Source organism: Mauremys reevesii, linkage group 1, assembly GCF_016161935.1.
Source record: "Mauremys reevesii isolate NIE-2019 linkage group 1, ASM1616193v1, whole genome shotgun sequence".
In the NCBI taxonomy this organism is placed as follows: Eukaryota; Metazoa; Chordata; order Testudines; family Geoemydidae; genus Mauremys; species Mauremys reevesii.
In genome coordinates this window covers 65272859-65344947 of record NC_052623.1, presented here as the reverse complement: position 1 = coordinate 65344947, position 72089 = coordinate 65272859, and the positions used below count along the sequence as shown (strand labels likewise).

Here is a 72089-nt window from a genome sequence, read left to right as displayed (position 1 = left end):
TTAAAGAAGAAAAAATATTATATTTTAGGAAGTGAACACTATGATATATTTGTGGTAACAAATAGCAAGAGGTTTATAAAACCTAAATGAGCTAAAATTGAAGTTAATGGATTTACACTAGGAATTAATTTGGCTAATATATACCTTCATTTTCAACCCTCAGCAAAGAACAAAGCAGGCAATATAATCAGTGTTATTAATTATTTGCATTGTGGTAGCACCTCGGGGCTCCATGCCTGGATCCAGACCCCACTGCGCTACGCACTGCAAAAACAAGTAATAAAAAAAATGATAGTCACTGCCCCAACAACCTCACAATCTCTCACAAGAGACAGAATAGATGGACAAAACAGAACAGCGGAGGAAGGAGTTAACAGTGAAACAAGCATGTTTTTGCAGATTAAGCAGGCGTCTCAGCTTTCCAAATGCCTGGTCATAATGCAGATTAAACCTTTTCTTAGACTGTGAGCTCTTAGGTGCAGGGACCATCTTTTTGTTCTGTGTTTGTACAGCACCTAGCACAATGGGGTCCTGGTCCATGACTAGGCCTTCTAGAAACTATGGTAATACAAATAATAAAATAATAATAATAATAATAATATATGCTACTGCAGCAGTTCTCAAACTTCATTGCACCGCAACCCCCTTCTGACAATAAAAATTACTACATGATCCCAGGAGGGGGGACTGAAGCGTAAGCCCGAGCCCTACTGGCCCAGGCAGAGGGACCTAAGATGAAACCCAAGGGCAGAGTTTCTCAAACTAGGGGTCCCGACCCAAAAGGGGGTCGCAAGACCATTGTGTGTGTGTGTGGGGGGGGGTCACAAGAGCAGAGGCTGGTGGCTGAGTGCCAAGCTCTAAAGGGAGTGCTGCCACCAGCAGCAGCACAGAAGTAAGGATGACATAGTATGGAGGGGGGGCGTCACAGCCTGAAATAGTTTCAAAGGGTGTCTCAGAAAAACAGTTTGAGAACAGCGGCCTAAGGGCTTCAGCCCCAAGCAGGGGACCTGTAACCAGAGCCCCGCTGCCCAGGGCTGAAGCCTGAGCCTGGCTGAGGCAGTGAGGCTCAGGCTTTGGCTTTGGTCCTGGGCCCCAGCAAGTCTAATGCCAGCCCCGAAGACCCCATTATAATGGGGTTGCAATGCACTTTGGGGTCCCAACCCAGAGTTTGAAAATCTCTGTGCTAGTGCAAATGTCCCACTAAATCAAGATAGGGAAGAGAGTTAATTTGGTTCCCCTAAGAGTTATTGATACTATTATTTATTTGAATCACAGACGCCAGCCAAGCTCAGTACCTGTAGATAAGCACCGTATAGATGTGTAATAAGAGACAGCAACACTCCCTGCCCTAAGGAGCTAACAAACTAAATAGGCAAGATGTACAAAGGGTGAAAGAGGAAGCAGAAGCATAGAGAGGTCAAACAACTGACCCCAGGCCAGCAGATCAGTAGCCAAGACAAGAAGAGAACACACATCCCCTAGACTCCCACTCCAATGTCCTACCCACTGGATCATGCTGCCTAGTTCAGGTGCAGAGTTCTTTTGAGCAAAAGGCGGGTAGATTTTTGTCAAAATGAACTCGGTATTTTCAGTGTGGGCTGCCATGCTTCAACAACAACTACTTGAGAAAAGTAGCACTGGGGGTTAGACAAGGGATCCAGTCCTGTATCTCTGATGCTGGCAAACTCCCACTGGAAATTTTGTCTGCCCAAGAGCTGTAGAAAAGGGCCCCACAACTCTAGTCCTAGAAGTTCCACCAGTTCGTTTTCACCTCACAGCTCTATTCAGAAATATCACTCAGACATATCATTGCATTACAGCAAAATTTCTGTATGTGGCTGTAGTAGGAAGAGAGCCTGAGACATAAGCCCTTGTATCAGAGGCCTGGTATGAGGCAGGGCCTGCTCACAGAATCTGGCAAGAACAGGGCTGATAGTGCAGAAATACACATTCCTAAAAAGTGCTAAGCACAGAGTACTCACGCAAACACATCCTGATATCAAGTGGTACCAGAACATCCTGATATCAAGGATGGTACAAAAAACATTCTGAAGGATAACAGAAACACACTGACCCCTCCTAAAAGATAAGGTCAGGATGACAGTAAGTAACTTGTTTTTAATCAGGGTATAAAGATGTACCTCAGAGAGAGTATCTTTGGCCAGCCTAGGGGGCCAGTGGAAAGTCCCGCCTCTGACTGAGTTGCATCCATTGTCACGGGCATACATGTCTTAGTATCCTCATAGAGTCTGCCAGGTGCTATTACCATGCTTCATCGACAATAAACCTGGCTGGGCGCCTTCACACCTTAACAGATCTTGTGGTCATTGGGCAGTTCGCTCAAGGTCTGCTGTGCAAACTATCTGCGCAGAGCTGGGGCAGCCCACAGAAAAAACATATGCAGACAAACATCTGACCACAGTGGCTAGCTGAGAACATTATTAATCACCCCAGATTAGACTTCCCTGTGTGTGTTATTCCAGACCACATATTTGTTTCATATTGGTTAATAAAATATGAAAGAATTGAAGAAATTCTTACATCACCTCTTTAAACTATACTCTGTCTAGAAAGCCTGCCTGGGATTTTCAAAGTTAGGCCCCTAAATCACACTGGAGCTCAGTGAGATTCGGGCACCAACTCCTATAGGCTGCTTTGGAAATCCCTGCCCATGCCAATACATAGTAGAAGTCATCATGTTGGCAGTCATGTAGTACTTGCCTGACCATTCTCACATTGTCACTGATGCCACTCAAGAAAGTCAAACAAATCAATTACAGTACTCCAGTGAAATTACTGTTCATGAATCAGGGCATTTAACACTCATCCCGCCTTCTCTGGACATGGTAAAAACATATAGGCCGGAATCCTGGACCTATTGAAGTCAATGGGGATTTTGCAATCACTCTAATGGACCAGGATTTTACCTACAAATTTCTCCTATAAACATTGTTTTGATAGTTGACCAGTTGAGGTTCAACCCTCACCTAACCATCCAGTTTATTACATGTCTCAACTGCTCTGCCTTTCTCATTAAGAATGCAAGCAGGAACAATATCTTTCTCTCTGTGCAACACCAAGCACAATGATGAGACCCCAAAAAAACCCCCACAACAATAATAATGGCTGAGCAAACAAAATGAACTCTTGACCATGATCCGAAAGTCTCCTGCCATTAGCTTTTAAGCAGTTGCCACAGCATAGTGATCATTGTCTCTGTAGGATATCAGCAATTTTACAAGTGCATGTTACATATGGTTTCCATTGCCTCTAAAGCAAAGCATGCAGTCTGTTTTTATGAATCCCATTGGACCAACTAGAACTCTCTTATTCAGATAAACAAAGATGTCTTGGTATACTAGGAGTATTTTCTTTTCTCAAGTCAAATAATATGTGAGGTAATACCAAGGTCTTGTTTTAGGGCGTTTGATCTGTAATCCATTACGAAGAATATATATTCCCAGTGCCAGAAAGGATTGTTGTTCTAGAGCCAGCCTAAAGATTTGCAAGATGTTTCTGATGACTTCTGATGTTTTTCATGGGATCAGCAGCTTGAACCATTCTACATGCCTAGACTGTTGGGGGGTGGGGGAAGTTCAACTTATTTCTCTCTTTCAAACCATGAGCATTGCATTAAAAGCAAAGGTGGAACATTTGGCAATCCTGATGACAGTGCCCCTGAATGCAGAAGTTACTGCCCGCCCAGGCACTAGTCTGCTTAACGATACCAGGGAAGAAGGTTCCAGCTCTAAGGCAAAGAGGAGATTTAGTATTTTTTTGAACCCTGAAAGTAACTTATGCAGATAATGAAATGTAGACTAAGCAGTTGTGGGTGGGCATTGCTATTAACCCGAAGAAGAGCTCTGTGTAGCTCGAAAGCTCATCTCTCTCACCAACAGAAGTTGGTCCAATAAAAAGATATTACCTCTATCTATTACCACCTTGATTCTTTAATATCTTGGGACCAGCTACAACACCACTGCATATTATCAGTACAGATGGCAGAGGCAGAGGCGGGGATATACCACACATGCAAACGAGTTTTAATTTTCTGGGAGCAACATTTTTTAAAATGTGCAGGTAAGGTTCCTTTTGTTTATCAGGTTCTTTGTTAATATACATCTCACTGCAATTACTGCCATAGGGCCAACCCTGCAAACAATCACATGATTAGCCCTTACTCACATGAGCAGGGTGGAGTATCAGGCCCTGGCCTTGTCCCCATTGAACTGCCATGGGGTTTTGCCTATATATAGATGGCACAAGCAAGCCCATTGTGCATAGTGGTCGGTCTGCTTTGGGAGACAGCGAGTCTGGGGTGAGATTTGCAAAAGCGGTCAGTGCTGGCTGAACTCTGCTCCCTTTGATGTCAGGGGGACGCTCTGGCATTATTAACAGGCGCGGCAACTTGCCTTAATCACCCCACCCCCTAGTTTTAAGTTCCTGGAGAAGCTATGGTAACCCTCCCTCCATGGAATAGAATACAATCATACATAAACCATTCATAAATGGAATATAATGTTCCTCAAAGATACTGCATGTGGTTGCAATATCTGTCTCACACATACCCTGTGCCTTCTCTGCCTTTCTTCAGAGGCTGAAGGACTTTGCTCTCTTTCAAGGCGGTCTGTGTGAAATTACCAGCCAACAGTCCATGAGTCAGATAATCATGTTAAAAACAAAACTGACTAGAAAGAGAAACAGTGATAGTAAAACAAAAGACATGGGTCGTTTAATGCACCTCGGTTGAATACTCTGCAAAGCCCAGCAAGGTAGGCTCCTCTTAGCTTAGTCACAAAATGAAAGAAAACAAATCTTTACCTCCCTCAGTATCCCCAAACTGATGGCTCTTATGGGTGCCTGCTGGAAGTTAGGGCCTTCTCTGCAAAGGCCTGGTGCCTCTGCACTGCCTCCCAGTCTTGCTGCTCCATCTAGCCCCTTCGCAACATGGCTTCTTCAGGAGCCACACTGCCAGAGGCTCCACCAGAGGTGTTAGAACTAGGGGTGCTGGAGGTGCTGCAGCACCCTCTGGCTTGAAGTGGTTTCCATTATATACAGGGCTTACAGTTTGGTTTGATGGCTCTCAGCACCCCCCTGTACAAATTGTTCCAGCTCCCTTGGGCCCCATTGCTGGCCAACCTTATAACCTAAGGGAGAAGTCTTGTTCATGAGCCAAAATGTCATGTAAGATTTGGGGTGGGGATGTCCTTATAGCCTAATCCATTTCCTCCTGACCTGCGGAGCGAATCCAAACCTGTGGTGTACTCATGGATATGTTTTGTAAAGTAAATTCCTATCCTGGCAGTGCACAAGTCACAGGGGCATGTGGGCCATTTTATGTTGGTGCTATCATAGGATACACTGTTCAAGTCAACTTTCTCTCAAAATACTCCTTAAGTCATTTGGTTTCTCTGCAAGTTCTGTGACAGTGGCAGGCTTATAAGTCATCTGGTAGGAGACTCACAAAGCAAAGCAAACGCTCATGGGACCTGATCCTGAAGTCCTTACTCAGGCTACAGATTCCTTTTGAATTAATTATGGCTGAGACTGGGGTTGTCTCTAAGGCTCTCAAACTTTTCATTCCTTTTTCAGATCAGACCATGGAAGATGCTGAGAATAGTCAGCTGCCAATGCCTACTAGGTGTTATGGGTGTTTAGCACCACAGATGCAGGACTGGGCCCTTCAAAGACACGGGTCTCAAGCAAAGGACATATTTGCTTTCAGCTGATGTGAATTCATGCCTGCTACTCAAGTGTGAAGCAGCGAAAACACTCTATTCATATCTATGGCTTACAGAATGTCACAAAAAGATGTCACACTAATGATGTTCTTTATAACTAAACTCAACTGAGACTTTTGATAGAGTGATTTCAGCCTGAATTTTCACTATTCTCTACGGTTAGTACATTTTCATAGGGATGAGTGTGGTCAGTGATTCTAAATCCTTTGATTTATTTGAATATCCCTACATTGGTGGTATTCAAACATAAAACTTGGATCTGCTGAGATACTGACAATATAATAGTAGCATCTCACATGGAAAATCAGGGAAGTGGAAAGAATTCAAAACTATTTGGGTATGCTTGCATAACCCCTTTGTAGAAATTGCTGCACTAACGATTTGCAATTAAAGTGAAAGTGTGTAAAAATAGAATGATGCTGCATCCAACAATGACCGTATTTTGCAGGCTCCAGGGCTATTTTACAACTGACCTGCAAACATTGGTAAAGAAACTGTAAACATTGTATATACATAATAGCATTGTCATTAAGAAAGCACAGCTCCACAATGCCACATTACAGGAAGGTTTTATCAGCATTACACCATTCACAGCACTATTGAGTGCAAAGAAGATAACAGAATAAGATAAGATTAGAACCGGAAATTTTCTGAACTGAAACTATTGTCTGTCAGGTGATCCTGAGGGACTGTTCTGCTAATCTGGAGCCCAATCCTGCAAAACCTTAGTGGCCCTATCTCATGCATGTCACTAGTCTTATGGTGTGCAAGGGGATTATTCACAGGAATAAGAGTTTGCAGGATTGGAGCCCTCATTATGGAGAGATTTTTTTTATGAATAACAGTTCCTTACAGCATTCCCCTGAGATTAACACTGTGGTTAAGGTTACAAAAGTACTTTCCATAACAGTCCCTGTTTTCACATGCTCATAAGGTGCCAAAAAGGTCACCTTTTCAGATGAAACTTTTTATGGTTGACCACAATCCAAAAATGATTATTTTTTTAATGTCTGATCAAAATCTCTTCAGTCAGTTGTGAGCTAAGTATATGTACGTGTGTGTAAGGGGAAGTTTGCCTATGGATATGTTATTCCATAATTGCTCATTTTGGATTTCTTGCACCTTCTTCTGAAGTACCTGGGCTTGGCCAATCTTGGAGACTGGATTCTGGAGCACTGGTCTGATCTGGTATAGCAATTTTTATGTTGCTGTAAACTTGGCATGTTAATACTCATCACTCCTCTACATCCAGGGCCAACCTTGAATCAAAATTAGTTGGAAGTGAAAGGCATGGACATTTGGAAAATGCTTTCTGACAAAGCACAGTACAAAACATCATAGTGTCTGAGAGTTTGTACTTTGGGAGATGCACTGCATGTGCAGGTATCTTTCAGACGTGCACACTTTCCTATGAATGTCAATATGCACCCACCGGCCTTAAGGCCTTAAAGTAGCTTAAGTGCTTATACCACTAGAAGACTTAGTAAGGATTTAAGGTGGCTTAAGTGCTTACATTGTGCCACCTGAAGGATTTAAGGCAGTTGAAGTGCTTATGTTCCTTAAGAAGTTATGCAGGTGAAGTGATTTTCACCCTAACACCCAAATAATCAGGATTTATTGGGTGAAATGTCTCAGCGTGATCTGAAGGGTCATGTCTCTTCTGAGGCTGCCAGCAAGGGTGACAATTAGTGGTAGTTTCTGTGGCAGCAGTGGGTTTGTGAGGTGGCCTCTGTTCTTTAGGGACAGGACTGAGATCACCAACTCTCAGTTCTTCATTTTAAAGGACACATTTGACCAAACTCATCACGGGTGTAATTTCACTAACTTGGGTGGAATTACATCAAGAATGGATTTGGTCTATTGTTCTTAGTCCCTTGGGCCCAACCACTATTTTTAGCATATCCTGTGGGACCAATCTAGTTCTTTGCAGCCAAATGCATTTCCACCCTCACCCTGGTCTTTTTCCCTTCCCTTTTTCTCTCCCTTGCACGAAGGCTTGGAGGCTACTTTTGCCACGTGGTTGGATTAAACTCCACAAAGAGGCTCCACTTCTACTCCATGGCCTCAGGGAAGGACTCCCTCCTTCCGTTTCCTGGCACAGATCCCATCTCCCCAATACAGGTCTGGTCCTGAGGTGAGGATTTGCCTCAGGCTACATAGCCCCTTTCTACTGAAGGTAAGTACATGCTGAAGCTCATTTTTAGTGCCTAAGCATAGGTGGCAGACGTGAGAGGGAGGATGACCACTTTTTGGATGGCCAAACCTAAGTGGTGATCCCCTGCACCAGGTCCCACCACCATACATCCCCTCAGATCTGGCCTGGCCAGCCCTCCATCATGACAGGGGGAGATGGCGGGCAAATGTGAGTGACATTGCAACCTGGCACACAGGGTCACAGCAACACTCAGGCAGGCATCAGGTCGCAATGCCACTCATTCACATATAGAGGTATGGGTGTAGGGGTTTATTGGCCTTGGGAGGGGGTCAGGCTGCTGGGGGGGGGCATCTAAGAAGAAAAGGAGAGAGCCAGGGATACAAATCTATGACCCCCCCCCACACACTGTAAACAGGCTCCACAGCTCCTGATGCCTAGTTTTACTACATTAGTGGAGAGAAATGTCATAAAAATGTCATAAAAACCAGTTAATTATTGTGATTGGCCTGCAAAAAAGTAAACTACATCAGAGTACAGATCTGGAACTGATCACTAATGATCACTGTTGTTTGTATGTAGTGACTTTGTAACTCAAAGTCACTTCATTCTTACATGCTGCATAGTTGCCCATTGGTTACTATGAAATTTTTTAGTTAACCCTCCCCCAACACACTAGTGTAAAGTTACAGAACCAAATTCACCCTGAGGTAAATGGATACTGCTCCACTGAAGCCAGTGGAGTTGCACCAACTTAGATTAGGGCTGATTTTAGCTCACAAAGGCTATTTATAAATACTTGGTCCCCTTCTGTGCTATATAAGAGGGAAGGGAACATGGGGAATTGATTGTATCCAACTAAGTCATAATAGCATGGTTAACCACCAAAATGTGATGGAGGGGAGTAAAGTGTTCAAAACTCTACTTGGAGTTAGATGTATGCTCTCTGTGCTGGATGTTCTCCCAACTGTGGGCCTGGGGAAGAAGCATTACATTTAAAAAGAGTTGGTGCTTCATTAAGGCACAGCAATCCATACACTCAAGAAAGCAATAGGCCCTTCAACCAAGAAGACTGCCCCACTCAAATCTCTTAGTGAAGACAACATCATTGACAGAAGCAAACAGATGCACTGGCCAGTGGAACACTATCACAAACTTTATTCATGTGAAACCACTGTTTCAGAAGCAGTGTTAAATGTGCTCACCAGACTCCAGATCACTGAAGAGCTTGATATAGACCCATCGGTAAATGAGATCCAGGCACCAGACAGGGCTGCAGGAAGAGATGGAATTCCAGAGAAAGTATTGAAACAAGTGGAGAGTTTATACTTAAACATCTACACAATGTCTTGCTCGTTTGCTGGAGGGAAGGCAGAGTACCATAAGACATGAAGGATGCCAACATCATAACACTATGAAAACACAGGAAATCAGAGTGGCTGCAATACCTGCAAAGGAATGTATCTCCTGAGTGTTGCTGGCAAGGCATTCACATTGGTCATCCTCAAAAGAGTGCAAGTTCTTGCTGAACTTGTAAATCCAGAAAATCAGTATGATTTCTGTCCCAGTAGATTTGTCAACATGGTCTTTGCATGAAGGCACCTGCAACAAAAAGCCATCAAGAATCTGGAAAACCTCTCTACATGGCCTTCGAAGATCTTACAAAAGTTTTTGACCTGGTCAGCAAAAAGGGCCTTTTTCAATTGCTAGAGAGAATTGGTTGCACCCCAATCCTACTGAGTCTGATTTGATCCTTCCATGAAGGTGACAATCCAGTATGATGGTAATCAATCTGAGAGCTTTGAAATCTGCAGTGGTGTCAAAAAGGGATATGTTTTGGCACTAACAGTCTGGTATATTCTTCTCTCTGCTGCTTTATCATGCTTTCTCATCTAGCACCAAGGGTGTATCTGCATACAAGTTCACATGGAAAACTCTTCAGTGTTGCACATCTAAGATTAAAAGGCAAAAGCAAAAATCTCTAATAAGAGAACTTATTTTCCCTGAAAACACAAGGCTTGTCACACTCAGTGAAAGGGAACTTCAGCAACTTTGCAATAGATTTGTGTTAGCTTGTGATGAATTTGAACTAACCATCAGCCTAAAGACAACAATGATTACAACACTAGGTGTGTTGACTGCACCAAAAGTTTCAGTGGTTAACACCACACTAGAAGCAGAACTTTTACACAAGTATCTAGGATCCACTGTATCAGATTTATCTTTAGGTGACCAGCTTAATTCTTGCATTGGAAGATCTGCTACCACATTTGGCCAATTGACCAAACTCATGTAGAGTAACAGGAAATTAACTTTGAAGATGTGAGTCTTAAGCATGCTTCTGTATGGTAGCAAGACATGGACCCCTAAGGATAGACACCTTTCATACCTGCTGTCTTAGCCATATTTTAAATATCCAATGGGAAGCTAAAGTTCCCGACATTGAAGTACTTAAGAAAGCAAAATTGCCAAATCTAATCACTATTCTCAAACTCACATGTCTCCATTGGCTTGATCATCTGCACCAGATGGATGATAGATGCATTCCAAAAGGACCTCCTGTATGGAACGTTTGTGGATGCTCCAGGGCCACCCTAGTTTCAGGTTCAAGAACATTTCCAAGAGGGACTTAAACTTTCAACCTTAACACCACAAGCTGGAAAGATGCTGCTAGCAACAGGCCACACTGGAGGGCCACACTGTGCTAGGGAGTCAGAAACTGAGGCTACGTGGTGTAGGAAGAGGAAAATGAAGCGAGCTAAGAGGAAAGTGCAGAAGGCCTCAGACACTAGTAGTGCGTTCACTTCATCCTCTGACTGCATCTAATGCCTATTTCTGGCCAGGATTGTCACTCAAGAATTGGACTTTTTTAGACACTTGTGATGCTGCAGCATGACATAGTACCTGAACTGCTTTGCTGTTTACACCATCATCTTTTGAAATGGACAATTGCCATGTGGTTTTCTAAATAAAAATGTGTAAATACTGTATACAACTGATAATTAATCTATATCATATGTCTCCCTAAATGCATGACCATTAAATGTAATACTAGTGCAGACTATTAAATATAATAATAGTAATGAAGGTAGTTTTATCACTTCTATTTTACTTCACTTAAATCCTACATACCACTCTGGTATAGCTAGTTTTTTCCCCTATTTTCTTAGGCTATGGAGAAGGGAGAGGTTCTGAGAATTGGAGTGGTTATATTCATGGGCTGTGAGTTTGTGTTTTAATTTATGAGGTAGATATCTATAGTATTGGACAGGCACCTATAGATATTTTATAAATTCAATTAGAAATAAATGGTGAAGAGGAATATAGAAGCCTGAGCAGAGTTCAGTAAGCATGGTACAGGGACATGATGTTACTTGAGGGACAAGGCCAGAGAAGCTAGCTATTTATTTCTTAGAAAACAGCAGATGAGCTGGAGCTTATTAAAGTTTACAAAATAAGACAGGAACCAAGTACCCTAAATAATTTTGTGTCATCTGCAAATTTGGTACTAGGCTATGTGAATACAATACAACATCATTGTGTGCAGCATTCATGCTCATTATATCTCAATATGCTTCAAGGGGCTCAGTAATGCTGCTCCGGACAATCGTAGAGGAAGAGAGAAATTAATAGACAGAAGCAAGTATGCTTTCAGCTTAGATCTGAAGTGAGATGGGAGAGTCAATGAAGCAGACAGCTAATGTATTTACTAGAAGGGGTCAAGAATTCAAACTGAGTTTAGGCTGGGTGGGCCCAGAAGGAACGTTCGTGGAATTTTTTAAATAGCACATGTAGCTAATGTACCGAATAAACTGCCATGGGGAGAAATACAAGAAGCCAGTAAAACAATTTTTTTTGAAGGAGTTAAGAGTGGATGCAGGGAAAGATACTGTGAGGTAAAGCTGATAATTTAAAGAAGACAGATTTGGGAATAGACATCAATTTTTTTCCATTGTAAAATTTCCTGTTGCCACATTAAAATTACAATATAATTATTTATTTCCTAAACTAATTAAAAGGCCCGTCCACCCAAGGATCTGTGCCCAAAACTTCCACTGACACCCATGGGAGTTCCAGGGATGCAGTGCTTGCAGATCAGGCCTGGTGAATGATTACAGCTAAACAGGAAGAGCTTTACCAGACTTTCAGCACTATGCCAAGAGTTACAAGCATTCAACTGGATAAATACATTACAAATGTTTGCATGACATTGCTGGACAATTGATTTACAAGGTGGCCAGTTGGGAATATCTGGGATTGTTGGAATACCCATAAATCAGTTGGTTTTGCACTGGATTGAAAGAATATGGAGTCACTTTGGAGGGTTCTCTGCCCAAATCTATGTTTTTCACATTTGTTTTATCCCCTGGGTTAACAAAGGAATCTTGGATTGTTGAGAGTGTAGCAATATGGCATGCAGTAGCATGTTTGGTTTTGAAGTTCATTTAATTGTTTTAGGGAGGATGTTTGGGGCTGTATTCTCCCCTGAATTTTCACACATAACTGCTACTAGTGCAGCACTCAAAGGAATGTCAGTGTTAGATTTACTTGTGCCCTGTCCGGCTAACGATTGAAGGTCTGCTGAGGAAGTCAAAGGGGACAGCTCTGTTTGCAGCAGCAGAGTTTTGTGAGCTCTGAAAGGACTAAGCAGCAATGGGGCTTGTGAAAGCTGTGCTTATTTATTCAGTTTGTGCCCCAGGGACACATATTGAAGAATTTTACAAATAGCTGGATCTTCCTTCTGAGATGCCAGAATGTCTTCTCATGGAACAAGCTTTATTGTGGATTTAATGCCCATGGAGAAATCCTCTACTACCAAAGGACTGGTAGTATAACTGCTAATCAAGATACTTTGTCATGTCTTTGCTGTTCTAAAACAGCATGAACAACATCTTCACTTGTCATATATTTTTCCATGTCAAGGGATATTCTGGGTAAAGCATTGCCTCACGTTAGATTTTCCTGGGCAATATCTAACATTAACTTCAAAGTCAGCTAAATCGGCAAGCCACCTGTTTGCTGTGATGTTTAGCCAGTCAGAGGTGAAAACACAGGTTAGTGAGTTGTCACTGTAAACCATCAAGGAGTGCGCATAGTAGAGGTAGTCACAAAATTTGTGAGTTACAGCCCATTTCAAGGCTAGAAACTCCAGCTTTCCTGCGTGAAGGTGATAATTCTTCTCAGCTGCAGTTTGCATTCTTGATCACTAACTCATGACTCTTGGTTTACCTTTCTGATGTTGGTGTAAGACAATCTAATCTCTTATTGGGTTTGAGGAATAAAGAGTAAGGAAAAATTGGGATAGGCTATTCGTGGTGGCTGTACCAGGCACTTAATTTTCTGGTTTAAAACTTTTTGATGTTGCTTAGCCCAGGTAACTGGCTGTTTGGGTAGCATTTGTCCAGATCCCTTTCCTTGCCTTTTGGCTTCTGTAAGTCCTTGCACAGGAGCAATGAGTATAGCCCATGATAATTATTAGAAGGGGTCAAAAAAAAGGCAATAGAAATTTTCTGCTGTAAAATGCTGATTTGACTAAATCAAAATGTTTCACAGGAACTTATCAAATTTGTCAAAATTTTCACAGGAAATCTTTCTCTAGGCTACTTTTGATGGTGTTATGTTGACTATTCTATTGGAATCTGACACAAGTCATACAATGGCTTTGCTATTTGAGGAAAGTCTTGAATGTACATTGGAGAGATGAGGAAGCCTAGTAGCTTTCAAATATCCCTTGTGAAGTTTGTTGGTTTCTCTTAGAGAGCATGAACAGCCAAGGTGTCAGTTGGATCCATCTTGTTACCTTCAGCAGATACCATCATTCCAGCTTTCAGCTTAATTCCATGCTTCTGTAACTGTTGTAACATTCTTTTTATATTCTCCACATGTTCTTCAGAAGTGCCACTGTACACAAGGTTATCATCCAGGTAGGAAATACACACCTCATCTCTATGCTCCACAAGACACTCAAACACAACTGGAAGGCAGCAGCTGCATTTGCTAAATCAAATGAATTCTAACCCATTCATATAGACCCCAAAGAGTAATGAAACCTGTGTTCAGCCATGAAACCTTGAGCATAGGCTTTCATTTAATCTTAAACAGAGAACCAAGATTTACCTCCTAATCCAATCAGAACATCTTAAATTCAAAGGATGGGTTCTCTACCAGTATGGTTTTTTTTCCCCTTTCAGTTCCCAATAGTCTATGCAGAGTCTTAGACTATCGCCTCTTTTCTGGACACATACCACTGGTAATGAATAGGATTTATTTGATTTTGAGATCCATCCCCTATTTAGGAGATCCTGGAGATACATCTCAGTGCCTCATCCATTATATAAAGAGTTAAAGGAGTAAGACTTCTGTACATGTTGCTGGTCATATAACTTAATATGCATCCACAGACAAGGGGTTTGTCCCATGTCTCTATCATCTCTAGAGAAAACTTTAGACTCCTCTTTCAGCATCTACTGGGTTATTTTCCTTTACACTTCTGGCAAATAGCTCAGGTTCATTGCTGATTCAAACAGATCTCAATCATAGAATGATAGAATTGTAGTACACCTCTACCTCGATATAACACTGTCCTTGGGAGCCAAAAAACATCTTACCATGTTATAAGTGAAACAGCGTTATATTGAACTTGCTTTTATCCACCGGAGTATGCAGCCCCGCCCCCCTGGAGCACTGCTTTACCACGTTATACCTGAATTCGTGTTATATCGGGTCACGTTATATCAAGGTAGGGGTGTACTGGAAGGGATCTCTAGAGCTAATCTAGTCTATTCCCTGCACTCATGGCAGGATTATTATATAGACCATCCCTGACAGGTGTTTGTCTAACCCGCTCTTAAAAATCTCCAACGATGGAGATTCCACAACAACCCTATGCAATTTATTCCAGTGCTTAACCAACCTGACAGTTAAAAGTTTTTCCTAATGTCCAATCTAGACTGCCCTTGCTGCAATTTAAATCCATTGCTTCTTGTGCTATCCCCAGAGGTTAAGAAGAACAATTTTTCTACCTCCTCATTGTAACAACCTTTTATGTACTTGAAAAGTGCTATCATGTCTCCTCTCAGTCTTCTCTTCTCCAGACTAAACAAACTCAGTTTTTTCAATCTTCCCTCATAGGTCATGTTTTCTAGACCTTTAATCATTTTTGTTGCTCTTCTCTGGCCTTTCTCCAATTTGTCCATATCTTTCCTGAAATGTGGCACTCAGAACTGGACACAATATTCCAACTGAGGCCTAATCAGCATATCGTAGAGCAGAAGAATTACTTCTCGTGCCTTGCTTACAACACTCCTGCTAATACATCACCGAATTATGTTTTCTTTTTCTGCAACAGTGTTACACAGTTGACTCATATTTAGCTTATGATCCACTATGATCCCCAGATCCCTTTCCGCAGTACTCCTTCCTAGGCAGTCATTTCCCATTTTGTATGTGTGCAACTGATTGTTCCTTCCTAAGTGGAATACTTAGAATTGTCCTTATTGAATTTCATCCTGTTTACTTCAGACCTACCCCCCACCCCACCTCTTTCCTTCACAAGGTAGCCATAGATGTTTGATGCAATTAGGATGACCTCTATACGTATGTACCATTCCTATTTTTATCTTTGTTCAGGGTTTTCTCTTGACTTGTAGCAATGTCTGTCTCTGTATGTACAGATAAATGCAAATGAATTGATAAGAGAATGTATATAACTGGCCACAGTGGCACCATATTTTTGAAGCTGGTTATCAGTCTTCCCGGTACCGTGAATAAACCCCCTTCAGTATTGTCTGTGCTTGCCTGATTCTCAGGGAAAAGAATCTTTTTGCCGAACAAGGTCATGCGAGACAGTATCAAAAGCCTTACTAAAGTCAAGATATACCATGCCTACCACTTCCTCACTATCCACAAGCTTGTTACCCTGTCAAAGAAAGCTATTACGTTGATTTGACGATTTGTTCTTGACAAATCCATGCTGGCTGTTACTTATCACCTTATTATCTTCTAGGTGTTTGCAAACTGATTGCTTAATTATTTGCTCCATTATCTTTTCAGGGACTGAATTTAAACTGACTGGTCTATAATTCCCTGGATTGTCTTTATGTCCTTTAAAGATACACCTCTACCCCGATATAACGTGACCCGATATCCAGTTCTGTTCAATATCTTCATCAATGATTTAGATAATGGCATAGAGAGTACATTTATAAAGTTTGTGGATGATACCAAAGGTGGGAAGAGTTGCAAGTACTTTGGAGGATAGGATTAAAATTCAAAATGATCTGGACAAACTGGAGAAATGGTCTGAAGTAAATAGGATGAAATTCAATAAGGATAAATGCAAAGTACTCCATTTAGGAAGGAACAATCAGCTGCACAAATACAAAATGGGAAATGATTGCCTAGGAAGGAGTACTGCAGAAAGGGATCTGGGGGTCATAGGGGATCACAAGCTAAATATGAGTCAAGACTGTAACACTGTTGCAAAAATAGTGAACATCATTCTGGGATGTATTAGCAGGAGTGTTGTAAGCAAGACACGAGAAGTAATTCTTCCGCTCTGATAAGGCCTCAACTGGAGTATTGTGTGCAGTTTCTGGGCGCCACATTTCAGGAAGAATGTGGACAAATTGGAGAGACTCCAGAGAAGAGCAACAAAAATGATTAAAGGTCTAGAAAACATGACCTGTGAGGGAAGATTGAAAAAATTGAGTTTGTTTAATCTGGAGAAGAGAAGACTGAGAGGTGACATGATAACAGTTTTCAAGTACGTAAAAGGTTGTTACAAGGTGAAGGGAGAAAAATTGTTTTTCTTAATCTCTGAGGATAGGACAAGAAGCAATAGGCTTAAATTGCAGCAGGGCAGGTTTAGGTTGGACATTAGGAAAAACTTCCTGTCAGGGTGGTTAAGCACTGGAATAAATTGCATAGGGTGGTTGTGGAATCTCCATCGTTGGAGATTTTTACGTGCAGGTTAGACAAACACCTGGGATAATTTGTCCTGCCATGAGTGCAGGGGACTAGACTAGACGACCTCTCGAGGTCCCTTCCAGTTTTATGATTCTATGGGTACGTCTACACTACGGGACTATTCCGAATTTGCATAAACCGGTTTTGTAAAACAGATTTTATAAAATCGAGTGCGCGCGGCCACACTAAACACATTAAATCGGTGGTGTGCGTCCATGGTCCGTGGCTGCTATCCCATAGTTCCTGCAGCCTCCCCGCCCTTGGAACTTCGGGTTGAGATCCCAGTGCCTGATGGGGCAAAAATCATTGTCGCGGTGGTTCTGGGTAAATGGCAGACAAGCATTTCGCGACTTTTTCCCTGGATTGCCCTGGCAGATGCCATAGCATGGCAATCATGGAGCTTGTTTTGCGTTTGTGACTCTCACCGTATGTGTACTAGATATTCAGCAGCGCTACACAGAAGCATGCTTTTGCTTTTGCATGACAGCAGAGATGGTTACTAGCCATATTGCACCATCCAAACCCTTCCATAAATTGGAACTGAGGATGATCATGGCTACCAGTCCTTTTGTACCATTTGCTGCTAGTGCCCCTGGCCAATCAGCCAGCCATATTGCACCTTCCATCGTTTTGTACTATTAGCTGCTGTCATAAGTGGATCAGCCAGGGGCGCAAAAAAAAATTGGGAATGACTCCTGAGTCAATCCCTCCTTTTAGTATCTAAAAATAGAATCAGTGCTGCCTAATATAGGCAAGTGTGCTAGAGAACCACCGTATCATAGAACCAGAGAGCACAGCTGCTCTGTGTCAGAGCCTGCAGAAATTATCTGTATGCTATTCACAGGGGTGCTCCTGTAACAACCCCACCTGTTGATTCCGTTCTTCCCCAGCCTTTCTTGGCTACCGTAGCATTGTCCCCAACTTGTGTGATGAATTAATAAAGAATGCAGGAATAAGACACACTGACTTGTTAGTGAGAAATGAGTGGAAGGCAGCCTCCAGCTGCTATGATAGTCCAGACAGGACATTAAGCAGTGTGTAGGAGAGAAGCCCAGCATCCCACTGCTAGTCCAGGGGCAACTGAATCTTTTCTTTACACATGAAGGGTGGGGGCTGATGGAGCTCAGCCCCCTGTTGCTATGATGAGGATGGTTACCAGCCATATTGCACCATCCATCCACCAGAAAAATTAGGGCCAATAGGCTGATCGGTTACCAGTCCTTTTGTACCATCAGCTGAAGCTGATCATGAGGATGGATTTCCAGCTTTGCACGATCAGCTGATGCTGATGATGAGGATGGATTTCCATCATATTGTGGAGCAAGGATGTTGGTGTTGAGTGCTGCACGATCACGTCTATCTGCAGCATTCAGTAAAGATAGGGTGACATGTAAAAGAGTCAGAGGATTGTTTTACCCGGACAGTGTGTTTGACCCTAGAAGCATTTGGAGCTCAGCCAAGAATGCAAATAATTTTCGGAGGCTGCAGGAACTGTGGGATAGCTTCAGTCCTCCAGTCCATGGCGTCCATTTGATTCTTTGGCTTTCGCTGCAGTGCGCTGAGTAAAGGATTCTGAATTTCATCTTCTGCATGGTCCATGCGGAGCTCTTTTTAATTTGATTTGCTGGGCAAACAGGAAATATTCAAAAGTTTTTCCTGTTTACCTGACCACTGCATCCGAGTTCAGATTTGGTCCAGAGAGGTCACTGGTGCACTGTAGAGCCATTAAAATCGATATAAGGTGCCTACCAGGCCTATGATTTTCCAACAGGGAAGGCTTGCAAGCTCCCTTGCTTATACATATAGAACTATATTGAAACTCTCGAGAGTAGGGAACAATCTTACATATGTAGGAAGATGCAGAAGATAAATTTAAGTATTTACCATCTCTAACTTCTGTCATCTTCTAATTCTAGAGCAATGGAAGAGTCATTTAGCATTTTGGTAGCAAATCATGTAAAAAAGAATGTAAAATGCGATTGAATATAAAAAATAATAGTTTAGACATGCAACTGTCCATTTGTGTGTGCAACCAACACGATTGGCCTTACATTTGTGGTGATTGCACATGCACACTTTCACACACCTCTGAAAATTTAGCCCTATATGTACAGCCCTAACCTTGTATTTATAGCCGGATTACATGATACATTTATGACAACATTAACAATTGTATACACATATAAGGGATATCTCTAAAGGATTGTTTTCTATTCTATGTTTGAAATCACAATATGGTCAATCTTTTTGGTGTGAACAATAAATTCAAACTACTCCTTTCATAGAATTCAAATGCTTTGCCTTGTAGCTGCATTTCAATCAATCAATCAATCAATAAATAAATAACTTGCCATAACTACTACGCGTGTGTGAACAGCATATGACCAAGTTATTAAATATTCCTTGCTTTTAAATGAGAAACAAAGTCATATTCAATAAAGAGAGTGTTAAATCAAGCGCCTGTTCCCATTCGGCACTAACTCTGCACGGTGTTTGATATTCTGTGACAAGTGATTGTGTGGGGATTTCACTGGATGCAAACACTGAAAAATCTTGTTTACTCTGCCATTCTTGCTTACTCATCCCAGTGGTGATTTTTCCATTCTCTCCCTTTGTGGACCTTAAAGAACATACGTAATCAGTTTAGCTCTCAGGCTTTAAGGGCTCTCCCTAGTTAAACACATACCTCTGGCTGAGTAAATAAAAAGTTGCCTTTTGTTATGTCCATTTAATTAAACTTGGTTTCATTTGGATTTTAGTGCCATCATTCTCACATCTTTTTCAGGGTTGGGTTTTTGTCTTTACATTTTTTAATCTATCTGTACATGTTTGTGGTGTTATGGCATTTCAGTGCTGTTTATATAAATAAGTTCCACAAAATATATACTAGTAAGATTATACTGCTGAACTTCCTGATTAGGGAAAAAATATAGGGCCAGATCGACTCATTTTTACAACTCCAGTGTACATAAAAGTTACCATAACTAGACAGCAGAGAATTGCTCACAGAGGAATCACTGACTGATGTGAAGGAGCCATAGGCAAGTCTGTCGCGCACCCCTACCCAACATATTGAGTGCATTGAGTGGACTATGTTGAAGACCAAAGAGACAACTAAGTCTAATCAAATAGTAATAATGGGTGACTTCAACTATCCACATCTAAATGAGTCCCATTGGGACACGTTTTAGGGCCACAATTTTTTACACCTTATATGATTGCGTCTAAGAACAACCAGGTCTGGAGCACACAAGACAAACAGGGAAAGGAGAGGCTGTTTTTGACTTTGTGAAGCCAGTAGAAAGGAACATAGACTGCAGCATGTAAAATGTAAAATAGATATTAGTAAGGGATTTGAGTGGCAAATAGTGATGGGGTATTTAACATTTTTCTTGCTCTATCAGAAACAGGAAGCTTACAAGAAAACTTTTGAACTATCTAGGAATTAAGGGTGCAGTTGAGGAAGATAAGGACATTGCATGGAAGTCAACTGAGTTCTTTGAAGTGAATCTCATTGTTTGGGAGATACCTACCCTAACCGTACTCTTTTTAGGCAAGAACACCAAGATACTGAGTGGCAAAAGAGGATATGCAGGAACAAGTTGATAAATTAAACAGTAACTGTGTGCCAGGGCCAGATGGCACACTTCAGTGATTGGCAACCTTTGGCCCGCGGCCCACCAGGGTAAGCACCCTGGTGGTCTGGGCCAGTTTGTTTAACTGCTGCATCTGCAGGTTCGGCCGATCGCGATTCCCACTGGCCGTGGTTCGCTGCTTCAGGCCAATGGGGGCGGTGGGAAGCAGCGTGGGCCGAGGGATGTGCTGGCCGCCACTTCCTGCAGCCCCCATTGGCCTGGAGCAGCAAACCGCGGCCAGTGGGAACCTGCAGGGATCAGCCGAACCTGCAGACGCGGCAGGTAAACAAACCGGCCTGGCCCGCCAGGGCGCTTACCCTGGCGAGCCACATGCCAAAGGATGCCGATCCCTGGTATAGTTCCAAGTGTTCTGAAGGAATTTAAGAATGAAGTGGCTGAGCTATTACTCAAAATATTCAATCTTATTAAATTTAGCTAGAAGACTGGAGGGTAGCAAACACCATACCTATCTTTTTAAAACAGCATTAGGGGTAATCCTGAAAATTACCAGTGAGTTTTATTTAAGCACTAAGAAAATTGGTTCAACCAATAGAATGATTAAATGCCTTCCAGTATACACATGATATGAGAGGGACAAACAGTCATGGCTTCTGTAAAGGAAAATCATGCTTCTCTAATCTACTATACAGGGGTGGCAGGTTTGTATAATTTTTGGTGGTGCCCATAACCGGCCCAAGTCCCGCCCCCTCACTCCCCCCCCCACACCCCTGTCTTGTAAGCCAATATATATATTTTAAAATAATGTAAAAAATGGACTGGAAACAGTAAGTGTTTAACAGTTTCCCTATATTGCACAATGTGGGGAGTTGTGGGGGGATGAGGGCTCTGGCTGGGGTGAAGGCTCTGGGATGGGGCCAGGGATGAGGGGTTCATGGTGCAGGAGAGGGCTCAGGGCTGGGGCAGAGGGTTGGGGTGCAGGGGGATGAGGGCTCTGGCTGGGGGTGCAGGCTCTGGGGTGGGGCGGTGCTGGGGAAGAGGAGTTTTGGGTGCAGGCAGGCTGCCCTGGGGCTGGGACCAGAGGGGAGGATTCCACAGTCCCCCCAGCCCTCTCCCCCGTGGCACCACACTCACCCAGCACCATCACTGCACATGCTACTAGAAGCCGGCCCCTCTCAGGTCCAGGAAGCCCCCTCACCTCCTCCGTGGTGGGTGCCAAGGGGGAAGGGCTGCCATCACTTGCGCACCTCCTCCCCTCAGCAGGCTGCGGCTGTGCCACCACCTCAGCCTGCTGCTGGCGTTGCTCTCTTTTGTAGCCAGCAGGGCTGGCTAGGGAGCACAGCTCGGACCGGCAGGACAGCCACCTGCTGCCCAGGCTGCAGGCAGGGACGCTTTGGGGGAAGTGCACGGTTCTGTGTTAAGACTACAGTTCTGTGTTAAGACCACTGTTTAATACATTTATTAATGACTTTAAAAAAGTTGAACAGTGAGGTGGCAATATTTGCAAATTACACACATATCCCCCCAAGATTAATCAAGACCAGAGAAGACTGTGAGGCACTTCATAAGTACCTATCAACACTGGTTCAATAGGCAACAATATAATAGATGAAAACCAGGGCTGACAAATACAATGTAATACACAATGGAGGGAATAATATGAACTACTCATACACAAAGCTGGGTTCTGATGTAATTGTAATCAGTAAACTCAAGAGCAAGAGGCCTGAAAAACAATACATTCAAAAGTGAGAGAAGGATTTTTTGTTTTTAATACAACACATATTTAGCCTGTGGAACCCTCTGCCACAAGATATCACTGAGGTTGGTAGCTTTGTAGGATTCATACAAGGATTAGATATTGATATGGATAATGAGAACATCCAGTTAATTAAAACAAAGGTTTGTTTGTTTTTTAAAAAGGGAATATAAATCCTGATGCTTCAGGGCACACAACTAGTCACTGATAAGTTTGAAAGAAGCTTGGGGGAGGGATAGCTCAGTGGTTTGAGCATTGGCCTACTAAACCCAGGGCTGTGAGTTCAATCCTTGAGGAGGCCACTTAGGGATCTGGGGCAAAAATTGGTTCTACTAGTGAAGGCAGGGGGCTGGACTCCATGACCTTTCAAGGTCCCTTCCAGTTCTAGGAGATTGGTATATCTCCAATTATTACCTAAGGGCAAATTATTCCAGCACTGTCCACTATGAGGTTCCTTACACCTTTCTTTGAAACATCTGGCATTAGACAAGATGGCCAAATAGTCTGTACAGCAGTTCCCATCTTAAACCTGTCTGGCTGCAATCCCTCATTCAGTAGTTATACAAAATAGTTTATGGTTCCACTAAATTCCAAATTATTTCAGATATTGTCCTGACTTTTGGATCTATTATCTAACAATGTTGTTGTAGGATTTTGTATTTCAGTGCAGAAATATATTTGGAATGATTGAGTAGACTGACAATAGTGTGAAATTTGCTCTCAAGTCAACATTTTAATTTCCTCCTCCATGTAACATTCAAAAGAAAAAACTAAAAAAAACCCAACCCCAAAACAACCCTCCCCCAGCCATCCCACCCACCCCCCCCAAAAAAACAAAAAAAACAACCAAACAAACCTATCATCTGGGATGTAAAATTAACTGGCCGAATGACAAAAGTAATCTATTGTACATCATGAACCCAGAATGAAAATAACATGTGACCCAAAACAGTCTAAGCAGCCCATGCCAGCTGGTTCTATGGGCAAAAGTGAGAATGTTAATAAACACCCAAATGAAAGGAAATTGTTGGATTGTAATTAACATATGCCATTAGTATCTGCCTCTTTGGCCAGACACAGCAGACAGGCTGAACTCATACATACAAATGAGTGTCTGCCTGAACTCTACAGAGAAGAAAGAGAGATGATTTCATTGTAAGCGTCTGGTGCTGTCAGCAGCTTTAAATCACAGTGGGACTTAGTAACAAAAACAGCAAAGGCCATTGTGTTCTAGAACAATAATACGGCTTTTTAAAACCTCGTTTGATTTAATAAACTTTTCTGCATGTTTGTTCGCCCTCCTCTTGCCATCAAAATAGTCTCTGTCTTTTAAATACGTGTCTAAATAACCAGTAAGGAATATTTTTAATATGATGGCTTTTTCCAGGACCCTGCATCTGCCGCTCTTTTGCAACAGTTTCCAAACCCTTTGCCAAATAGAAAGGTGATGACAGCAGTCTCCTGGGTATCATTATCAATGTGCTTCCTAAGAATGCGATTAACCGCTTCTTGAAAACCTAAAATGGGCCCTGAGACTGTATACACCACCCACTAGCAGAGGCCCTTTTCTGCTTTATAATGGGCCCTATGAACCCCTCTATTCTGCAGCGTGGAGGGGAGCAAAAGCGTGTTAATCATGCAGCAATAGCTATGGGGAGACCACACAGAGTGGTAAGACAGCTATGCACTATTATTCCCTACCACAACTACCACACTAACACTGTGCATACCAAGGGGCATGAAAAAGGGGCCACGGTCTGCCAGAGAGGGGAGGGGTTGCAAACTATCTTACTTGGCTGATTGCTGTGCAAGTTAATGTTTCTGCAAGAAGAGTTAACTTTACTGTCATACTCTGTGTCCTACAACATAGGGGTCCCATAAGTATTGCAAGAAGGAGGAGCCAGAGACAGCAACGCAGTTGTGTCAGATATGCTCCCAGTGCAGAGGAAAGGAAGGCTACAAATGGCACGGAGGCACAACAGTTCCTGCCCGTACTGCCCATCGGGTTTGCCTAGTCCACTGATCTCAAGTCTACACATGGTTGTCATGTCTACATCCCTTATCCTTTACTGGCAATCCACAGGTTCTGAGGATGCAATGCACTGGGATGGTGACTGCTCCAGAGTTGTAGGCATTTTAAGGCAAGTCCTCATAGTCCATTTTTACCTGTAGAACTATGTGTTATTTGCTTTATTAAACTAATGCTGTTTTGGCCAAAGTTACTGATACCATAGTGGAGGAGGTGAGTGCCAATTTAGCTCCTTTTTTCTGAAGGAAAGGGTTCAACGTTTTGTATAGGAAGGTAAATCTCAGTTTTATGAAGAGTCTTGGGGGACAATCAAAAACCTTCAATGAGCTATGAATTAGAACTTATTGAAGTCAGTGGGAATCTTTCCATTGCTTTCAATGGGATTTGGATGAAACCTAAAGTTAGTGTCTTATGAAAACAAAAGTTGGTTTTGATAAAAATTTTAGAGGTGGGACAAGGTACAAATATCAGAAAACATGGAGTCAGAGACTGAGGGTTCATGAAATCAGGGTTCCCCTGGGTTCTTATCTTACTGGGCAATATTGTGAATTTTACTGTGTGCAGAAAGATGAGCTATAATTTTCTGACTCCAATTTCGGTGGTCTACACAACAACCAGCCGTAAATTCAATAAACGAGAGTGTGTGATCTTGTTACTGCTGCCCTATTCAACCCCTCTATTCAGCACAGGTCCTTGTAGTTTGCTGGAGCTGAACCAGTAATGATTCTGCTCTATTTTTGTTAACAATAATTGTCTTTATAGTGCTTTATATTCCTTACCTAAAGCTTTCCTCTCTCTGTCCTAGGGGTTGAAAAATTGATACATGCAGACAAGCACATCATCCTATTGGCAGAGTTTGAGAACTCCCAGTTAATTGCTAGGGTTCTGTTCTGATTCTAAAGAGCAATGCCAAGAATTGAAGGCTTAGCAATTTTATTATCTCTCACAAAAAAATCTCCATAAATTAGAAAACTAATGATTTTTAAAGCCAAGAATATATTTCCTGAGCCTAAATTTAAATGATTTTTCCCTAGTCTTCCTACAACTTTTAAAAATGTTTATTACATAAGTGATTGACTCAAGTAACATCATCACCAAAAAAACCCAAACAAACCCATATGCATAGGATATTAATATTATTGTACTGATTATTGTACTGATTCTCTAAACTGCAGTGAAAAACAAGTCAGAAAGGTCTGGGCCATACAAGAAACTGGATTTATAGATCAGATTCTGCATTTTGGTGCATTTGGATAATACATTGTCAGATTTTATTAATTAAAACATGAGGTATCGGCAGCATTTTCTGTCTGAGGGTTATGAGAGGGCAGATTGTATGTAAGAAATTCTATGGCATGGGGATTTTTTTAACTTGTGTTTTGCAGTCTGCCAGGCAACATAGTGGTCAACAGCCCAACTGATCTGCTGAATTCTGGTTGAGGTTTGTCATCTAGGGTGACCAGATAACAAGTGTGAAAAATCAGAACACTTTTTTTTCTGGGGGGAAGGGAAGTAATATAGTTGCCTTTATAAGACAAAGCCTCTAATATTAGGATGTCCTAACAATATCAGGATGTTTGGTCACCCCATTAACATCTAATCTTCTACGTCTAACATTTTCTAATTCTCCTGCTTGTTGACAATTTAAAAAACTGTTTTTATTAACTCTGAGACAAATTCTAAAGTCCTTACTTCAGACTTACTTTGACTAAACTTCTGTTGTTGTTAGTGGACATTTTGCCTGAATAAATGTTGCGTAACAGTGCAGTATTTCCACCACTGATCCTGATTTTCCTCCCATTATATTCATCAGTTTTGTACGGCTGTAACTCCATTGACTTCTCTGGGTTTACTCCCAATTTACACTAAAGTAAGAATCAGGCCAATGTGTCCATACTACACATTGATATGCTACAATAGTCTTTCTGACCCTCCCCCAATGTGTACATCTACCACTGCCCTCTGCTGGATAAAATACGACACCTGCTCAAGTGGTTCCATTCTGGAGACACAAAGAGTTCATAACACTAACTATTCAATAAATAAAGCTTTGGGAGTTCGTTTAATGTTCTAGCTGAGACATTGTATCAGTGTGTAACACATCAGCACCTCAACGGGCAACACCAGCTTTAGCTGGATTGTAAGACCATACTTGCCAGAACTACATAACTGGTACAACCCAAAGGGCACACTGCAAGATGATGCTACAAACACTCATAAAGAGCAGAAATTTATGAAGATTAAAAATGCTGTCAGATTGTCAGGGGAAATAATATCCTGGTAAGATTGTTTTTTGATTAATTTGCACCATTTCTTTCAGACAGATTGCAACAGCATGATTTTTTTCATGACAGATTAGTGAGTCAAGTAGGAATCTACTTGTGGAAGTAGATCAGGCACTTTCAGAGAGAACAGTAACAAAACCTCTTCAACACTATTTAACACCTACCCAACGGCCTGGTTCTGCTCTCAATTACACCAGCATAAGACTCTGCCCCTACAAATGGATCCTTACCCTTGCACAGACTCCCATTGACTGAAATAAGATTCCATGGGCAGCAAAGTCCACTATTTCAGAACAGGTTGCAGGATCAGGATCTACTCTCCGGGCAACTCCACCAAAATCAATTAAGTTCAACTGGTGTAAAACTGGTTTAAGTGAGATCAGAACAGGCCCAGTGGCTCTACTGGCAAAAAAATAAACAAACAAAAAAACCCAACATTGTCTCTGTATCATGCTCTTTCCTTGAGCTTTCTACAGTCTTTTTTCTTGTTTGTTTTGACGCATGAACACCATTTTCACAAGAGTACAATTCTTTAGAAGTGCATCAGTCAAAAGCATGAGAAAGAAGAAATCAGGTGAAAAGTTGCCTCAGGCAGTAGATTTAACCTTGAAATGCTCATATTGATTATTATTTAACACTAATCATACAGTAGTGTCCAGATGGCCCATTGTACTGCGTGAAAGTACAAACATACCAGAAGGCAGGATTCCAACCCCATACAGTTCACAGTCTAAGGCTCTAATCCTGCAAACACAATGTGTTTAACTTTAAACTCATGAGTAATCCCACTGGCTTCAATAGAACTATTCACATGCTTAGAGTTAAACAAACATGTATGTAAGTGTTTGAAATGACAAATCACCTCAGGCCCTTCTCCTGCAATCTCATGGCTTTAATACACTGTGATTTTATATGGCTATTAATTTTTTAAGTGCACATTTACCATGGTAAGCACTGTGCCAGGTAATGTGCAATATAGTTAGACTCCAAAGGAGTTAATTTTTATTTTCCATTTACTTTGACAGATATCTAAGTATATATCAATGCTTAGTCAAAGTATTTTAAAAATTTCATCTATTTTAATTTTTTTGCAGTACCTGAAAATATACTTTTAAATTCCAATGCTAGTGACTGTAGAGAGTTATAAGAGATTCAGAAATAAAACAACAATAGTAATAATATTTCCGAGTATGGTATTTACTAACTGCTGGATATAATTGACGGCAAAAAGTACAACAGTTTTCCACAAATGCAACATAACACATTTCTAACTCACCCTCTCTGTGTACTTTGATTAATAACCTAGCATTTTCTATCACCTTTTGGGTCAAGGGAAAAACAGACAATTCATTATTAACATTTGGGGCCAGACTTTCAGAAATGCTCAGCTCCCATTTAGGCAAGTTAATAACAGACAGATTTTCAAAAAGTGTACAGCACTTAAGTCTGTATACACTGTATACTTGCCATGAATTTGCACTTGTGTCTTTTAAAGCAAACATTGTGGTGACTAATTTACTGTGTTACATTCATGAACACAAACACTGAGAATGAATTCCTGACCCACTGACTTCAGCAGGACCAGGATTTCCCCCGTCAAGGGAAAGCCAAGTCACCTGACATGGGGGTTTATAAGCCCCAGAGATAGAAGGCTTGCTTTAGAAGGATAAAACAGGGAGCTCTCTCTAGAGTGGAAAAGAGTAAAAGCCAGTTACGGTCAGCCTCATTTACCCTGGCAAGGAGAGGGCTAATGAGGGTCTGCGGACCCAGTTGGCCAGACCCCGCTGCAGCTTTCTCAAATATCAAGAGTGGAGAGGAGAGTGAAAAGAGGAGACATAGCTCAGTTTGGGGCTGACCAGGCAGGAGGGCAGAGCTGTGTTTCTCCCTTGGTGAAGGATGCCTGGTTTCAGCCAAGAGTCTGAGACAGCTTGCTGACTAGATGAGCCTCCCATTGCGTGGATGACAAGCCCTGAAGAGAAGGGTGGTGTCTTGCCAAAGACTCCTCGGATGACTGGGTTTTGAATTCACAGTATTCCTTTATTTTTCAACTTTAATACCCCAGAAGAGGTGGGACTCAAGCGTGCCTTAGCCTGATGGCTAAAGCTCCATTGTACCAGACCCACGACAGCAGACAACCGCCCATCGGAGACCCCACGACAAGGTGAGTAGTGCCCTGTTGGGTCCCAGGAGGGTACCACATAGGCAGGCCCTCTCCCAGTTTGGTGGAGAATGTAGGCACCGATCTACCGCCTGCAGAAGGAAGCAGGTCAAGACTCAATATGATAGATAGATCGATCGATCACCTTAAAAGCGCAATTAAGCTTTCTCCCCAAAAATATGTACTTGGATTTAGGGTGTAGTTTTGCAGGGTGCAGGGGATGCATTGCCCCACAAACAAGGTGAGGTGTAAAGGGTGTGACCCAGGGTCATGTGCCAGGTCCCCCCATTTCTGTGAGTGCTGAACTGCCCTGCAGTGCTTGTTCTGCTGGGGCTGCCCGGGAGCGGGGCTCTGTCCTTCCCACGGTGCACCTCCTTCCCCATCACGTTTTGGCTCATGGGGAGTGGAAGGGGCAGGCCGGAGAAGCTGTTCTCTTGTGCACCAGTTCGCTCTCTTGGCAGCTGGACTGGACACCATCTCCTGGGTCCTAGAGCCTGCCTGTTTCCTGTATGATGGTGAGTACCCACAGGGGGCAGGGCAAGAGGGACAGGGTAGGGCTGGGAGATGTGGGGTGGGAGGAAGAGACAGTGGGATTGAGCAGAGGGAAGAGAAGGGGATGGACTGAGGCAAGGAACAGTGAGGAGGGGGGGGGATGGGGAAGAGAAGAGGATATAGGAATGGGTGGAGTGGAAGGAGGAATCCAGCATGTGGTGTTCCCTCAGCGGCAGCAGCAGCCCCAACAGGGAGGTGGCTGCAGCAGCACCAGAGCAGCGACATCACTGCAGCAGCCCGTGTGTGTGTGTGGCTAGCAGCAGCAGCTGGGGCTCTCCCATAAAGCCGGCCTGTCCCCCCCAGCACCGGCAGCCCTGGTACCACTCCAGACAGGGGAAGAGAGCCAGTGAGCCAAGGGAACTGGCTTCAGCATGCACTTGTGTGTGTGTGCATGTGCACATGCGCCCTCTGCCCCTTCCCCCAAATATAGCAGTCACACTACGCCTATGCTGGGGAGTATGTTAAAATGGATTGGGGAGCAGGCCACCCAACTCCTTCAGCAGTAGCAGTTCTTACAACAACTAGTCACCCAGAAGCAGCAGCTTATTCGGGAACTGTCGGTCCAGTAACAGCAACTCGTACACCAAGTGTACACGCCCTTGAAATCTCCCACAACAACTAGGTCTTCCTCTATGGGTCTCATGGATGCAGCTACGCTGCCTTCAGCTGGACCAATCTGACTCACAGTGCCGGTGCAAACATTTAGGCAAACTAGGCAGCCGCCTAGGGCGCCTAATGGTTCAGGGCACCTAAAAGCCTGCTCAGGCGAGGAGGTGGAGTGGAGGTGAGCTGGGACAGCGGGGTGAGGGGGGGCGCGGGGAGGGCCACCCGCAATAATGGGGGGGGGCTCCCCGGGCAGGGTTAGCTGCCATGGAGGGGGGACTTCCAAGGCGGGGGTAGCTGCTGCGAGGGGGGGCAGTGTTAGCTTCCACAGGTGGGGGCTCCCCGGGCCAGGTTAGCTGCCATGCAGCGGGGGCTTTCAAGGGGGGGGTAGCTGCTGCGAGGGGGGGCTCCCCGGGTGGGTTAGCTGCATGGTGGGCGGGGTTAGCTGGGGGGGTGGTGCAAGGTGGAAGTTTCGCCTAGGGCATGAAACTTCTTTGCACGGGCCCTGCTGACTCACACAGATGGGGCCCACAAACGATGCAGAGGCCTTTCTTGAGACATTTCAATGGGTGGCAATGGTGGCAGTGCAGTGGCCAGTGGAACAGTGGGCCATCCTGGCGGCCTCATATTTGATTAGGCAGATCAAGTTGCCTATCGTTGCCTGGATCCCAAGCTGCCATGCTGGGCCATTTAGAGACCTCCAAGGAGACCCTCCCCCAACACTTCCAGGAAGAGAAGAATTCCTTAGGAGCTTAGTCCTAACGGGTGTCAGGGAAACTGCAGGGCCTCAGTTGGCAGTGGCTCAAATCAGAAGCAAAGATGGGGACTTAAATGGCACCAAAAGGTTGCAGGACAGAGAGTGTCCAAGAATCCCTGAGCAATCCCCGCCCCTCAAGTGAAAACCTCTTTGCAGTCCAGAAGTGGAAAGATCCATCAGAGGGTTAGGAACAGGTCTTGACTCCGGTCACCAGGGGCAATGCCCTTGCTTTCTGTGAAGATGGCCAGGGCCAGGGTATTGGGGCTGCCCCCTTAGAGAGCGCATTATTGTACAAGTCTGAACTGCAGAAAACAGGTCACATTGACCATCCCTGTTAGTGTAAATGAAACAGAGGTGGTGGGGATGGTACACTCGGGATGTAATCAAACCCTGGGGAGGTAGTACTTGGTAACGACTTCCAGGCCTCCTGAGAAAAACAAAGTCATACCCCAGCACATGGGTACAGCTCAGCACAAGAGACCACACACAGTCCCTAGTGGTTGGTCTGGCCTCATCTCTTGCCTGCCCAGTTATTGAAAGCTGAGGCTCAGACCATTTGGGGGAACTCTGAAAGAGGTTTATGAGACCTCCACACAGTGCTGGAAACTCAACCCCTATTTCTTCAGGAGCAGGGCCTAATAGATCTGGTCTGGATAGGAGAGACAGACAGGCCAGGCCAGGCAAAGGGACTTCTGGCTAACCAGACACTTCCCTAGACATCCATTCTCACACAGAGCCAGTGGTCAGCCTGATATCAGAAACTGGTGTACTTACAAGGTTCTCCAACTTCATATAGGAGCAATAGGATGACAAAACCTTGAGCCAGGCCTACATACAGGTGGCAGTCATGAACGGGGAAGTAGTAGATCCCCAGGAAGTCAAGGTCTTTCCATGGTTTGAAATCTAGAATGAATGGCTGTATTATCTGTAGAGAGACCATCAAATGAGGAAAGTCCAGTCCCAATTCCTGGTGCCCTAGCCATACCACCAGGAAATTGTGTCCTCGGCCCATGTCATGCCCTTTGATGGACATCAGGCAAAGAAGCAACCTTGGTTTGAATCTTGACAACTGGTAGCTACATGCTCCACAGTCTTTTTGGCCCTGGTGGGGTGTACACACTAGGATTCCCATCATAAACAGACAGAACTGGGACAACATATCAGGAAAACACCTCTACTTTTTCCCAGGAAGATGAGGGAGATGAGGAGTCACAGTGACTGGAGAAGCCGAGTTGTCTGCCCAAGCAGAATGGCACAACCCCCTAGTAAGCAAATTACTGGATTGGTTGGTCAAGGCCCTATGTATTACCACCTTGGACTTTATGAAAGGGTATTAGTAAAGCCCTCCCACTCCAGAATCTTGGGGGGAAAACAGCCTTTGCAACCCTTTATGGGCTAGATCAGTTCCAAACCATGCCATTTGGCTTCCATGAGGCCCCAGCAACATTTCAACATTTCAGTGGCTGATGGGCAGGGTCCTTCAACCCCATGTGGTTTATGCTGCAGCCTACCTGGACAATGTTATTACTTATAGCCAGAATTAGGATGATCACCTGAAGCAGATACAGCTGTCCTGCAGTCCGTAGAGAAAGCTGTATTAATGGCAAGCCCTACAAAATACCATATAGACAAGGATGAAACAACATACTGGGGGTATACATAAGGTAAGGCCAAGTGCAACCCTTTGTAGATAAGGTCCAGGCCTTGCAAGCCTGTCCTACTCCAACCTCAAAGCATCAGGGACAATGATTCCTGGGGCTGGCAGGATATTATTGCCAATTTGTACCTGAGGTCTCATCCATGGTGGCCTCTCTCAGATCCTAAAGGCAGCAGCCCTAGAAAGGTCTGCTGGACAGAGGCTTGCAGAAAAGCCTTCCTGACCCTTAAGGTTCACCTCTGTAGGAAACCTGTTTTATACAGGCCAGACTTTACCAAGGAGTTCATCCTCCAAATGGATGCCTCGAAGTAAGGTTGGGAGCTGTCTTGTCCCAGGCGGTCGATGCAGAAGAACATCCAGTCCTCTACCTGAGCAGGAAACTCTTTCCCCAAGAGAGAGCCTACTCTGTTATTGAGAAGGAAGACTTGGCAGTAAAGGGGGCCATGGAAGTGCTCTGCTACTAGTTTCTCAGGACAGCATTTACCCTGGTTACTGACCAGACCCCTCTGCGGTGGCTCAATGCCATAAAGGATGCCACCCCCTGACTCATGAGAGTTACCCTTCTTGTTCAGCATAGGGCAGGGAGCACTCATTGCAATGGTGATTTATTTTTCAAGATGGAGGAGAGTTGGCAGAGGACACCAGTACCTTAAGCCCGCTCCGGAGGGGGAGAATGTGTGATGAGGCAGATATTAACCCCCCCTCTGGGCTGGGTGGGCCTGAGGCCTGTGTGACCACAGGGCTTGCCTCTCCTCTACACCTAGAGCACATGTCAAGAGGGGAGTTAAAGAAGGAGACCAAACTCAGTTTGGGGCTGGCCAGGCAGGAGAGCAGAGCTGTGCTTCTTGCTTGTTGAGAGAAGCCTGGTTTCAGCCAAGAGTCTGAGACAGCTTGCGGCCTAGATGAACCTCCTGATGGATGCGATGACCAGGCCCAGGAAGATTGACTGGGGGACTGACTGCATGAAGATAGGACCCTGTCCTTCTACTCGGAGCCTATCAAAGATTTCCCGGATGACCCTAGTTTTAAGTTCATAATATTCTTTTATTTTTTTACCACTCTGGAAAAAATGGATCATGATGTGTGCCTTGGCCGGGAGGCTGTAACTCATCACCAGACCAGACCTAGCATAATCAGAGGGACCCCATGACAGAATGAGTAGTGCCCTGTTGGGCCACAAGGGGGCACCACAGAGGTGGGCACTGTCACCCTGACCCATAGTACCACATACTGTGTAATTGCTTTAGCTGTAAATTGTCTGTGTGCTGATTGTATATATGATAGTAGAAAAATTGTACAGGAATTGTGTGAGACATGGCCTGGAACAAGCGGGTCAACCTGAGTTTACAGGTTGTGGACTCTGGTTTAGCAATAGGACTGAAGGTCAACAGCGGAGTGTAAAGGACTCCACCCAAGGGTCCTGTTTTGCTTTATCCTAAAGGGTAAGGAGTCTGTCCAAAATTCCTGTTTTGCTTTGGCTTCCCCACCTCATGATTCTGAACCTTGTGTGGTGTGATTCTGTGAGCCTGGAGCCACAGTGGTTGCACAAATGCTGACTTAGCAGCAAGGAGCTATCGTCATAGAACTGGACCAGGTAGCTTCACCTTCCGAAGCTGGTACCAACTTCTCTGGACTGGAGCAGGCAGGCACCCATTGACACCCTACTACAAGGTCTAATTGGACCTGTGAATAAGGTTTGAGGGGATGGGGACTGTTGTTGTTTTTACTAAGAATTCTGCACCTCAGTAAATGAGACAAGTAATACTAGGAACTGTAATACTGACCACTGGGTTTTGCTCATTTGGTAGTACATAAATGTATACCGTTATCATATTTCTTTTGTTTGTATTTCCTTTTTCCAAACCAATAGAAATATAGTTGTGGTTCCATGTTCTCAAGAATTCACGCTGAGTTGGGAAGAACCACCTGCAAAGGTGGCCAGGGAGGGTTGTGTTTTAACTTTCCAGAGCCAGAAGTAGGAGCACAGCTCTGGATTGGGGCTCGAAACATCATTGAATTTATTTTAGAGAAGGAAGAGATAGACTGAACCTGTCCCTTAATGCTGCCATTGGCACTTGGCAGAAGGGTTACAGGAGAGAGGTAAAAAAGGAGAATGCCTGGGATGGATGGGGCTGTCCATGTGACCAAATGACAGGATCATGCATTGCCAGGTGAGGAAGCTCTGGTTTTGTCCGGTGCTGAGTCCAAATCCCGGGGTATAAAGCCTGTGGGGGGCATAAAGGATTTGCAGAAGTAGCAGCAAGCGGATGAAACCTGCCTTCTGCCGGTGAGCCTACAGACGTGGTGCTGACTGTGGAGGTGGCTTGGCTCAGGGATGCTGTTGTTTGTCACATCCGATCAGTATCCTTCACCAGGAGGATTCCAACCACAACTTAAAGCTGCCCTGGCCCTGAGAACCCTAAAGGATGTCAGGGGATGGCGATGCTTTCTGCCCTCCCTCAGGGCAATTCCTCCATCTGGTTGCAGAAGGCCAGTCTGGACAGGAACTGTACTTTACACCTCCTTGAGCTGTCTTGAGTGAAACAAGGGTGAAATCAGAAAAATAAACATTAAAAATCAAAACCATGCCAAAAAAACTCCTCAATACTCCACATACCATTCTCTCCTGGGGAAAGGATGAGTGAAAGAACAAACCGTTTGTGACAGATGTTAGTCACATCACTTAATGCACTACGAAAAGGTGCCCAGATCTTTCAGTGACGAGGGCAGTATAAGAACCTGAATAGAATAAAAGCTAGTCCCTCTTCTCTTTCTCCCTGGGAAAAGTGTGAAGATTAGGGTTTGAACAACCCTGTAGGGTTCGGGGGAGTGAAGGAGAGAGTGTGCCACAATTTGACACTGAAAGACTTCCAGATTGCATCTACTTTTCTAAAAACAAAATTCCAGAGAGGAGCCCTGAACCTACAGCTAGTTGGAAGACTTAAAACCTGTGATAAATGCAGCCATTCACCTAAGCATTCTTAAGTTTGGGGAGAAGGAAAAACATGGTATCCCTGCTGGCAGCAGAGAGGGAAATATTGCCTGGCATCAGAGAAGGTGGTGATCTGGCAGGAGAGGAAAAGGCCCTGCAAAGCAAAGCTAGCTACTGAACTGCGTGTGTGCTAGAGATCTCTGTGGTTCTCTAGCACGCAGTTCAAAGTGGAAATCTTGCTGATGGGTGTACAACTAGGAATTTCTAATGCACACATGAAAGTGCTGAACATGACATGTGAAAAGATACCAAACTGTCTGTTATGATATACAGACCTAGCAATGCATATATATGAATTGCTGTGTGAGCCTACTGGAACTGGTAGGCACACCAGCCTTAGCAAAAGGAGATAATCCTGTTGAGAAGAGAGACCTGCATTTGGAGCAATCAGAATAATAGCATAACCCTCTTCAGAAGTGAAATCTACTACACTTTTGAGATTTGATGATTCAAATGAGTCAACTGAACAAAACTATCCTTGAGGCCAGAAGACAACCAGATCTGTCTGAATAGAGAAGCTGGAGATTCTTCTGGATCTATAATTTCTAGTTAACTTTTAATTTTTATAAAGATTATTTATGTAGAAGAAATAGCAGGTAGAAAATAATGTGTTCTGTTTCTTTAACTCTGTCACTGGAAGCCAGGCAGGTGTGGGCTGGGGAAGATTCTAGGCGGAAGCTCTACAGTGAAGCAGAGAGATAGTAGCGTTAATGGCAGTATTGTTTCTTTTATTATTATTCTTCTACAAAAGTTCCTTGTTCAGAATTAAAAGAAATTGGCTCTTTCTGTGAGTCTTTCCCATTGTCACATGACACTAAGATATTCTGATTATGATTGTTGCCACATCCCGTGATTTTTAATGCAATTCTCGCATTTAGTGTTTCTCATAAAGCCTCACCTGCTGGAGCCTGGTGATTATATGAGAATCTCAGATTTTACTTTTTATTTTTTAAGTAAGTTTCTAATCATCATGGTTGCAGAGGAAAGATTGAAAACATGACCCCTAAGTGCACAGAAACACAGAACGCAAATAAAAAGGCCCAGCTTATTATTATTATTTTAAAGTCACATGACTGTTAAGCCAATCTCATGATTTTTGGGAGGCGTGACTTCTGATTTTTGAATACTTGGAGTTGACAGTACTGGCTAATGTAGCATTATCCCATGGAGGTACCCACCATTAAGCCCTGGTTTATAGAAGAAAAAAATCTTAACAGACTTTTCAACTGTATTGTGTAGCCTTCCTGTGCTGTACCACTCCCACTTTGTCATGTGCCCCAAACATTCCACCACCAAGATACATTGGAATGTGTATACAGTTTTAAATTATGTCGATTTATTGTTTCAAGGATGTATTTTTCAACATCTACCCTTAAATATAATTTGCTTATAATTAATGCACTTTTGAATACAAGCTATAGAAATGACATTGTATTCTTTTATCACTGCTACTTAGCTGTTGATTCATAGAATGTATTAGGAGTAAAAGCTTCCAGCAAGGAAGGTGAGTTATAAACCTTAGCTGAGATTTTTGAAGTGATTTTTTGGGTGCCAACTTGAGACATATCATAGAGGCCTGGTTTTTCAAAGAGTGGCTGCTTAGCACTTTCTAAAAATCACATCCCTTTAAGGTGTCTCAAATTGGGCACCAAAAATCACCAGTGACTTCTGAAAATCTTGCCTCCTGATCCTGATTTCACTGGGGGGAAATGAGCAAGGAGAACAAGCTGGGTGCTGTTGGGGGTTGCATGTGGAACAGGGGAATATTGGAGGCATATACAGAGATGTAATAATTTTACTACGTCTGGAATTATCCAGAAAGTCTTCCTCAGAAAACAAAGTAGTCAGCATCTGAATTTCTATTGTTAAAAAAAATCAGAAAAAAAAAAAAAGACTTTCCGCACCTTTTTTCATTTTTTAACCTTATTAAGAAACTAAAAAGGGCACAAACTTTGTTTTCCTTTACCTCTCTGCTTTCACAAAACTTTGTTTCCTACTACTCAGTCTTCCCAATCTTCTTAACTTTTTGTGAGATTGTGCTCCCCTCCCTTTTATCCTTGTGTGCTAGTGATAAACTCGACAACCACAAGACTATAATTCTGATACACTCTGTTTCAAGTTAACTGTAAACTCTCTTGGGCAAGGGTTGAGTCAGCATCTAACTCAGTGGAGCCCAGTGTTACCATAAGAAAACAACAAACATCACCTTTTAAATACTTGCGTTCTAGATCATCTTTTTCTTAAAAAAAAAAAAAAGAGATTAGGGACAAATCTGCTCAACACATTTGTCCAATTACTTAGCAGGAATAATTATGTTTTGCAAACTGGATGTGTGGGTGTGGTGGGAGGGCAGTATTCCTGTGGTTATTTGATCTCCAGCCCATAGTGCCTGCATTTTAAAATGTTATTGATACCATGTCTGAACTTAAAACATTTTCTATGTAACCTTTTGACATTATGATGTCAAATGCCATTCTTACAAATACCATCATTTAATTGAAATGGAAAAGGATGCAATTCTCACCAAGGAAAACTAATGTAAATGTGATCAATTGGACAAAATCATATTCAAAGCACACTCTCCTTTCTCTCCCCCTCCCCCACCTTTTAAATATAATTCAGAAGTTGCTTTGACCTTTCTGATTGATTTTTACACTTATATACAAACTTGGCAATAGTTTCTTTCTTATACTTCCGAATATTTTGTTATGAGAGAAGGTGGGTGAAGTTGGTCCGATAAAAGATCTTACCTCACCCACATTGTCTCTCTAATATCCTGGGACTGACGTGGCTACAACAACCCTGCAATAAAGTATTATTCCTATCCAAGATCAAGTGGACCAGAATGTGTTCTCTAATAACAATTATGCAGCACAGAGTAATAAACCTATTGTCTAGTCAAATAAACGAGGCTGGTAATTTCTCTTAGTATTCCTACTAATGTTTTGCTTGACTTTTTTTTATATCTTCCAACGCAGCAATCTTTTCAACAATACAAACAGAGCTGGGGCCTTCATGTTTGCAGTAGCTCACTAATGCATCAGAAAACGGTCCGTCAAAATAATTTACATACACTGAATTAAAGTTTTCCTGACAAGAATTTTCATAAGATGCAAATAGATGTAGATTGCACCTCCCAGATTGCCTAGCACAAGAACAGATTCAAAGAGACAAATTCATGAAGAAATGTTGTGAAACAGAATGCTGACCTGTGGGATGGGCAGGTTAAAGTTCTAACCTCTAACAGCTAGGAAAATGTAACCTTAATCAAATGGGTTAGCCGGAACTTTGCAAGTCTTTTCTTTAACCATTGCACTATTGATTGGTTCCCAATAACCATGATGACATCCCTCTCTGAACTGGCCCTTGATCTTGTGTCCTTTTTTTTGGGTTCTCATCCCCAATGCCTTTGCAATATCCAAAATTAATTCTACACCCAGGAAACTATCCAGCACATCCTATGGCTGACACATCAGCCATGCTGGGGTGGTTGTGTGGGTGTGTTCTGGGATGCTGAATGCTTCTGAAAATGTTCCTTTTTTTCCCCCAAGCACTTCTCTGAGAGTGCGGACCCTATTAGTCCATGGTAATGAGTGATTTCCATATGCTAATGAACACTGGTAGGTGGCGACTCAGAGGGCTGTATGTCCAGATCATTTATATATCCTCTTTCAACCATTCATCCACTACATAAGTGCTTTGACCTGCATTGGCCTCATCATAGCCTTCCTACCCTGACAGTCACCAATGTGGCTCTCTCTTATGCTATGGCAATAGGGTATTATGATAGTTCTCCTTCTGTGGCCAGAGGACGCAGTGCCCCTTATGCCAGCTGCTTGCTTACTTCCTTTGCCCTTAGAGAGTGCCCACCAGTGAGCAAACAGCAGTTGGTGTTCACCTTGGCTGTCCATGAAGGTTTATAGTCTTCATGCTCTGTGTGAAGTCTGCATTGCTTCATCTTGTGACCCTTTCCCAGAGTAGGCTGCAGACATCAGTGACCTTGCACTGGGCCCAGGCAGCCTGTGCAGACAAATGGTAGCTTATATTTTCAGGCACAGACTCTGCCCATGACGAGTTCTTAAAAATCCCACAGAAAACCAGTCCAGGTAATTTCCCAACCATGCGTCCATCTCTCTACCTGTGAAAATCCAGGTCTAAGATCATAGCAAACTACTATATGTAACCGAGAGAAAATTACACGCTAGAGGGGCTACAAAGTCATGTGAAAGTAACATCTCAAAAACGTTTGACAAAGTATCTCAGGTCAGGGCCGCCCAAAGGATTCAGGGGGCCTGGGACAAAGCAATTTCGGGGGCCCCTTCCATAAAAAAAAGTTGCAATACTATAAAATACTATATTCTCGTGGGGCCCCCGCAGGGCCCAGGGCCTGGTGCAAATTGCCTCACTTGCCCCACCCCCACCCCCCCCGGGGCAGCCCTGTCTCAGGTATCAGTCACCAGCACATAATTCTGAGTCAGTCTGGCTGTCCTCCATTAACAGGACGAGGTCCCAGCTTCGTTTCAATAGCTCTTTTCTTTGACTTGCATTAAACACACACATATACTGTTGTCTCTACATTTCATTTAAAACACCACTTGAGGTGGAAAAGGTGCATTGATTTAATACCTGCCCCCCAAAAAGACAGCAACACTAACGCTACTTACACATTTTATAGGTGTGACCCAAGAATCTTAATGCCAACTTGCAAGGGGCTTACAAGAATGTCCTGATTCTGGTTTATACAATCTGGTTCACTAAAGAATGTCATGTGAGGTCATAAATGAAATCCCAGGTCACACCGGTCATTAATATTGTTATGAAATATATGTACACATACTATGTAAGGAGCTCTCTATATACACTGAAAATATATTTGAAAGTCTGTTTCAAGGCAGAGCTGACAAACAAAGTTTTCTGTCAGACAAGGGATTTTTATTCTCCTGTCTCTGTTGAAATATACATTAAGAATTGTTTCATTCACAATGGGTCTCCCATCATCTGTCTAACCTCAATGCAGGTGAAGGATTGTAAGAATTTTAAAAAGGAATTCACAGCAGGGGAAGAGAACCATATCTTAAGATATAGCCCAGCAACCTTTTGGAGGGTATTTGGGGAACCAAGAACACAACTCCTCATCCTGCACCTAGGAAGTAAATGGGCAGTGAGTGTATTTACATTCCTGAAAATAGAACCACAACCAGCCTTGGCTGGAAATACTGCAGAAGACTTTGGGTGAGATAAGACTTCTTTAGACAGGAGTTTAGCCTGTTAAGTTTAGCATCAAGAAAATGTGTTTTTATTTCCATTGTTTCCATTATCCTTACTCACTAGCTCTGAAATCTTTGGAAATAAACGTATCTTCGTTTTCACTATAAATATACCTCAGTGCTGTGGTGATAAGCAAAGTGCTGGTTCTGAGCTGACTCTTACAAGGTGGGGTGTGCTCTCTTCCCTTGGGGACAGCTCACCTGGTATTTCTATGAGTGTTTGGTAGATAAAGGGCTAGGCACTACAGGGGAATGCTTCAAAGGGGTTCAGGGACTGGGGTCGACCTATGGTAAACCTGCAAGGCAAAGTAGGGGCTGGCATTGCCCAGAGGAGAGTGTTTGGGTGGCTAATAGACTGGAAGACATGGTGGAGTACAAGCTTTACTCAGAGAAAAGTGTAACCCTAATATCTCCTATTCACACTGCAGAGGCCATCTATTCCAACTAGTGCTAGTACAAGCTGCAGATTCTTCAAAAGACATTTAAAAAGCTATAAATTTAATATCTTCATTATATTCTTTTTTCCAGCAAGAGTCCAAAAAGACTGAATATCTTGGAAAACATAGAAGATACACTGGGACTGAAGTTCAAATTAGTCCAACCTGGGAAAACCCTCTGGCTTTCTCATGAGCGATCCTTGGCTATTGTCTTAAAATTACTCCAGCCGTTATTACTGGCTTTGGAAAGTATCTAGCAAGATGGGATGGATCCAAGTAGTGAGGCTGGTGGATTACTCTTGCTACTACATTCAGAGAAGACTATTCCATTCTCTCTTGTAAGTCTACTCTTGAAACCACTTGCATCATTAAACAATGCCATCCAGGCATCTACTACAACGGTAGAAGATCTTTGTCCAGCAATAGAAGCTACATTTGGATCAATCAGAGAGCTAGCCATTGAAAAAGTACTTGAAGAAGCAAAGACTTCAGTCCAGAAGTTGACTAATGAAGGCATTTATTGAATCCTTAAGTGAAGAGGACAAGAAGTGTTTGTTAAGATAACTGAAAAAGTACACAGACTTGATTCTTAATCTACAACAGCGACTTCTAGATTCTACTCAACCACTATATAGCTTTTACAGATCCCTGTCCTATAAAACACTGACAATTGAGTGGAGCGCGGCACTACCAAAAATGGGGCTGCCATTTGCTCAGGACAAAATAGAGAATTTGAACACAGAGTGGAATATCATATGACAAATGAATGAAGATTTGACTTCAACTTCTTTTTTTATCATCACTAGTGGCTCAACCCAATTTTTATGCTATGTTTCCTAGGATGAAAGAAGTAGGAACTCATCTCTTGCTACTCCCAGTCACAACAGCTACAGTTGAGAGTTCTTTTTCATTATTGAATAGAATTTTATGTTCTGAAAGAAGTCGCCTTCTGCCTGATCATGTGAATGAACTAAGGAACATAAGTGAAGGAATGGAAGTACCGGACACACGAGAAGCCACCAAAGACGAATGCATTGAATTCAAGAAGTTCATTAACAGAGTTGTGCAAAATTATAACAAGAAACCAAGAAGGATGTAGATCAGGGGTTCCCAAACTGAGGGTCAGGAGCCCTCAGGGGGTCACGAGGTTATTACATGGGGGGCTGAGAGCTGTCAGCCTCCACCCTAAACCCCATTTTGCATCCAGCATTTATAATGGTGTTAAATATATTAAAAAGTGTTTTAATCAGAGGTTTGCTATTTGAAAGGGGTCACCAGTACAAAAGTTTGAGAACTACTGGGATATAGTGCTTCATAGAAGGTTTGAGTAGCCAACTTTAATTTGTGTGATGATTTTAAAACAAGTTAAATCTAATAAAATGGTCATGAAACATTTTTCAGTTTTTACTATGGTGCCATTCAGCCCCCCTTCACCCTCACAGTCTCACCTTTCATCGGCCCTGACTCCCCCCCTATAAATTCAAACATCCCCCCTAATTTCAATTCCTGGGGAAAAACACTGGATGAGGGGTTTGGAGTGCAGGCTGCCCTGGGGCTGTGGTGGGGAAAGAGGACTCCCCCAAGCCCTCTCTTGCTGCAGCAGCCTAGGGCCGTGGCAGCTCCATGGCTGTGGGGAGAGGCGCCCCTCCCCTGCCCCAGCAGCTCCAGGGCTGGGGCCAGGGGAGAGGCAATCTCCCTGCTGCAGCCCTGCATGCCCCCTACATCTCGCCTTTTCAGTCCAGGCCTCCGTGGCTGCACACCTGCATGGCCCTTGATAGCCTGATGCGCAGCCAAATGGCTGCGCAGATTAGGAGGAATTTAGATCAACAGTTGTTTTACAGAAGTGAAAAAAAAAATCTGGAAGGTTGCCAACTGTACAAGGTATTCAGCGAGGGATTGTTCTTTCAATCTGGCCTGTCCTTGGCATGTGGGTAAGACTCTAGGTTCTGCTTTTATCCTGGCTAGTAACTTACTCTATTTACAGTCAGGATGCAGGCTAAACCACTCTAGTGTTAATAATCCTCCAACACCCCACAATTCCCACTGTGTGCCCAGAAGGACAGACAGATTCTCCCACAATTCACTGGGAAAGAATCATAAAGCAGCTCATCTTACTGTAGCACAAAGAACCATGAGATATGCCCCCAGCAGTCCTAGCAACACAGCACCAGTACAGCATCAGTGAGAACACAGTAACTTGAGTATGGGTTTGCATTATGGCTGCTCACAGCTTGCTAGGTTAGGCTAACCTGGGCTCCAATAAACCAATTTAACTCTGCAGCAAAGACATACCTTTAGTCTCTCTGGGCCTCAGTTCTTCATCTGTAAAATGGGGATAATACTACTTCTCTATATCACATAGAATGATGTTGTGAGGATAAATCTACTACAGATTGTGATGTACTCAGATTCTACTGTAATGGAGGCCTTACTGTAGAGGAATACCTTAGCTAATACAATTATCTCAGTGCATAATGCACCATACAATATGTAATAAGGCATTTACTAATTCTTAGAGCTGGCTGATCAGGTGTGACCTTACACCACCAACCCAATGATTATGAGATAGGAATGATTCCTAATTTTGTTTCATATTTTGTTCCTCTCACCTGACCTGGTTCACTCTGTGTCAGACCTTTCCAGCAACAGACCAGAAATAGTTGGATAATGATTTAATAGATTAATATAATACTTTTTACTCACTGCAGTAATATGAAGAAAATGCAAGACCACCATCTCCATTCCCACAGTGGCAGGTGATTTCTTAAAGCCTCTTGGTTTATTAAGAAAAGTTAAACTATTCTTTGAATGAAAGATGTACTGTGTAAAAGTCAGTATAGGCGTGATTCTCCTTTCACACCAGTAGAAATCAGAATTAACTCTATTAGTCGATGGAGCTACAGCAATTTAAAATTGTAACTGAGGGCATGGCTATACTTGCGAGTTAGAGCGCATTAAAGCAGCCCCGGGTGCTCTAACTCCAATGCGTCCACACTGGCAAGGCACGTAGAGTGCTCTGACTCCATGGCTAGAATGGAATAATGTTTGATGCACCCCAGTGTGGACACCCTGCTCTGTTAATGCGCTCTGATCGGCTTCCAGAAGTGTCTCACAATGCCTGTTTTAGCCACTTTGGTCATCACTTTGAACTCTACTGCCCTGCCTTCAGGTAACCAACTGTCAGACTTGGCTTTTAAATTCTCTGGGAATTTTGAAAATCCCCATCCTGTTTGCTCAGCAAGGCGTGGAGTGCTCTCAGCGAATCTTTCCAGGTGACCATGCTTCCATGCGCCAGGTGATCCCCAGTATGGAGCAATGGCAAGGTGCTGGACTCATCAGTGTTTGTGGGGAGGAAGCTATCCAGTCCCAGCTGCGCTCCAGCCGTAGGAATTACGATGCCTTCGGGCAGATATCAAGGGACATGATAGAAAGGGGCCGTGACCGGGATGCACTACAGTGCAGGGTTAAAGTGAAGGAGCTGCAGAATGCCTAACACAAAGCCCACGAGGCAAACTGCCTCTCCGGTGCTGCCCCTGCGACCTGCCGTTTCTACAAAGAGCTGGATGTAATACTTCGAGGCGACCCCACCTCCACTCCGAGTACCACCATGGACACTTCAGAGCCCAGTTCAACAAGGCGGAAGGAGGAGGAGGAGGAAATTGGGAGCAAGGGTGCTGAGGAGGAGGGAGACTGCCCGGCATCCCTAAATGCATGCAGCCAGGAGCTGTTCTCAAGCGAGGAGGAAGGTAGTCAATCGCGGTGGCCGGTGCTTGGGGAAGGACAAACACCAGAGGAGGTGCCTGGTAAAAAGCTTTTATTTTGGGAAGAAAGTTATTCGGTGCAAGCTCTTGGGGTGAGGAGGGTTAGGGCTGCCTGCATGCCTAGATGTGGAATAGGGTGTTGATGTGCTCTCTCACATCGCGGTAATCGGCTTCAGTGATCTCTTCAAAGGTCTCGTCCAGATCTTTGGCAATATGCTTGCACAGGTTTCTTGGGAGAGCCACTGTGATCCTTGCCCCAGTCAGGCTAACATGTCCGCGCCACTGTGCCATGAGGGGTGGGGAGACCATTGCTGCATGCAGGCAAGCTGCATATGGGCCAGGGCAGAAGCTGCATTTCAGTAGAAGACCCTCCCTTGCTTCCCAGGTCACCCTCAGCAGCGAGATATCTTCCAGGACGAACTCCTGTGGAAAACATGGGGACAGTGTTCAGTATAGGGGCCCCCTGCAGCTGTTGGCTCTCCCCAAGGCACAGAAACCCAGAGGACAGTACGGCCATGAAACAATCAGTCTCCCTTAACCCTGTGTTACTCACCATTTTGGGGCTCCTATGGGTTATGTGCGCTCGCTTTGGGATGGGTAAATTATGCTATTGTGTAGACCGTGCTTGCCCTTAATTACAGGGGAATCATTGCTCTGTCTGGTGTGAACAATGCTGCCTCTGTTAAGTGTTGCATTTTGTCTTTACAGATGCAACCTTGAGATCTCAGCTGTCCGTGTTATCACCGGCCGGAAGACTCCAAATAATTAGTAAGAGGCCATTAAGAAGACATGCTGCATGAAGTAATGCAGCAGTCACTTAACGAGAATCTAAGAGCGCAGGAGTGGAGGGAGAGTGAAAGGAGGATCTGCCAGCAGAATGAGGAGCGCCTGCAGAAAAGCACAGAGCTCCGGCAGCAAAGCACAGATTGGCCGATAAGCATAATGGAGCACCAAGCGGACTTGATCCAGGTGCTCATAGCCATGCAGGCAGAGCACTACTGTGCCCAGCCCCCCCCCTGCTGCCCTTGTCCCAAAACTCTTTCCCTTGTGCCCCCATGTCACCTCCAACCCACTTTCCCCAACACCCGGGCTCTTATTGCCACCAGCTGCCTCCAATACCTGTAGCTTCACCACTCAGCCCTGAAAACTACAACCTTTACCCACTGCACTCAACCCCCATCACCATGCATTATAGCCATCCTGAAGTGCAGCACTCATTGCACAGCACTTCAGACAGGAAGGCTGAGTATGATAACAGGACATACGCAAATCTGTGATTGTACCGTTCCCCACCCCACACCCTTGCCCTTTCAGTTTCCCAAGCAGTTGTGTTTCTTTTCAATAAATGGATTTTCTTTTCAATAAATGGATTTTGTGGCTTTGAAAACATTCTTTATTATTGCGTAAAGTAAAATATACCTTAGTCCAGGAAAGCAACAGGCACTGCAAGTCAGCGTAGCAAGCACAGATTCCTACTAACATTGGAACCACTGCACTTCACTCCCATGCAGGGCACCAAATATTACTGGTGGCTTTCAATCTCAAATTGCTCCCTCAAGGCATCCCTAATCCTTGCAGCCCCGCGCTGGGCCCTTCTAATAGCCCTGCTCTCTGGCTGTTCAAATTCAGCCTCCAGGTGTTGAACCTCCGAGTTCCATACCTGAGTGAATATTTCACCCTTCCCTTCACAAATGTTATGGAAGGTACAGCATGCGGATATAACCGCAGGGATGCTGTCATCAGCCAGGTCCAGCTTCCCATACAGAGAGTGCCAGCAGTCATTCTGCACCGGCTCAGCCTGTTGTTGAACTGCTCCTTGCTGCTATCAAGGCTCCTTGTGTAGGGTTTCATGAGACACGGCATCAAAGGGTAAGCAAGGTCTCCAAGGATCACAATGGGCATTTCGACTTCCCCTACGGTGATCTTCTGGTCTGGGAAAAAAAGTCCTAGCTTGCAGCTTCCTGAATAGGCCAGTTTTCCAAAAGATGCATGCATCATGCACCTTTCCGAGCCAGCCTGTGTTAATGTCAATGAAACGCGCACGGTGATCCACAAGTGCTTGGAGAACCATAGAGAAATACCTCTTCCAATTAACGTACTTGGAGGCTAGGTGGGCTGGTGCCAGAACTGGAATATGCGTCCCATCTATCGGCCCTCCGCAGTTAGGGAAACCCATGTGTGCAAAGCCAGCCACAATGTCATGCATATTACCCAGAGCCACGGTTCTTCTGAGCAGGTTGCGATTAATGGTCCTGCAAATTTGCATCAAAATGATTCCAATGGTCGACTTTCCCACTCCAAACTGGTTAGCGAATGATTGGTAGCTGTCTGGAGTTGCCAGCTTCCAGATTGCAATAGCCACCCGCTTTTCCACCGTCAGGGTAATTCTCAATCTCCTGTCCTTGTGCCACAGAGTGGGGTTGAGCTCCGCACACAATCCCATGAAAGTGGCTTTTCTCATTCGAAAGTTCTGCAGCCACTGCTCATCATCCCAGACTTGCAGGATGATGTGATCCCACCACTCAGTGCTTGTTTCCCCAGCCCAGAAGCAGCGTTCCACGGTGGTGAGCATGTCCGTGTTGTGTGCGTTATTCGAGTAGATATCATCCGAGTCCTCACTGTCAGTTTGGATCTTAAGGAGTAACTCGACTGCCAAACGTGACATGCTGGAGAGACTTGTCAGCATATTCCTCAGCAGTTCGGGCTCCATTCCCACAGACCGAAAGGAAAGACAGAGCACGCAGCACAAAAAATGTTGAAAGATGGCTCAAATGTGGACGGAAGCACAGGGATTGCTGGGATGTGAACCGATTCATCACGGGGTGTTGGGACAGGACCCAGAATGCCCCGCAGCCCCGCCCCCTTCCCACAAGCCACAGCGCCAGAATGGGAAGAGGTGCTCTGTGGGATAGCTACCCACAATGCACCGCTCCCAATGTTGCTGCAAGTGCCGCAAATGTGGCCACGCCAGTGCGCTTGCAGCTGTTAGTGGACAGACTGCAGCACTTTCCCTACTGCATTCTCCGAAGGCTGGTTTAACTCAAAGCGCTCTACATCTGCAAGTGTTGCCATGCCCTGAGTCGAGAATCAGGTCCTGTGTTTACAAGCTCAAGTAGAAGACAGCTTGAGTAGAAGGTTTGTTGGTTAATGGGAAACATCAGTTCCACTTAGAATCAGCAATATTAAACATAAAACATCAGCTTTCACCTAAGTGTCTCCAGAACTTATTGTGTTCCTGCCATTTGGCTAAACCACAGTACAGATGTAGGCTGAAAACCCCAACACAGGTGATAGAATCAACATTGCAACAGCTCATGTGAACAAAGCAAACTGCTGGAACTTTATTAGCAAAGTGGTGTTGGACTAGCTCGTGTTGGATGGGTGCAGGTAGGTGTAATTGCTGTCATACAGCACAACTGATGAGGAGGGGAAAGAAGCCTCTGAGGGCTAGTCTACACTTACCAGCCGGGTCGACGTGGTGAGTTCGACTTCTCGGAGTTCGAACTATCGCGTCTAATCTGGACGCGATAGTTCGAACTCCGGAAGCGCCGCGGTCGACTCCGGTACTCCACCACTGCAAACGGCGGTGGCGGAGTCGACCTTGGAGCTGCGGACTTCGATTCCGCGGCGTCTGGACGGGTGAGTAGTTCGAACTAGGGTACTTCGAATTCAGCTACGCTATTCACGTAGCTGAATTTGCGTACCCTAGTTCGACCCCGCTTCTTAGTGTGGACCAGCCCTGAGAGAAAATAAAACAAAGCCAAAAACAAATGGAAATGGAAGAAGAAATGCTGTTAAGAGAGACACCATGACTGTACAGTCAGACAGCACCGCCACAGAAAGAACAAAGTGCCCCAGTCAGCAAAAAACACACACACACACACGAGAATTAATTTTCTTATACTTATTGAGCAAAAGTAGAATTGCATACTCAGTTTCTGCAGCTCCTGAAATTAATGGGAGCCATCTTTGTGGGGAGCAAAATAAGCAGACCATCATAGCAGTAAGAGCTGATGGTAGCAGTTAGACTGGAACACTTAACAAAGCTGGCAGCAGTAAAGGTGCATGGAACGGAACAGAAAAATCAGCCAAATATTAAACAAAACAAGCTAATTAAACACCTGAAGAGAATCAGCAGCAAGGTTTGCCTTTGCTCCCAGCAGTCAGCATGCATGAGGATAACTTTGCTCAGTGACAGCAAATATGGATAAACAGTGTAGTCCAGTGGCTAGGATAACAGAGCAAGTTCTGTTCGAAGAGCTGGATTCTACTTCCATCGCTGCCAGCAAAGCACTGTGCTACCCTCTCTGTGCTACAGTTACCCCCTCTGTAATTGCATCTGTCCACCTGGGAAATGCTTTGAGATCGGTGCATGAAAGTCCTAAGTAAGTACTTTAAGTTATTAAGCCTAGTCATTAAGTATCTTCTGAAATCTGTTTTGACTTGAACTTGAAATGCCAACATGGCAAGTGGCACTTCCCTGACACCACACTGACCAGAGGGGGAAAGTATAATTATTTACTGTTTCTATGTAGTTGTGCTAAAAGGGTGTGGTGAGAAACACGGTCCTCTTGTGCTAGGAGCCAAACAAATGCAGACACCAAGGGGACTCCTCACCTAGGTAAAGTTAATAGACACGTGTATGGGTCAGGGCCTAAGACGTCAAGCAATGTATAAAGGTCAGAAAGAAGGACCCAATCCAAGATGTATAATACATTTAAACCTTTGCTATTTTGGTCTGTGTTTTTAGTTTTGTAATTACATAAATATCTACTTTTCTGTAAATGCTTTTGGCAGCCAGTGCTGCAATCCTGAGTCCACACAGAGCAGCTGTAGAATTCTTGACTCCAGAGACAGTCAAGTCTCCTCTGCAGTGTAAGCGTTCAGCTGTTTCCCAGAAGCAGAGACTAACGAGCAGATGTGTGATATAGGATGTGCTGGGCATTAAGCATTTCTGCTGCATGGGAAGCTCAGGCCAGGGACACAGAGCCTTTGGAGAGTCTGATACAGAGCAGTAGCTGAAAAAGGTGAAACGCTGCACTGGAAGCTGGTGTTAGGAGGGCAGGCTGAACTGGTGCATTTGTAATGTTTGCAGCTTTCTGTCCCCAGTGGGGAGAAACAAGTGCTGGATGTGTCATTTTCAATCAGACCCAAGCTAAGGACTTAGCCCTAAGTGTATTACCGAAGTCTGTAAAATACCTAGCACGGCTGTTGTGCATGAATGCAAGTGTTGCACAGATATTGTTCCAGCCAATAGTTTGTTGCAACACTTCCATCTAGTGTAGAAAGGGCATTGGTGGGATTAGAACTCAAATTGGCTAAATAGTTCTGCCCTCAGGCTTCTAGAGGATCATGTTTCTCTCTTGACTCCTGTTTGTGACGATTAGATTTACTGTTCAGACTCCAGTCCCATACAGTGTCCCAAGGGAGCTGAGTCCGAGTTAGACTCTACTACCTAGGCTATTTCCAAACTTTAGATAAATGTGAAATCTCACATTACAAAATAAGGGGAAAGGGATTCCCTGGGAAAGGTCCCATTAGACACGTTTATTGTGTATGGCAAGGCAACACATACGAAAAAAAATAAAAGAGGGGGAGCTGACATACGATACTGCCAGAACAAGCCAGCACCACATGTTAAACACATCCAGCATGGCGACTTCAAAATCAACATGTAAGCAAATGCGGCTCTGAATTTTAATGAGCCTCAAAGCACTATTCAGTAGCATTTCATTGTCAGCATGAGACAAAAAAGGGTGTGTGTCTGTGTGCTGGTCGTGGCAATCAGAAGTAGTTTGTTACTGAAAGTCAAAGAATGAGCAGTCCTCTGTGAAAGGGGAATAAACCAAGGAGTTCTGTGAAAGTTTATAGAAGGTGACAACATCAGTGGAATAATTGATGACTGAGTCATTGGAGGAGCCTACACACGCAAGATGCTAGATGGGACTAGAATTACAAGGCAAACAATTAATTTTGAGGAGCACCTTGCAGACAAAAGCTGCCCAAAGAGTTCACAGGCCAAATAAAAGATAAGTACAGGAAAAGCATAATCCAGTTAAAAGTAAAAACATATTTAAGTAAAGATAATGTTATGGGTTGGGCTAAAACTCATTGAAACTGGGGGGTGTAACTGCCACCTTTCATTTAAGAAAGCTGTAAGAACCAGTGAAGCTCCTTTATGAAACAATAGCAGCCCCCAAACACAGGCACATATCACCACTGCCTCTGCCCCCGCCCCTTCAAAAGGCACAAGTAAGGCTGCTCAGGATTTTAAACTATGTGGGTAGAGAGGCTTGGCTAGAGCTGGCTGAAAGAGGCTTGGAGCTGTGAGCAAAGAAACTATCTCCTGTTTTTTTCATTCCTCCTGTGTTCAGGAACACAGGACGTTGCACATTCTTTGTAAATAAACAGGACTGCATCAAAGATACCCGAACTCGATCATCAATTTCTTCTCTTAGCAGAAACAACCCACATGCCCCTGAACTTCGCCTGTCTGCTCTGCTCCAAAGGAGTAACAGGAATAGCAAGTAAACGTCTTCAATAGGATTTGAAATCAGGCAAACAGCAACAGTGGTCAGCTAATGACCAAAAGGCATAATGAGCCATGGGTTCTTCTTTAGTGAATGGAATTCACATTATGTAGTAGCTGAGAAAAACAAGGGTGTGTGTGTGTGTGTGTGTGTATATATCTTCGAATAAATTCAAGATCTACTTATTGTTAAGTCACAAGGCTGGGACTCAGGAGACAGGAGTTCTGCTCTGCCACTGTCTTCCTCTGTGGACTTGAGCAAGTCACATAATCTTCTGTGCCTCCATTTCCACCTGTAAAATAAATCTAGTCATTTACTTCCCAGGGGTCTTTTTGAGGCTATATTCATTGTTGTTTGGAAATGAGTTTCTAGAAATGGACATTACCATATCTGAAGTGGAAGTAAAACTTAGAGAGCTTAATGCACTGAAATCAGGGGGACTGGTAGTACTGTATGACTGGAGAATTGCTAACATTGTATAATAGAATAGCGAACTATGTATAAGAAAGGGGAAAAAAGTGGTCCAGGCAATTACAGACCTGTTAGTCTGACCTCAGTAGTATGCAAGGCTTTAGAACAAATTGTGAAGGAAAGAATAATTAAATTCATGATGGTAAATAGTAAAGGTGATGTAATGCAACTTGGTTTTACCAAAGGGAGATCATACCAGATTAACCTGATTTCCTTCTTTGAGAAAATAACTGATTTTTTAGATAAGGTAAGTACAGTAGATCTAATATGGTTGTGTGCTGGGTTCCTCCTGGGGTGCCACCTGGAACTGGGGTACCACTGAGCCCTCTGACCCACCAGGCTGGGCTCCCTCTCACACTGTATTGCTGTGACAAGCTGCAAAGCATGATAGCAGTTTTCAGATATCTAAAAGGGTGTCATCAGGAGGAGGGAGAAAACTTGTTCACCTTAGCCTCTAATGATAGAACAAGAAGCAATGGGCTTAAACTGCAGCAAGGGAGATTTAGGTTGGACATTAGGAAAAAGTTCCTAACTGTCAGGGTGGTTAAACACTGGAATAAATTGCCTAGGGAGGTTGTGGAATCTCCATCTTTGGAGATATTTAAGAGTAGGTTAGATAAATGTCTATCAGGGATGGTCTAGACAGTATTTGGTTCTGCCATGAGGGCAGGGGACTGGACTCGATGACCTCTCAAGGTCCCCTCCAGTCCTGGAGTCTATGAATCTATGAAAGTCCTCCAGCCAGCACTTTCACCAGCCTTCATGCAGGTAGGGCCACACCCAGCTGCAGTTACATGCAGGATCTCTGTCCAGCCCCTGCAGTGAACCAACAATAGAAAGGCTACAGCTAAGGCAACTCCCAACTCCCCAGGCACATACCCCCTCTGGAGTATAAACCCAAAATTATACCGTCTTGCACTGCAAAGGGGACTGTACAGTGTAAGCTCAGAAAGTTCGCCCCCTCCGTAAATGCGGAGAAGAATATGTAACAGCCTTTGCTCCTTGAGTTAACATTCCCATGCACTTCACTCCAACTCAGTGGTTTAGATAAAGCAAAAACAAGTGTATTAACTACAAAAGATAGATTTTAAGTGATTTTAAGGGATAGCAAACAGATCAAAGCAGATTACCTAGCAAATAAACAAAATGCACAAACTAAGCTTAATATACTAGATAGGGTGAGAATCTGCTATTCACATCCAATCTAAGAAATGATACAAGCGGTCATAGGTCTCACCCCCACTTGGAGCTGTTGGGTTCCAAAGTGGGGACCTGCCTTGGTTTCCCTCTAAACTAAAATTCTAGTTTAGATCTGGTAAAGCTGCCACCAGTCAGTTTTTAAGTGTCTGACACACTCCCTGTTCCCCCAAAAACTTCCCCTGGGGAACACAGATCCAAACACCTTGAATCTCACCAGAGAGAGAGAGAAACAGCCAGTTCCCCTCCCCCCTTCCCTCTCTCCAGCCTGCTCTGGAGAGATTACACCGAGTCAAATCCTTGACCCAACACAAAGAGGGACTCACCCCTCCCTCCCTTTCCCTTGAATCTCCACCAAAGAAGAAATTAACCAAGTCCAAAGAAAAGAAAAGAATTTGTTAAAGAAAAAAAAGAAAGTAACTGTCTCTGTGATACCAAGCTGGAACAATACACAGGGTCTAAACTTATCAATCTCTGGAGAGAATTCCCCCTCCCGCTTTCTCAGTAAAAGCAATATCAGCAAACAGGAATAAAGAATTTCCTTTAGCAAACACACAATTGCAAATATAGAAAGCAACTCAAAAGACTAATCCGCCTTTCTAATTAATACTCACTATTAAATAGTAGGAACTACTCCAGGAGAACTTGGAGACATGACTGACCTCTCTTAGATCCAAAGAGAGCTCTGAGCAAACAAAGAACTCAGACAAAGGCTTCCCTCCACAGAGATTTGAAATTATCCTGTTCCTTGATTGGTTCTCTGGTCAGGTGTTTCTCAGGTTACTGAGCTTGTTAACCCTTTCCAGGGAAAAGAGACCTTAACCCTGATCTGTTTATTTATGACACAAGCAGGCTGCAGATTCTTAAGGGGCAAACTGCACTTGCTTTACAGCTTGGAATCCCCAGGTGTTCCATTCACAGGCTAGAAATCCCTTTAGTCTGGGTCCAGCACTTCCCCCAGTTCAGTCTTTGTTCCTCAGGTGTTTCCAGGAGTCTTCTTGTGTGGAGAGTGAAGAACCACAGATGAAGTCACTCCTTGCCTTATATAGCTTTTGCATACGGTGGGAACCCTTTGTTCCAAAGCTTGGTTCTCAGACCAGTCTGTGGAAAAATACTGACATCTCAAGATGGAGTCCAGTATCATGTGGTCTGATCACATGTTCTTGTAGAGTCATAGCAGCCATCACTCACAGATTGTTTGGGATGTTCTCAGGAAGGCTCCCCAGGTGGGAGATAAGCTTCTCCTAAGGTCTGTTGTTTTTTCCTAATGTCCTACTCCCAGGAATAGGCCTGTCAAGGTTCCTTCCCCACTCTGAACTTTAGGGTACAGATGTGGGGACCTGCATGGACACTTCTAAGCTTAATTACCAGCTTAGCTCTGGTATCGCCACCACCACCCCCAAGCACTACTTTTTTTTTCTTGGGTAGTCTTGAGGGACTTCACCAACTTCCTGGTGAACACAGATCCAAACCCCTTGGATCATAAAACAAGGAGAAATTAACCATCCCTCCTCCTTTCTCCCACCAACTCCTGGTGGATCCAGATCCGACCCCCTTGGATCTAAAAACAAGGAAAAATCAATCAGGTATTAAGAAAAAGGCTTTTAATTAAAGAAAAGAAAAGAAAAGGTAAAAGAAAACCCTCTGGGAGAGATTAGCATACCAGCTACTCTCACAGACAACAGATTCAAAACACAGAGGATGTTCCCCTGGGCACAAATTTAGTTACACAAAAATACCCAAATACCCAATTTTGATAATTCCCTTAATGATACCAAGACAAGTTACAAAGAAAATAAACATAAACCTATTTATTCCTTTCTAAAACTTACTACTCTGATAAGAGGCTGGTTCCTTGATCTTTTTCACTCCGGCTGAAACTGAAACTCTAAACAAAGGAAAACTTCCCTCCTTCATTTTGAAACATCTTGTTCCCCCATTGGTTCCTCTGGTCAGGTGTCAGCTAGGCTAGGTGAACTTCTTAACCCTTTACAGGTAAAAGAGGCATTAACCCTTAACTATCTGTTTATGACAAGGCCCTTCCCCATCCACTATCTCAACTGAAAGCATCTTGTCTAGTGGGCTGTAATAGTTTGATCTAATTTCAGTTGTTGGTTTAGTGTGCGGGTGCTGAGTGCTGTTGCGGGCCTGTGATATACAAGAGGTCAGAAGTGGGTTCTGTTGGCTCACTGAGACAGCAGCTACAGGGGAGATAGCAGTAGCTCTCTAGAAGGAGAGAGGACCTATGTGAGGGCAAGTAAGCCCTGAAGCAAAGACTGTAGAAGCATACAAACCTGAAGCAAAGACTGTAGAAGCATCCAAACCTGGGGAGAAGGCTTGAGATAAAGTTTATGTTAATTTCTTTGTTATTTTGACCTTCCACTGCAAGTGGACTTTGCTTTAGAGTAGGTTGGGAAAGACACCTGCTTGCAGCATGACAATTATTTTATAAAGAATCCGGACTCTGGCTTTGTTGGTCAATCAAAAGATCTTAGCATTTATAAATATACATATTTTTACTCTATAGCTAGCCAGTGTAAACATAGTGTGATCAAAGGAAAATGTGCTGAACTTCTGTCTCTACAAGACTACCACACTGGCGGAATTTTGTATACGTTGAAGCTAAGCGCTCAGGCGGTTTGGGAAGCCAGACAGCAGGGCATTACAGTAATCTAATCAGAAGGAGATAAGAGGCTGGATGAATTTTTCAGTATCTGATATGGATAAAGACCAAACAAAAGTTCTTAGGACGCTGAGAGGCCTTAACGTAGCAGAGAAAATGATCATTGGAGAGACGAGGTCAATGTTTAAACTGGCTATAATATGCACCTGTCATAATCTGAGCTCATTCCATCCATATCTATACATCCAACAGATCCTTTTGGCAGCACACGAGTAGCGTGATTTTGATTAGCTGACTTAGCTAACTCATAACTGTCATTAGTGCAGAACTAAAATTAGAGCTGAATGAGTAATCCCCATTTAATAATTTATTCCACAAACATAGCACCTCTGTCTGCTCATGAAATGCCCTTGAGCACTTTGTGATGGCCTTAGACTTCTGTTCTTTGAATTTACTTGGCACATTTTTATGAATTGTTTGCCAGTTCACTGTTTACAGTATTTGATATTTGAGCATATCCCTCACTGGTTGAGCATATCTGCAGGGCCTGGTCCAGAACCTTTGTGATTGACTTCACAGGGCCTTGGATCAGGACCCTAGTCAGGAAGTGGACTTGACGAAACCACTGGGAGAGGCCAGATGGATTAAGGAACATAGACATCATTTACCATTTTCCTTTCTGGGCCACGTAGGTCTTTCACAGCTAACATTCCTAAGAAAAAAGAAAAGCTACTGTAAGATTTATTGGACCTATACAGTGAAAAGTGGCTGTAAAATGGTATCATGCTAATTTTGTGGTTTTACACTCACTTTGTGCTAGTGCAAATGACTAGACAAGCTGCGGGGCGACAGAGACTCAGGCACAACACTGGCTGAAGTGTTTAAATTTAACTTTTCTTCATCGCATTCCCATCGAATAACTGAAGGTCTACAAGCAGTCCCAGTTGGGAGCAATGCAGCCAGATCTTTGTGGCTTATCTAACAGCCTGCATGCCAGAGCTCTGGCAAGAGGCTTTGTGAACCTTGTTCCTTTGTGTTGTCACACAGTCTCCTGTCCTATGTCAGGTATGTAACCTCCTGTGGGAGTATGTGCAAGGTTCACACTCCGGCCCAGATCTTCTGGTATGCCCAATATGTTTGATATTATTGAGATGACTGCGGGGGATAGTCATGCAAAATAGGAAGAGTTAAATTACATGATCCTAGGTGATTGTTTTTATCCCTATTATTTATGATGTTCACACTCAACAGGTATATCAGGAGCTGTCTGAGGACTAATATTGAGAACCTTCTCTCCCCTTCCTCTTGAGCACCTCAAAGCTCTCTGATCATTTAACTTTAAGAGTATTTGCTTGTAAAATATGAATCTTCTTCTCTTTTAAGTCTGATTGAAAAATAGCCCCATTTAGGGAGCATATAAATAAGTAACAATTGGGAACACAATACCAGAATCCCTTTTTTAATTGAATGGTTTCCTGGTGCATTTTAACAGCTTTATTCTCAGTCTTTGGGTTTCTCTTTACTTTTCCTGTTGTGAGCAAATCCATGTTAACTTCGCCATGAATTTTAAAGCCAACAAGTTAGCACAATAATAGCTGAGTTGGGCTGAGGAATGGCTTATTCTCTCCGCTGATTTCCAAGCTAACAGAAAAATCATCTCAGACATATCATTAAAGCAGCAGCAAGAATGGTGTTACACCAGAAATGTATCACCAGAGTGCTTGACTCAAAGCACTGAACATGCAAGAAAAAGAAAATCAGGGAAATTATTTTAAAAGACCAATTAAATTGTTTCCTCTTAGTCCAGGCAGATCTTACTAAACGCAGTCAGGAACGTAAACCTATCCCATCCAGACCAACTCCCATATTTGTATTGGTTGTAATAGAGAGAGTGGAAGAGGAATGTGTGCAGTTTGTGAAGAATCAAAGTGCATTCTTTCTGTAATCCATGGATTGAATAACCGCTTTCATAGAATCATAGAAATAAGGGATGGAAAAGACCTATGGTTTGAGGCTATTTAGTAGATCTTCTGCCAGCATGGGATTGTTGGCTATACTATATTCACCAGTGCTTTGGCCCATCCAATTTTAAATTGCTCAAGTTTAAGTTGCTCAGATTTCAACTTTCACCACCTCCTTTGGGAGGCTATTTGAGAGTCTAATGAATTTCACTTTTAGGCAATGTTTTCTGATTAATATGCCTGCATTTTCCTTTTCCTAATTCCATCCAGCAATTTATTCCTAGTGGTAACCACTTGGATCATACTAAATCAGAGGTGGGCAAACTACGGCCTGTGGGCCACATCCGTCCCATGGGACCGTCCTGCCTGGCCCCCGAGCTCCTGGCCTGGGAGGCTAGCCCCCGGCCCCTCCCCTGCTGTTCCCCCTCCCCCGCAGCCTCAGCTCACCCCACTGCCAGCGCAATGCTCTGGGCGGCGGGGCTGTGAGCTCCTGGGGCAGTGCAGCTGCAGATCCAGGCCTGACCCCAGTCTCTGTGTTGCGTGGTGGTGACGTCGGCGGTGATGTAGCCTGGCTCCATCCGGGCAATGCGGCTGTAGCACCACCAGCCACTGGTGCTCCAGGCAGCACAGTAAGGGGGCACAGAGCAGGTGGGGTTGATAGAGGGCAGGGAAGTTTGGGGGGTGGTCAGGGGTGGTCAGGGGTGTGGATAGGGATCCAGGCGGTCAGGGGGGAACAGGGGGTTGAATGGGGGCAGGGATCCTGGGGGGACAGTCAGGAAGGGGGGGGTTGCATTGGGCGGCGGGGGGCAGTCAGAGGAGAGGGTTCTGGGGGCAGTCAGGGGACAGGGAGATGGGGTGGTTGGATGGGGCATGGGTACCAGGGGGCAGGGGCCATCAGGAATGAGAGGAGGGGTTGGATGGGGAGGAGGAGTGGATGGGGTGGCAGGAGTCCGGGGGCGGTCAGGGGACAGGGTGTGTGTGTGTGGATGGGGTAGGGGTCCCAGGGGTCCATCAGGGAACAGGGGGGGTTGGATGGGGCAAGAGTCCCGGGGGGGGGAGCAGATAGGAGGTGGGGCTGGGCCACGACCCCGTCCCCTAACCGGCCCGCCATACAATTTATGAAACCTGATGCGGCCCTCAGGCCAAAAAGTTTGCCCACCCCTTTACTAAATACTCACTCTCCATGATATTTTTGTAGACTGTCATCATTTCCCTTTGCTGTCATTTGCCCAAGTTGTACGTATTTACTACTTCTAAGTTTTCTCCGAGTGAGTTGAGATGTGAGAAAGGAAAGGACAGCCCTGATTTGAGCGTCGCTGTTTTGGGCTGGTTTATTTACACACCTGCTTTTTGGGAGGGAAAAGAGGACAGCAGAGGAACTTTTTTCTCCAAATTTGGCCATTGGTTACGTGACCTTTCAGTTTATTGACCCAGTCACAACTGACAGAAGCAAACCATCTCACGCTGGTTCTAATACAGTAATTGGAGAAAACTGATCAGGGACAATTCTGCATGCACCTAATCTTACACTGGAAAATGTAGGGTCCTGTATGAGAACAAATGACTGACTAGTCTGTAAATAGCATTGTCATCTGGGCTCCCTGAGAGCTTTCTATAATGCAAAATAATTTGGTTCCTCCATCCTCACACACATCAGGCATTTCCTTGTTCTCTTCCATGCTGTGTCCATCGGCTGGTGGACACACGTTACTGTGACAGTGAGGTACCCAAGACTGTGAGTCACCTTGTTACCCCTTGCTTTCAGCGGAGTGTGGTGGGGTCTGGCTTGGGCTTAACTGAATGTCAGCTCCTTGACACCATCAGTCTGTTGGTCAACCAAGCACCTCTCATAAGTCCAACCCCTCCTCCGCGTGGTGGGACGATGGAAACAGGGCAAATGGGGGATTGCCTTGTAGAGGGAAGTATGGTGGCAAGCTTTGCTCTTCAGACCACTCAAGGGTCAAGAAGACCTACAGGGATTTACTGAGAAACACCCTCCGTAATGGGGCTCCGGCCAAGTGAACCAGGCTCATTAACCTGGGCAATCGTGCAACTGGTCTAAGAGAAGGTCACTCCAAAAACAAACCTGTAGCCAGCAAGTCCTTCAGTTGTCTCAGTTTACCTTGCCACTGGAAATGGTCTTCCTGGCTGAGAGTGTGTGAGTGTGACAGGATCCCCAAGGTGCAACCTGGAACTGGGGTGCTGCTTTCCCCCCTTAACTCTCCAGCCTGGGCTGTCTCTCACAATGCTTTGCTACTGACAAGCAGCAAAACCCCTCCAGGTGCTGTTATCAATCGCAGCAATCATGGGAAAAACCAGAAAGGAGTGGCAGAAAAAATGTCAGCTAAAGCATAATGTAAAAGTTTACAAGGATCTTTAAAACGTCTCTTTTTTTTTTTCTTTTTTTTTTTTAAGCTAACCTTGTTGCCTAGTCTTTTGAATACTGACAATACTGAGCCCCACCCCCAGCTAGACTGCATGAATGCTCCCACAGCCACTCCTGAATCACACAGAGAAAGGCACCAGCAATTCCCCCCAGCTCCCCAGCCTTACGCCCCAGAGCTGTACTGTCTTGCCTTGGTCAGAAGTTTGACTAGTGTAAGTCTGTTACCCAGTTCTCTCCCTCAATGTGGAGAGAACATGCCTTTGTAACCTGTGCTGAGATTTCCCAAGCACTTCAAGTAAAATACACAGTTTTAGGTAAAATATAAAACAGGTTTTATTAACTACAGAAAGATAGATTTTAAATGGGGCTGTCAAGCAATTAAAAAAAATTAATTGTGATTAGTTGTGTAATTAAAATTTTTATCACACTTTAATTGCACTGTTAAACAATAATAGAATACCATTTATTTAAATATTTTTGGATCTTTTCTACATTTTCAAATATATTGATTTCAGTTACAACACAGAATGCAACGTGTACAGTGCTCACTTTATACTTATTTTTGATTACAAGTATTTGCACTGTAAAAAACCCAGAAGAAATAGTATTTTTCAGGTCACCTAATACAAGTACTGTGGTGCAATCTCTTTATCTGATAAAGATGAACAACAGCCACCATCTTGGGAACGTGGACCGGGGAGGGCAAGCGGAGAGCATGGGCAGTGGGAGGGAGAGAGGCAGGGGCTGGAGACACAGGAAGGCTCCTAGATCACATCCACGTAACGTGGCTACAGCCATGGGGCACCCAGAAAAGAAGCCAGCATAGTTAGTACAATAATATAATAATAATAAATAGTAAAGCTGGGTACTTTACATGCCAAAGTTCCCTCCAGAGGATCTTCCTCTTTGGTCCTGGCCTCTGTTGTGAGCTGGGACTTGGGCTCAGCCAATGAAGGGCAGGAATCGGGTTGGCTTTCAACATGGTCTGCATCAGAGTCCTGAGTCCCAAACAGATCCTGGCCGTAGGAGGACAGCTTTTCTCTGGCCTTGTCCCACTCATTCTCATATGAGTGGTGCCGCTCATCCTCATGGGAGTGGATGGGAAAGGGAGTTGGCAGTAGGATCCACTAATTGTTTTTGTTGGGTGGCTGTATAATTTGTGTAAAACCCTATCCAGCTTTTCATAAAACAGACAGATAACATGTCCCCTGCCTGATATTTTCCTTGCATCTTTCATTTTAATGTAGACCCTCCTGAGCTGCTGGATTTTTTATGGCACCGGTTGGCATCCCAGTCATGACCCTTTGTGGGCATCCTCTTTGCAATGTCCACAAAAAGGTAAAAAGAACAGGAGTACTTGTGGCACCTTAGAGACTAACAAATTTATTTCAGCATGAGCTTTTGTGAGCTACAGCTCACTTCTTCAGATGCATAGAATGGAACACACAGACAGGAGATATTTATACATACAGAGAACATGAAAAGGTGGAAGTATGCATACCAACAGGCAGAGTCTAATCAATTGAGATGAGCTATCATCAGCAGGAGAAAAAAAACTTTTGAAGTGATAATTAAGATGACCCATAGAAGGTGTGAGGAGAACTTAACATAGGGAAATAGTTTCAATTACTGTAATTGACCCAACCATTCCCAGTCTCTGTTTAGGCCTGAGTTAATTGTGTCTAATTTGCATATTAATTCAAGTTCAGCAGTCTCTCTTTGGAGTCTGTTTTTGAAGTTTTTTTTGTTGCAAAATTGCCACCTTCAAGTCTGTCACTGAGTGGTTAGAGAGGTTGAAGTGTTCTCCCACTGGTTTTTGAATGTTATGATTCCTGATATCAGATTTGTGTCCATTTATTTTTTTGCATAGAGACTGTCCAGTTTGGCCAATGTACATGGCAGAGGGGCATTGCTGGCACATGATGGCATATATCATGTTGGTAGATGTGCAGGTGAATGAGCCCCTGATGGCGTGGCTGATGTGATTAGGTCCTATGATGGTGTCACTTGAATAGATATGTGGACAGAGCTGGCATCGGGCTTTGTTGCAAGGATAGGTTCCTGGGTTAGTGTTTATGTTGTATGGTGTGCGGTTGCTGGTGAGTATTTGCTTCAGGTTGGGAGGCTGTCTATAAGCAAGGACTGGCCTGTCTCCCAAGATCTGTGAGAGTGAGGGATCATCTTTAAGGATAGGTTGTAAATCTTTGATGATGCACTGGAGAGGTTTTAGTTGGGGGCTGTAGGTGATGGCTAGTGGCGTTCTGTTATTTTCTTTGTTGGGCCTGTCCTGTAGTAGGTGGCTTCTGGGTACTCTTCTGGCTCTGTCAATCTGTTTTTTCACTTCATCAGGTGGGTATTGTAGTTTTAAGAATGCTTGATAGAGATCTTGTAGGTGTTTATCTCTGTCTGAGGGATTGGAGCAAATGCGGTTGTATCTTAGAGCTTGGCTGTAGACAATGGATCGTGTGGTGTGTCCTGGATGAAAGCTGGAGGCATGTGGGGTAAGTATAGCGGTCAGTGGGTTTCCGATATAGGGTGGTGTTTATGTGACCATCGCTTATTAGCACAGTAGTGTCTAGGAAATGGACCGCTTGTGTGGATTGGTCTAGGCTGAGGTTGATGGTGGGATGGAAATTGTTAAAATCACGGGTGGAATTCCTCGAGGGCTTCTTTTCCATGAGTCCAGATGATGAAGATGTCATCAATGTAGCGCAAGTAGAGTAGGGGCGTTAGGGAACGAGAGCTAAGGAAGCATTGTTCCAAGTCAGCTATAAAGATGTTGGCATACTGAGGGGCCATGCGGGTACCCATAGCAGTGCCACTGACTTGAAGGTATATATTGTCCCCAAATGTGAAATAGTTGTGGGTGAGGACAAAGTCACAAAGTTCAGCCACCAGGTTAGCCGTGATATTATCGGGGATATTATTCCTGATGGCTTGTAGTCCATCTTTGTGTGGGATGTTGGTGTAGAGGGCTTCCACATCCATAGTGGCCAAGATGGTGTTTTCTGGAAGATCACCGATGGATTGTAGTTTCCTCAGGAAGTCAGTGGTGTCTCGAAGATAGCTAGGAGTGCTGGTAGCACAGGGCCTGAGGAGAGAGTCCACATAGCCAGTTTGAGAGTGTGTGGCACAATTATCCTGAAAAAATTCAGCCAAAACAGTTCAGGCATTTCTGAGAAGGAGGTGAGAAGAAAAAAAAATGTTGTTTTGCCCACATTAAAAAAATCTGGTGACTTTTACTTGAACAGTTGGCGTGCCCCCACACTTTAGAGTAGTGGTTTGAAATTTGGCAGGAGGGTGGCCTTTGTAACAGGAATGTCTTTTGCCATTGCCAAAAAAATCCACCCAAATTTGGCCACGTAATGAGAGCTGTGGGAGCTCAGCACTTCTGAAAAGCAGACCACTTATTTACTCTCAGTGCCTAACATTAGATATTCACAACTGAATTTTTTGGTTTCTAATATTTGTTGCAAAGCTTTTATCAGGCCAAGCCAGGCCAGCAGGACACAGTACCCTGCCTCCACAACAACAATCACCAGTGAGAATGAAGGCTACAGCTTCAAAATGACTAGTAATTTTGGGTGTCTCCATTTTTGGGCACCTAACTTAAGACAACTTAAAGTAGTCTGGCAAGTGTTCAGTACTATCTGAAAATCATGCTCTTTAAAGGCCCCTGAAGTTGGACACCCAACAATGGAAGCATCCAAAAATCACTAGTCGCTTTTGAAAATGGAGGCTCTGATAAAGGAATATTCTAGTTCCACTTCTTATGGAATTTCAGTGTCTCAACACATCCCTAAGCCATCAGAAATCCCAGCAGCCATGGGTCTATTGCTATAAAGGGACAGTGATGTGGAACTGCTCTGTAATAATTTATTAATACTGTTTGGCGACCTGGTTATTGGGATGTTTACTGTAGGCAAATACACCATTACCTCAATATAACGCCCCCACTATAACACAAATTTTGATATAATGCGGTAAAGCAGTGCTCTGAGGGGGCTGGGCTGCACACTCCGGTGGATCAAAGCAAGTTCAATATAACACAGTTTCACCTATAACGCGGTAAGATTTTTTGGCTCCCAAGGACAGCATTATATCGAGGTAGAGGTGTATTGGTTTCGTTTAATAGCAGGCTGTAAGGAAAACAAGCAGGAGCAAAACAGAAGGACCCAACATAAGCTACCTCTCAGCAAACTTGAGGGTTGTTAAGAGACAATGGCAGGATAGAAAAAGGCCTGGGAAGCAGAGATCAAAAGGACTAACAAGGGTGTGTCCCTCTCTCAGGAGGAGAGCAGTTGTTGGGGAGATGTTCAAGGAAACTAAATGGAGACAGGCACTCACTGAGTTGTCTGGAGAAGCTAGGCCTGCCTAGACTGCTATCACAGGATGGTAGGACTTTAGGTAAGAGAGACCTATGTAGACTGTTGGTCATTTTAAAATCCTTTTCCTCTAAATGCTTTGTTTGTACTGTTAAATAAGCAGTGCTTTGGTTTCAGAAGACTGTCTATATATACCACTGGTCAGACCCCTGAAGGGGAGAACCATGGTGACTGATCTCAGTTGGACCTGCTGAGGAAGCATGGTTGGTACACAGGGCGCTGTAGCAGGGGCCTAGGCTAAGACTGGTTCCATCCCAGGAGAGGCGAGGGCACAAGGCCTAGCACCTGAGAGGTGCACTCAGCGAGCCCGGAAGGGGTACAGTTAGCCCTGTAACTGTGACAGGAGTAGAAATGGCATATGGCCTCCACTTTAACAATCAGGGCTTCCTTCTTTATCCTGCACAAATACCACACATGGAACCCCAGGACTTACCTAACTGTTATGCATATGTTTAGGCTGCTGTGTTATGCGGTTGCTAAAGCGATGCATCACCAGTCCCAAGACTGCTGGAGTGTTGCTACTTCTAGCTGTGAATTAATTCAAATTAGCACAGGAAATGGCCCTCTCAGACTTCTAGTGCCCTGAAATTGTGCTTCTCGGATGCAGGCATGTTAATTAGCAGCTCACTGTGATGGCCTTGCCCCCTTGTGCCTAGAGGTGTGCAGAGGGGATATAAATACTACAACCTCTGACAGCTGTTAGAGATTTGCCTTCAGCTCAAGTAGCAGAGTTATTAATATTGGTTCCCAGAGTCTCCGGCTCATGTCCCTAGATTCCTCACAGACTGAAGCAGCATCACTTACTTATGAGACTAAAGAGATGGATTTGATGCTGTGAGCTTTGGGGTGTGTGGGGGGGATCTATTAAGTTTTCACAAATTTTTTGTGGAAACAAAAAGATGTGTTGTGTGTCAGAGTCCACTCTTCCCTTATCACAATCTCTAGCGAGGCCTCAAAACCACCTCTCAAAAAAGAACCAGGCAGGCTGGTGTTTTGTTACCTCATCCTTTACACCCCAGATCCCCTCTTCCTCCCTTTCCTGAACGTTAACTGTGCAATTCTGCCCTGAATAATTCACTGTTATAATGGTATTGTGCAGTCCCATAGTTATGGTCTTCTCAATCTTTGCAGAATCAAAGGTGTTCTCATTGCCAGCCATTCCCCTGCCATCAGCCCAGCAAATTCCATCTGGGATCTGAAAGTGAAGCTGAATTCTTTCAGGTTCCTGTACAACTATGAATAATAAATATTCTTCAAGCCAGATTCTTCCTGCAATTAGTTCAGTGCACTTCTGTTGGCTTCAAACTAAATCAAAACATGGGGGCTGCACGCTTGTACCTGTAGACAGAATTTATCTTTGTGCCAAGGGCCGGCTCCAGGCACCAGCTTATCAAGCAGGTGCTTGGGGCGGCAACTCCAGAGCGGGGCGGCACTTTCAGGTATTCGGCGGCAATTCGGCGGAGGGTCCCTCACTCCCATTCGGAGCGAAGGACCTCCCGCTAAATTGCCGCAGATCGCAATCAAGGCTTTTTTATTTTTTTGGCTGCTTGGGGCAGCAAAACCCCTGGATCCGGCCCTGTTTGTAGCTTATACCTAGTGACTCTGTAGATGATGCATGATTGAAAAGAGAAGCCAATTCACTCTTTTAGTTGTGTTGGCTCTGCGGGGCCAACAGGAATAACAGGCAATAAAAATTCATTTTTGTCACTAAAGTAAACGTGGTACTAGGGGGGAAAAACCACATGCCGAGCAGATCTGATGGTTGCAAAGGTGCAGTTTGAACATAGTCACTTCAGAGTAGACCCACACTTTAAAGCCACTTTTTAGCTACTTCTTGGGATAGCTACATATGCTGGCAAGGGGACTGACAAAATTCTTTGCTGAAAGACTATGTAACCCATGCCTGCTTGTTGTGGCACCCTGTTCCCCCTCTAGTGGCACCTAGACCAGCTAGAGATTGATGAACCTTCTACAGCCATGTCCTTTAGCTCCTGCAGGAGAGGCTTATGCATTAAGCTCCAGAGGTTTGATCCTGGCCAAGGATGACCAGGGTCTGTCCACATTACAAGTCTAAGGAACTTCCAAGGGGCTCTGAAAATGCTGTGAGCATTTCTGTACTGGGATACTAGGGTATTTCTGGATGTGTGGAATCAATTGCAGTTGTATTAACACAATTGACAATAATGCCTACTCAGCAATTCTAAAGATCTTCTTGTAGGGACTGGTTGGGTTCCCTATGGATCTTTTTTTTTTCAGTCTGGTTCTCCCTTGGCACTATAGGAAGGGTATTAACACAACAATGCAGCTGCACTTCCAAGAATACTCTTTGACACTAAAGCCCCTGTTGAGTAAAACTAGAGCTAGGCCCAGATCAGAACTCCAGATCAGACCGGCCACAAACTTCCACAAAGTGCACATCCACATCTGGATATCAACTTTATGCCTATGACACTTATTTCCATGCTATAATGAACAAACCCCCCAGAGCTGGATGACTGAATTGTGCTGTTTGACCTGCATCTCTGAGTAAATCATGCATGCTCAACTTGGAACGTATGTTTCCAGAAAGGCAAGCAAAAGAAACATTTTATGCATGCATGCCTGGTTACACCTGCATACATGGACACATGCACGCACAGACAAACAGATATAAAATCAATGAGCAGATATTCTACAAGTGGATTAGAGACCTGATAGCGTGGTGATGGGCACTTTGGAAGTGCAATCTACGGATTATTATTCCATCACTATGGTACCCAAAATGTAGTTGGCTCTCAATCACAAAGAAATAGGCAATCCCTGTCCTAAGGGGCAAACAGTCTAGAGTAGGTTAGATTATAAAACATTTGCCCTTTCAAACAACTTATATATGTACACTTTTCTGGCATTTTCTGGCTGAAATGCCAGAAAGGGATAGAAATCCTCACAGTGGCACATCAGTATCATTTGGCTGATTTATGTTGTCCTGTGTGATCTGTCATAACCCAAACATGTATTGAATAGAAGATCTATTGAAACTGCAATAAGTCCTGCCATTCTCCTTTCTAAAATGGTAAGAAAAAATACATAGTGTATTCTCCCCATTTCCTATGAACTAGTGGCAGTGACAGTGGTGAGAAAATCTACTAAATATAGTGCCTTTCTGGTACGTCTGTTAGGTAAAAAGCAAGTCCTACTCACCTCTCCAGCACCCGGGTTTGTGCGGAGTTGGTATAGGGCTCAGAGATCTGTCAGAGACCAGACAACAATTTGTTGATCAACGGGCTCACACCATCCTTAGCTTAAGAGCAAAGCTTCGGAGTAAGTGTGGCAAGTTTATTAGGGGTGAGCATCAATGTTTATACACAGAAGTAAACAAAGTGATTAACAGATCATAATGGTCATGCATAATCAATCAAGATTCTACAGGATAAAACAGGTTAAAATGTAAATTAGAAAAGACAAAGGAGGAGATGGCTGCTTATTGGGAGGGGGGGTGTCATGAGTAGTTCGCAGGTCAGAGCTTTGATTAAAAGTTTCAGATAGAGACATCAAGTCTGGGTTAAGTTTCAGTTCATAAAGAGTTCAGACTCAACATTCCTCCATTTGTAGCTATTGGGATAACTATTTACCAAAAGCTACACCCCATTTTAAGGAGCCAAGGGCCGCTTGGCAATTTCAGCCTGGGCCAACTTGAAGAGAGTAAGGCCTTTGGCTGAAGTAGAAAAAGAATAAACTGACCCACATGAGTTTATGAGGGAGGGAACACACTGAATACAGCAACACAGTATTATAAGGATTACTATGGCCCCAACAATACTAACATTATGTCTAAAGCCATTCGGTTTTGCAAAGCTAACTGGCGCAGCTGGGACATTTTCCCGGCCTGATTTTTAAATAGGGTCGCAGTTTCATTGGTTACCCTGAGATATCTGTTAATTGGCACTCCTGTTTTGTCCCATGTAAGATTGTGTTGGACTGGATCTTTTACTCTAGCCGGTGGCATCCAAGTTATATTAGCAGTGGTCAGGGGAATGGGTGTGAAGGGGAGTCCCTGTTCTGCATTTACTGGAAATTGAGTACATACCCAGCAATTACTTTTATTTCCTAAAATACGAGTTTTATCCTCGTGGGAATATTTAATAAAAGCATTATCTTCATAAGCAGAAAATAAACTAAAAAGGCATAATAAAAAACATACAGTTGTCAGAATAAAAGGTCCTCTCATTTTTTCCGAGTCAATTTAAGTCTGATGTCTGAAAGAGGTAAGCTGGTTCACTGGTCAGAGGCAGTGTTCTCAGTGGTGGCAAGAGCTGCTGGTCCGTCACTGTGGTCCACTACGGCTGGCTTGACGTGGGAGTGGTGGATCCAGGATTTGCGTCCTTTCAGGAACACTGCAGTCTGGGTTGTTAAAAGAACCTGGTGGGGTCCAGTAAACCTCGGCTGGAGGGCATCGCCACGAACGAACTTTTTGGCCCAGACGAAGTCCCCTGGTTGGAACGGGTGGATCTGTTCTTCCAGCGGCACGGTCTGGGAAAACTGTGAGGCTTTCCAAAGGGTACAGAGGCGAGCCTGTAGGGAGAGAAACTGGCACGCGGTCATATGATCCCCTCCCAATAGTGAAACATCAGCACGTGGTAGCGCCCTGCCTTTGAAAGGGGGATGTCCGTCTTTTAGGAGTTCGGCCTCTAGCTGCTGCTGACGATGGGCCGAAAAGACTTGGGTCGTGCCCCTACGCAGAAGGGCTGACAAAGCATGAGAGGTCCAGACCGTGGTAAAATGACCCAGGGTCAGGCTTTTTGCCTTTGTGATTAGCAGGGCAGCTGCTGCCAGAGTCCGGGTGCAGGATGGGGTTCCCTGAGCGACAGGGTCGATTTGCTGGGAGTAAAAAGCAAGCGGGAAATGGTGGGGCCCACTCAGCTGGGTAAGGACGCCACTAGCAATTCCGCCCCTCTCGTGGACAAAAAGGTGAAAGGGTTTGCTGTAATTGGGGGGGCGGAGAGACATGGAGGAGGCCACACTGTCCTTGAGTAACTGAAAGGCTTGGATCGTGCCTGGGGACCACTGCAAAGGGTCAGGAGCAAGGTTAGCAGTGAGTCGGTGGAGCGGTTTGCTCAACTCCCCGCAGGACGGCAACCAGGGGCGACAGAAGCCAATTAATCCTAAGAAACCTTGAAGTTGCTTCTTGGTGTTTGGCAGTGGGCAGTTTTGGATAGTCTTTATGCGGACTGGGTCCATTTGTCTCCCCTCTGGGGTTAACAGGAAGACAAGATATCGGACCTTCTGTGAGACCCACTGAATCTTGTTAGGGTCTACCTTGTGGCCTCTGGTGTGTAGGTATAATAAAAGTGCCTTACCATCGATGCGGAGGGCGGCTTCTTCGCGGTTACCTAGTAGGATGTCATCTACGTATAGGACTAACGTGGATTCCTGCGGACTGGTGAAGCCTTTCAAGTCGTGGCGGAGGCATTGGCTGAAAATTGTGGGGCTGTCTCTGTAGCCTTGAGGAAGTCGTTGCCAGACATAACTTTGTCCCTCCCAGATGAAACCAAAGAGATATTGAGAGTCTGGGTGCACAGGAATGCTGAAAAAGGCTGATTTTAAGTCAATAACAGTGAACCATTTAGCATCCCAGGGGATTTGGCTGATGATAGTAGCTGGATCAGGAACTACTGCATGAAGAGGGACCACATATTGATTAATAACCTGTAGATCCTGTACAAAGCGCCAACGAATAGGGTCTCCGTTCTTTTTAGGAGGCTTTTTGACAGGCAGTATAGGGGTATTACAGGGAGTGCGCTGAGGGCGGACTAGCTTTTGTGCAATGAATCCCTCGACAATGGGGCGGATGCCTTCCCGGGCTTCCAGCGACAGGGGGTATTGGGGGACTGACGGGGGAGCTAAGGAGGGCTTCACTTGAATCCTTACTGGCTCTGCTGAAAGGAGCAGGCCAACATCAGTGTCAGAAATTCCCCAGAGGGTTGAAGGCAAGTCAGTGAGGTCGGGGGGGGGGGGGGGGTTCCAATTACCCTGAGTTAGGGCCGAATCTCCTAACACTGTCATCAATAATTCTACCCCTTCAGGAGTGCAGGTTAAAGTAGCCTCAAGCTTACAGAGTAAATCCCGGCCCATTAAAGGGATCGGACAAGCTGGGGAAAAAAGAAAACGGTGAGAAAAACATTTATCAGCATAAATAACATTTAGAGGCAAAGTGAGTCCCAGAGACTGTGGGTTGCCTTTCACCCCAGTTGCAGTTTTAACCTCAGAGGATAGCCAGGGAGAGGGGGCATGATTTAAAAGAGAGAAAGTAGCTCCAGTATCAATGAGGAAACAGACAGGCAGTCCCTGGACTGAAAGGGTTAGATGAGGCTCTTTGCTGGGAGGGGAGAAAGTGAGGAAAGAGCCCGCTAAAGACATTAAGGAAATAAGACCATCACATTGTTTGCCTTCGCCCCCGGGGTACCGTCATTGAGAAGGCTGAGTTTGCTGCAGCTGCTGCTGTTGCCCGTAGTTGATTCAGGCCTGAGGAACGGGCTGGGCTGGTGGTGCAGGGGTGCATTCGTCCCTGGTGTAAGTATCTGCGGATGCGACCGGACCCTCTGGGCGTCCCCAGGGGCATTCACGTTTAAAGTGACCGGGTTGTCCGCACTGAAAACAATTTCCTGGTGGCTGGGGTTGCCAGGACCCTCTCCCCCGAGCACCCTGAGATCCCCTGCCACGGCCACGGCTTCTGCCTTGAATACCACCGCGAAAAGCTAAAGCCATCAACTTATATTCTTCCTTTTTCTCTTTCTTTCTCCCATGCAAAATCAGCTACGTTCAACACTGAAGTGACTGACTCACCTCCCCAACCAGGGCAAAACTTTAAGAAATAATCCCTTACAGGGGGTACTGACTGATTCACAAAAAATGAAATAAGAGTAGTATGCATCCTGCTGCATCTGCTTGATCTTTTGCCTAGTAATTACTCCTCCCGAGGTGTGCCCTTCCATTTCCTTCTTATCCCTCTGCAGAGATTCCAATCTGGAGTCCTGCAGATTCCCCTCTGCACTCTGGAGAGAGTCCCCTTGCGGAGGAATAGGGGCAGGGGCAGTGGGGACCAACTGACGAGTTAAAACACGCCGTGGTTTACACCCTTCATTGAAATAACATGGAGGGGGTTCACTCTCGGAAGAATACCTGACTGCCATAATTTTTAAAGATTTCCACAGCTCTGCTGCTGTGTTCCAACAAAACCAGTAACATAACTGTCCCGGATGGTCTTTTTCGATCTGGCTCCTTACTCCTCTTAAGGCAGCCTGTTCGAAAGAGCCATACGAAGGCCACCTCATCTCCGGGTCGGCCAATACCGCGGTATACCCAGTCCAATTCCTTACACACAGTGTGTACAACTTCCTCCTAGACATTCCTGTCTGTACTGGGAGTTTCCCTTCATTCCATAACTTATTTACAATCCCCAGCGGACTCTCAAGAGGCACGCTAGTCCCTTGACCCATGGTGTCTGACAGGAGCCCTCCAACTGGCGTTTATCCTGCTGTCCAGTACACGACCCCTCAATATTGAATTGGCTGGGAGAAATCTTCCGTGGCGCCTGCCAATTCGTATATGAGTGGTCTGACCACTGGACAGAGGCACCGCACCAGAAGGAATCCCGGACGAGCCCCCAAATTGTTAGGTAAAAAGCAAGTCCTACTCACCTCTCCAGCACCGGGGTTTGTGCGGAGTTGGTATAGGGCTCAGAGATCTGTCAGAGACCAGACAACAATTCGTTGATCAACGGGCTCACACCATCCTTAGCTTAAGAGCAAAGCTTCGGAGTAAGTGTGGCAAGTTTATTAGGGGTGAGC

At 44.3% G+C, this 72089-nt stretch overlaps 1 long non-coding RNA gene across 1 annotated transcript; it reads right to left on the bottom strand.

Moving 5' to 3' along the window:
• Positions 1–34160: 34160 nt before the first annotated feature.
• Positions 34161–56506, bottom strand: LOC120395221. The gene is made up of 3 exons (XR_005592530.1): positions 56342–56506; positions 56200–56243; positions 34161–34782 (listed from the first exon to the last, which is right to left on the bottom strand). It is a non-coding gene; the product is annotated as an uncharacterized LOC120395221 (long non-coding RNA).
• Between the last annotated feature and the right edge of the window lie 15583 nt (positions 56507–72089).